This window comes from Lepisma saccharinum, chromosome 18, assembly GCF_977018435.1.
Source record: "Lepisma saccharinum chromosome 18, izLepSacc3.1, whole genome shotgun sequence".
Taxonomy (NCBI): Eukaryota; Metazoa; Arthropoda; class Insecta; order Zygentoma; family Lepismatidae; genus Lepisma; species Lepisma saccharinum.
In genome coordinates this window covers 64,619,949-64,692,037 of record NC_139246.1, presented here as the reverse complement: position 1 = coordinate 64,692,037, position 72,089 = coordinate 64,619,949, and the positions used below count along the sequence as shown (strand labels likewise).

The 72,089-nt window shown below is 38.1% G+C and overlaps 1 protein-coding gene across 1 annotated transcript; it reads left to right on the top strand.

The window, feature by feature from the left end:
• The first annotated feature begins 22,477 nt into the window (after positions 1-22,477).
• Positions 22,478-49,281, top strand: bonsai (28S ribosomal protein S15, mitochondrial). Its single transcript, XM_083140019.1, has 7 exons — positions 22,478-22,853; positions 37,630-37,807; positions 39,269-39,324; positions 40,468-40,648; positions 42,723-42,856; positions 46,255-46,450; positions 48,589-49,281. The coding sequence occupies exons 1-7, from the start codon at positions 22,709-22,711 to the stop codon at positions 48,872-48,874; spliced, it is 1,176 nt and encodes a 391-aa protein (XP_082996145.1). The 5' UTR covers positions 22,478-22,708; the 3' UTR covers positions 48,875-49,281.
• The last annotated feature ends 22,808 nt before the right edge of the window (positions 49,282-72,089 follow it).

The window sequence follows — 72,089 nt, the reverse complement described above, 5'->3', positions numbered from 1 at the left end:
AAGTTCGTGGTTGTGGATCTGCCATGCACGAAACCATGCTGCTGAGGAGCTATGACAGTTCTTAGGTTCCATCTGAGGTGATCGAAAATGAGTGATTCGAATACTTTGGAGAATATTGGCAGAAGGGAGATTGGACGGTAATTGCTAATATTGTGTTTGTCTCCTGATTTAAAAACTGGGGTCACGAGAGGTTTTTTTTCCATCGGGGGAGGAGGAAACCTGTTTCCAGCATTTTATTATGTATTACTAACGGAGGAATGAGTTCATTTGCACAAGCAGAGATGAAATGTGAGGGAAGAAGATCTGAACCTGTGGATTTGCCTTTTTGTACGCCCTTAAGCTTTGATGTATCATGCTACGAATGCAATTTTAACATGGTTCAATTTCGATTTACTTGTGTTAAAGCATACTGCAGAGTTTTAATGATTACATAACAGCCAATCCATTTGTAATGGAGGTTACACTTTTACTAAGGCAAAGTGATATATTATTCAAAATAATCTTGTTCTATCCACTTTGTTAGTCTGAGTCAGTAAATACACATGTCAACATTTATACTAGAAAGTTTTATGTGGAAATATCAAATCTATTTGAAGATGGAACAATATTTAATATGTAATGGAGGTTACATTTTTTGGGAACAGGTGTACGACCTCATACCTTTCCAATCAGAACACAGGTTCTGTGTAGCAAAACAAATATTGGTTTTCAATTTCAATAGAAGGAACAATGCACCAGCTGAGAGCACAAAAGAATATTACAAACTACACCATTATCGTCCATTTTTTAACCATTTAAAGCTCTTTAAGCTATCAGAAATTAGACTATTGACAGCGTCAGAACTCTGATACCAGCTCTTTTTCTACTGCTCCCTTTTTATAATTTTCTATTGTACCGAATACGAAAAAATGTTCTTCATTTGAAGATCTTCAAGACGACAAATATATCTCAGAATATTAAACAAATTATCAATCACCGTTTGGCTCTTGTTCATCCCTTTCCCAAGTAATTCACCAAATATAATCTTACATATATATATATATATATTTTTTTTTACCTTTTTCATCAATTTACTTGAGGGCGAATGGAGGTTATCCCTCGGTAGATTATCTATGCAACAAAACGATATAGTGTTGTTTTTTCTCATTTACACTGCAACGTAATTACTATAAGGGCGGATTTTGGCCTCTTTGCCTATTGTATTCCTATACGAACAGGGCATGAAGCGGACATAACTTGATTGACATGTTATGTAGTGAACTAATCAGTTAGAAAATCTGAACCTCCCGCCCCCAGGCGCTGCTGGTAAGCAGCAACCAGTTCATGGAGCGGACACGTGTTCATTGACCTCCCACACCCCCCGGGAAGCTCCATACTTCCTGTCCTGTCTCCTGTGAGCTTATTTCATTTTTGTGCGATTAACCTAGCTGTTCGTTCTTGTTCAGTAAGTTCCGAAATTTAAGAATATGGAGATCGTAGAGACCAGGAAAGGGAAACCGGAGGAAGTTGGTCTGAGCTCCCTGTACAAAGAAAGCGAGGACATCCGACTGTCTGTCCGTATGTGTGCAGCACTCGCTTTTCTGAAACCGGACGACGTAGAGGAAGGGTGGCTTCATGTCTACGGACAGGCTCCAGCAGAAGAAAAATTAACGAAATTTTTCGATTACTTCGTGGATCAGTGGCTCGAAAACCAATTTGTGTTACCAGCGGTGCCACAGGACCAACAACTCGCTCGAGGGATGGAACTACAAAGTAAACAGCCGCATGGGTACACCACATCCCAGAATAAACAAGCTTATATTTTTTTTGAAGCTGGATGCCGAGGAATCAAATGAAAAAAATATTTGAATGGAGCTCAACTTGGAGGGAGTGAAGAGAAAGAAGAAATATGTAAAGTTGGACGAACGAGTTGCAAGAAACACGAGAAAATATGAAGAAAATGGTGATGTACCTAAATTTCTAAAGACAATGTCCTACATTCTAAAACTGGATTGATAGCGTGTAAAGAACTTCTGACGTAGCACAAAACTTACGTGTTTGACAAAGCAGCTTCGCTTAATGCTGCTGATAGAACTAGGCCTAAATTTCTGAAGACAATGTCCTCGGTCCGAAACTGTATTGATAGCATGTAAAGAACTTTTGACGTAGCACAAAATGTACGTGTTTGACGAAGCAGATTAATGCTGCTGATGGGACTAGGCCTTCAATTTGAAGGCCAAGCACGGTTATCTGTGCGGGTCTATCGCATCCGTGGGTCTTTGGACCCCCTTTCGCATTGCTGGTGCGAGGCACTACGACAGGCTCATCTTCAAAATAATGATGAGGCCGAATGTGAAGAAGGCACGCAGTCCCGGCTGGCACTAAGTATAGACCTTTTCGCACTTCATTGCAAGGATATGTACAAGTTGTGTTTCGCACAAAGTGGACGTAAATACAAATCCATCCACCCTTTAGTAACACAATTTCCAGCGGGGTGGGGGAGGTCGATGAACATGTGTCCGCTCCATGAACTGGTTGCTGCCTGCCAGAAGCGCGTGGGGGCGGGAGGTTTAGATTTTCTAACTGATTAGTTCACTACATAACATGTCAATCAAGTAGTGTCCGCTAACAGGACAGCTCCGTTTGGAGCCGCCTAATTGGTTCTTAAAGTGCCTATAAATACCTGTTTTGAGGGTTAATGCCCATATTATATAATATTGCCTAAAATGCCAATTTTTCTATTCTTTTTTTATTCATCTTTATTTCTTAAACTTAGGCTATAAGTACATTGTAGAAATAGAAAGCAATATCTTGTTTAGATGAACTGAAAAAGTGACAGTTATCACATTACAACAGATGTAAGATTATTGAAGTTCTAATTTCTCTCTACCAGAATAAGTAACCTGTATAGCTATTTGGTGACTCGGACACCAATCAGATGTCAGTCCACCCCTTCCTCTTTTCCAACTGCACATTTATAGTAGTCAATCATTATTCAATTGTTTCGTTCTACGTGTATTTCGAAGCCTGGCCTGGGCATGGATGTTCATTATGAATGTTCTCACATCAATTTCCTCATCCTTATCGCCGTGAGTAGCCAAAGTTGCAGAAAACGACGTAAATAACCCAATGCAATCAATTGAGTATTCAACACAAATGCTTTGTGTGAGCCTGACATACGCCCCCCTCCACCCCCCCCCGGCCATCTTCATATCAAGAGCCCTACATGGATGCCCCTAGTCAGACAGGGCCCCTCCCCCTGGCACTGTCTTCAGCCCCTTGACATTAGGCAAAACTATTTTCTGTAATTTGTTTGCAGTGAAGAGTGAAAATGTAGACAGCAGATATTATTTTGCTCACAACTTTGGTTAAGGATAAATTCACAGAACATGAACGACAGCTAACACATTTCTTCATCTTATTTGTGAGAAGTATAAGTAGCGTCAAGTATTTAGAAGATTCTTTTCTCTAGACTCTAGAAGGTTCTTTCATAGGGCAGCTTCTTTATCTGTATTTCGCTGCCCCTGTTGCGATCTTCCACTTAGACAGAATCTGTGACTTTAATGACATCATGCATCTGTGTCAAAGGTCAAGTTTTCGGAACGAAGGGGAGTTTCATTGCTTCTGCCGGGGATGAATTGTACTGTAGGCACTATGATTGAATATTGTGCATTTTTTCTTGTGTGATTATCTGTATCATCAAAAGTAGTATGGAGTGTGCAGAAAGGGATGATTTCAGTAGCAGTGAACACTTTAAAAAAAAACAATGTTTTGAAAGTTATAGAAAAAATTTAGTATTTGTATGATATTTCTAAATTACGTAAAACTTAATGACCCCCCCCCCCCCACATAATTTACCTTCATTTAACACTGTCAAACTTTTGAAAATTGTACTTGGTTTACAAAGCGTCCCCTGTTAACCCGGGAGCCCCCACCCCCTGGAAATCAATTCTAGCTACGGGCCTGCCTACATGTTTTTCAATGCTGAAATGGCGACCCTCGGAAGAAGTTCCACCTACGCAGGTGACGTCACAGAGACTCTGGCGGGGTTGTAAACACGAGAGCTGGAAATAAAAGGGGCGTGTTATGACAGGACCTTCAAAAGCGGACGAAACCTGAATCGGATCCGCGAGCAGTTGGGGCATAGGGGTGAAGGGTGGGGTCGTAAACTTGGAAACATTATGACAGTGAATGAGTCCTAACTCAAGGTTACCCGCCCCCTCCTCCTCGAAGCCAATGCGTCGCTATTTTTCCACAGAAGATTTTAAACTGAAACCTGCAAAGATTGACATAACAGCTACTGAAGTGAGCCACAAAAGCCCAATTGATCATGATAATTAGAGCCAGTGGCTTAGTGGCCGCCCTACAATGCAGGGTGTGGTGAGGTGTAGAACCAGCCCCGCGATGTTTTTCTCTCTCTATGCTTCTGAAATTTTATAAACCTTAGAAATTCAACAGGCAGTGTGGCTTATGAAATAATTTAATTTGCGAGACAGAAATCTGGTTCCCAATAGCATATCATACGACATCTTCGATAATAAGGAGGGGGGTTCTGGTTCGGCCAGAGGGGCCCGGGTAACTTGACATATATGTCTCCTCCGAAATGCAAAATTAACTCCCTTGCTAGCAGATGGACATCTATAGGAAAACATCCCTTATCTCATAACTAAACCTCGAGTTTTTAGGTTCTAAAAAGTGTGTTTTTAGGTTCCTAAAATAGGCTCTAAAAATCCTTAATAGGTTCGAAAAACCCTAAAATAGGTTCGAAAAATCCTGAAATAGGTCCTAAAAATCTTAAGTTAGGCTCGAGAAATCCTGAAGAAGGTTAAAAAAAAACTTAAAATAGTTCAAAATTTCTGAATACTGCTGGTTAGGTATAGTCACCAGCAATGAAAATGGGACACCTATATCTTGAAATACGCACTGCACTATCTTGCATAACGTTATGTGTGTTGCCTAACCATACGGCGATGGCATAACTTAACATTGGAAATTTCCTATTAAACTCCACTCTTCGCCGTATAGTTAGGCAACAATCTTTTTATCATGTTATCGACAGTCAAACTCCGCAATTTTGTCTGCGAGGATCATCTTATGTGCTAAACATAACACAAAGCACGGAAGTGACGCGAAAGTGAGCAAGACCACACAGATCAGACCACTTTGGATTGCACAATTATATTTATGCTAATCAGTGTGGTATTTAAGACAGCATGAGATAATGACTTTATGCCATATAACAATTCCCCCAATGGATAAAATTTATCAAGCAGACGGGGGGACACAAGTACCCAGAGGGGGGAATTCCCCCCCTCCACCCCTACTAGGGATGTGTGGGACAGAATATTTTGGTCGGGACGGGAAATTGTTTTAATCCCGAAATTCGGGACAGGAAAAATTCGCTTTTTCCCGACGAAGTCGGGAAATTTTCGGGACGGGAAATGTTCGAAGTTTCCCGAAGCTCAAAAAATCTCGAATATTACACGTAATTTTTAACTTAAGTGATTGTTTTTGCATTTATGGAATAAAAACAAAGAATTTCCGATAAGTTCCAGACACTTGCAATGCAGAAAACGTCGAGAATTAACAAATTCTTAAAATGATCATTCGGTATTTCCCGACTGCTCGGGATCCCGAAAAGTCGGGAAGTGATTTCCCTAAGTTGGGATCGGGACGGGAAATTTTTTTTTCCCGATCCCGGTCCCGACTTTTCGTGATCCCGCACACACCTAACCCCTGATGATAATAGATAATACCACCCTGATGATAATAGAACCAAACCTAACAGACAACCTAACCTCGTAGACAGCCCTCGAGGCCAAAACACACTCTGCTCTAATGAAGCCAGAACACAAGGTAGCAAAACTATTGCGCAACAAGGGAGACCCCTTCTAATTGGGTCTCCCTTGTCGCCCAACAGTTTGCTACCTTGTGTTCTGACGTCAGACGAAGAAAGCGTACGAAGCTAGGTTAGGTCTGTTAGGCAGTGAAGGTGCCAGCCTGAGATAAGTGGGGGAGGCTACAGATTTCGGAGTCAAATTCTCAAGGGACTAACTAATACCGACTAAAATGTACTTTCTTCATACTTTTAGGGTACAATTTTACAGCTTGCACACAATCAGAACTCAAGATAAATCAATGAGATGTTGCATTTTGTTCCATCATATACAAAAGTACTTTTAGTCACGTATCTTTTATGTCAAATAAAATGCAATAATTATATTGTTTCTTTTCGTAAGCCATTGGGTGCGTTCCGAAAGTCTTAACGAAACGAACGCATTCAACGAAAATAACTGGGCTCGTGAATCTGGTGAAACCAGTTATTTTACAGACTTATGGGACACGCTAGGCGAAAGCGCAGGCGCAGCGTTTTGTTTAGAGAAAGTTTCCGCATGGCGTCAGCGGAAGAAATGTCCTTACGGCAAAAATAAACTCTATTATGGCCACTGTTACTCATTTTAATCACATTCTAAGAACGGTCAAGGCATACTTATCTTGTGCATGTTGCTTCATATCGCTATCTGTTAAAATTATAATACATTTTCCGAACTAGTGCAGTTTGAATCCATCAGCACACGCTTTGTCTGCAAGAAGCAGACGATTTTCACGGAACAAACCAGCATCCTGGCCCGTGCGTTTGGTGAATCTCGTTCTTGCACGAAACGCACGGAATGCGACTTTTGGGACAGCATATTGGGCGCGTTCCGAAAGTCGCACGAGTTTAACGCGTTAAACGAGTTATGGTAACTGACCGTTCCATAAGTGCTTCCGTGCGTTTCGTGAGTTTCATTATGCTGTCCCAAAAGTCGCATTCTGTGCGTTTCGTGCAAGAACGAGATTCACCAAACGCACGGGCCAGGATGCTGGTTTGTTCCGTGAAAATCGTCTGCTCCTTGCAGACAAAGCGCGTGCTGATGGATTCAAACTGCACTAGTTCGGAAAATGTATTATAATTTTAACAGATAGCGATATGAAGCAACATGCACAAGATAAGTATGCCTTGACCGTTCTTAGAATGTGATTAAAATGAGTAACAATGGCCATAATAGAGTTTATTTTTGCCATAAGGACATTCCTTCCGCTGACGCCATGCGGAAACTTTCTCTAAACAAAACGCTGCGCCTGCGCTTTCGCCTAGAGTGTCCCATAAGTCCGTAAAAAAACTGGTTTCACCAGATTCACGAGCCCAGTTATTTTCGTTGAATGCGTTCGTTTCGTTAAGACTTTCGGAACGCACCCAATGAAATCACGAAACGCACGGAAGCACTTATGGAACGGCCAGTTACCATAACTCGTTTAACGCGTTAAACTCGTGCGACTTTCGGAACGGGCCCATTATTGAGTCGAATAATATCCGAGTCTTAGTCTCTGTTCGAAAGGTACTACAAAGTACATACTTGGAGGATGGTCTTGGCGGATGTATCAAGACCACAGTGCAGAGCACGCCAAGATTGCAGTCTCGGTCACGTGACAAGCTGACTTATTGTTCATTTGTTTGAAATCGCGGAGGTAGAAAGCCAGCTAGTTGTTTGTTGTAGTTCTTCTAATGTGTGGAAATGTATGTATAAGTACATTTGTAAATGCTATGTGATTTCTATGGTGAAGAGCAAGTGTTTTAAACGTGGAAAACCAATATGTCCTCGGTTACATCTACTGATCGTATTTGGCGCTGCAGTCGAAGTGCAGTTCGAAAGATTTTTCACTTCCAGCTCACAACTTCAAGAGCGTACTGCGAGACCATTCTCGAAGTATGCTCGCTTCAAGTACGGTCTTACACCTTTCGGACACGGCCTTACTATTCATGTGAAGAGTACAAAATACACCATAGAAACTACACTCATTACATTATCAACTCGCTGGATATTCGTATAAATACTATACGTAACACTATTTCTATGTAAACAGTGTGACTAACTTGTTGCTAAAATAAGAAAATGAGCCACAGCAAGAAACTACGATAAGATACGTCTGTTTTTATGAGCAGCCACAACCTTTTTTAAATCCAAAGATTTTGCTAGCTCTTCAAAGGACAGAACAGAACCTCTCGTCACCAATTAGATTTCGAAGGTTTGTCGCAAGCAACCGTTGATGGGGATATGAACATTGCAATAACACAAAGCTTATAAAGTTCGTAAAAGGAAATTTTGAATGTTTCAATGATTGCAAGCAGCTCCTGAAGGTCTTTATTTTGGCTTCCATTCTGCCTCATATTGTGCTATGACTCTAAACTGTCCAAATCACAACAGTAGTGAGCGTATAAAGATTGTAGCTTTTCATGCTTCGGAAAAGTGGCACTAACTTAATAAAGTAGGCATCAAATAAGCGAAAACACCCTTGAATAGAAACTGTATTAATGGTACTATTTTCTCTTCCATGATGAAATATCTCACTTTTCTTGTTCAACGACTGGAATTCAGAACTTAGGACTAAAACTGGGAAGGATGTGAGAAATATAGTCCACTTAGGACGTGCCACTCTCAAGGAACAAAAATATTTTCACTACAAATCCACTTCCACTACGAGACAAATATATTGACATAAAAGCAATGAATATATGTAGTTGCAACTCTTGCACTGGACATTTTGGTTAGAGAAATGACTGCTGAAGATTATAATTTTATTTCAGAATATATTATGCTCTGAATATTGATCAGAATTGGATCAATAGTTTTATGAGATGTGCTTCAAAGACTTATTCTTCTGCACGGAATAAATTTTGGCCACTTTGATGGTATTGCAGAAATTATTTTCTAACATCACAAATAATAATTAATTAGCATATAGGCCTAGGCCTGCGAAGAATGATATTTGCCCAAGCGTGCTGATTTTTGCATCGTATGCAAAAATGTTTACTTGACTGGATTTTTTATTAAGATCCACTACATACACAGAAGCTAATTGGGACGAGACCTACAGCTTATAGTGGAATCCGAGCCACTTGATGATATGTGCCTTCACCGGGGATCGAACCCGGGACCCCTTAATTTCAAGGCAGCAGTATTGTTGCTAGATAACCAGGTCGGGGAGGTCCAATTTTAATATTTCCAACTCTTAACGTTTAAGAATTAATTACTTTGCTTTGTGTACTCTTTGATTTCTTAACATCCTATTATATCTCCCTCTTGAATATTTGCAACGATAAGGATAGATATAACGATCAAAACAATGAGAGAACATCGATAACACTTACACCATTGTCGATACTCGAATGAGGACTAACAAACAGAAAAGAAACTTGACGGGTCTTTAGATGTTGAACGTTGTCCTACTTCAAAAAAATCATTTTACACATCTGTTAGATTTATTCAGAAATATAGCAAAACGATTTATGGAGCCTAATAATGTACGTACACATTTAGCTGCGTATGCCAATAATCAAAGAACAATCTCACAGCCACTGAATACGTCGTCACCTACGAGGCAGGTAACAGATTTCGCAGCAAGTTTGGCTGGCACTCATGATTGGCCCATTACGTAGTACCAAATGGTAGCCATCAGGGTTGGCATGTTTAAAACAAAAGTGTTTTAAACGTTTAAAACACACGGCTTTGTTTTTTTACAATTGTTTTAAACGTTTAAAACAATGTGTTTTAAACATGTTTTTTAGAAGTGTTTAAAACACATTTTGGTACTTGATATTTTATAGTCTGTGTTATTTTTTTTTGTTTGGCAACCCTGTATTTTCATTGAATCTGTGTCAATTAATCCGTGCTTTACGGGTTTCACTTATCGCACAACACTTGAGCAACCTTAATGTTCTGACGTCACAGGAGAAGGCTTCTTAATTTTAGGCTAAGCGCCTACGTTGTTAGGTTAGGCTAGGGTTACCAGATCGCTATGAGGGAAATGTAGGACACAAAATATTTTCAATAAATAATACATATGTCTATAGAACATGTTAGAAAGTAATTGAAAAATGACAATTTTTCAGTTTTAAAAAATGAATTCTTAAAAGCAAAATTTCAAAACTTGCAATCATACTAAACAATGCACCTCTTACTACAAGATTTAAATAATACTTCTCAGAGGAGTCAATTTTTATCAAAATTTCAGGTTTAGTCAAAATATATTTAGGTTAGAGTGGACAGTCAAACTCTTGAAATTATAGAGACCAGTACCAAACATTTTACAGACTTTATGAAAGAAAGCATTTCTCTTGTGAGTCTGTTGTGCTGATGGTAATGAAAGTACACTCTCAACATTTGCACTAAAACCTGTAATGGCAAACAAATATTCATCAATTACCGTAATTTGAAATGGTTCCAAAAGTTTCATCTTGGATAGTTTTTAGTTCAATAACAGGGTGACTACCAAAATAACACATACAGAATTCTTGACATTTTTTGGACTTTTCTAGACTTTTTCCTTTTTTCTTAACGTTTATTTATTCGACCCCTACTTAGGTAAAGTTGGAAATTCGTAATTAAGAAAATAAATATTTATTTAATGAAAACCCCTAGACGAAAACTGAAGCTGTAACTATTTAAGAAGAGAATTAGATCTGCTTTATCTATTAATGCATCTTGGACTGTTTTTGGCAGACTAGCGATGCTTTGGCATCTGGATTGATTGATTGAGTTGGTGTTTTAAGTCCACTTTGTGCACAGTAAGGCTAATCGGGACTGGACCTACAGTTTCAAGGGGGATCCGAACCACTATGATTCTCCACCGGGTATTGAACCCGGGACCCTTTGGTACCTGGACTCATCCAGTATAATCTTATGTGGGGTTTGTGTCTGTTCTCCCTATATGTTTGTGACTGTCCCTTCATCTATCTTTGCTTACCACCATTCATCCTCACCTTCGCGATTAACCAAAGGGGCAAAAAAGTGAAGAAATAAATTAATCAACCAATCAGTCATTGTGATAACAAAAATTCTTGACCACAAGAATAATTTATTGCTTTTTTATTGATTTCTTTACTTTTTCTTGACTTCCATTACTCTCTTGACTGGCAGGCACCCTGAATAACTTTGTTCTCTATACCCCTGCTTTACAATCAAAATATTGAATCAGAATGGGAAGCACCTTATTCCATCAGTATAATATAAACCCAAAGGCAAGAAATTCCGCTTAGGCATTGAATAGTAACATCATCAGAAAGTGGTCCGAAAACTTTGTTCATTAATTGCTTCCATTTTATCGTTTGTTTTCTAGCAGGACAAACTTTTGTTTTCTTTTTGGGCAATGACTGAATCAAAATAAATGTCACTAATGAGTTTGGAAGCGCAGTCCATAGACTTGTAACTTGCATGATTTTTTTTTATGTATTTCCCTAATTTAGTTATTATTATGTGATGCTCAAAATGTAGGACATTTATGATATTTTTCAAAAACTCCCGGACCCCGGACATAAGGCTACAATGTAGGACATGTCCGGCAAAAACCGGACGTCTGGTAACCTTAGGTTAGGCAGGCTAGCTATGTATGCACAAGATAGCAAAACTGTTGCGCGACAAGAAAGACCCGTGCTTTACTGTAGAATTCGAAACTTCTAAGTTCTTTGTTTCGTACCGTCCTATAAATTTGAGACTGGTGGAAGCTGGAAACTAATATTTGAATACACAATGCGTGATTTTGATCATGACGTGATTGTTTTTCCTCTTGCGATACGATTCATTGATTTGTATAACTGAATGAAGCGCAGATGCTTACTTTTGGTAACATAATTTTGTACTTGGAAAGATAAATTGATCTGGAGAATCTATTATGACACTGCAGGTTGTTTTCTGCTATATAAACTGTTCAGGCAGAGGGAAATATTTCACTCTGATTTTTCCAGGACGAGGATAGTAATTCCATAATATTTAGTTTCTTGAAATTTAGATGAATATGAATCCTAACCTACTTCAGCAGTGGCGGAAAAAGGGTGGCTATTATCCACAACTTTTGTCCCTGCAGTAGAGGTGTGCGGGTTCTAGAAAAGTCGGGATCGGGAAAAAAAATGACTTCCCGATTTTTCGGAATCCCAAGCACTCGGGGAAATGCCGAATGGTCATTTTAAAAAGTCGTCAATTCTCGATGTTTTCTGCATTGTAAATGTCTGGAACTTATCGGAAATTGTTAGTATTTGTACCAGAAGTGCAAAAACAAGCACTTAAGTTGGAAATTACGTGTAGAATTCGAGATTTCAAGAGCTTTGGGAAATTTCGAGGACATTTCCACTCAATTTTTTTTACAACAATTTTAAAAACTACACCCTGGAAAAATGACCCCTGCAAGTTCTCGCGTTTCTCTGCGTCCAGTTTAAGGCAGAAACGAGACTTCCAAAGTTGCGAGGCCAGCGTTGCGCTGAAAACACGCCGCCGCCATGTTACTACGTCACTCCTTAGGGAGAGCTCGTTTGTCGTCTGCTTCGAGCGTCCAGTTCCGGATGGCTAGCCCACGGTGAGCGAACACGTGCCAGCAGTTTTACAAATCTGTACCGATTTAAATAATGGAAGAAGGAGCGATAGGAGAAAGGAAAGCTATGCTTTGTAATGATCATTCTTCTATGAAATATCCGTGCTGCTCACGTGCAAGATAAATGAAAGGGTTCAGCTGCGTGTGTGTTCTCAGGCCATGCGAAAAGTATTGCTTATAAAATTGGTTGCTGACCAGACACTCAAAAATATTTTTTAAACTTATATTTATCGATATGTACTGTAACCTATGTAGTGCAAAATAGGAATTTTCACATTCTTCACTTTATGTATAAAGCCTATTTAATTGTCTTTTCCATAAAGCAATTTCAGTTTGTGTTCCATTTCTGTTTCGCAAATTATGATCAAATATTTTTGTGCAGATAAGAGAAAATACACTGAGAAGATTACATTAGTTGCACAGTACATATCTATACTTAGTTTATGTATAATTATTACAAGGAAATAATGTGTATAACCATGGGCGTATTTAAGGGGGATTCAACGGGTCCAACCCCCTCTTTTTTTGGTTCACTAAAATTACCAGTTTCCTTGTTCTATCCGCTTGTTCATAAAAAAATCCTTCAGACTTATTTCATTCTCTTAAATTAGAGACGTATAGGACGGGATACGGATGGGAAGGAAATTTCGTAATTCCACACACCAGATGGGACTGCAGACCAATGTCTGCAATTTCCTGATAGTTTCGGAATTTCTGCGATAAGAAACTGCATTGAGACTGTCAAATCAGTATTTTTTCCCCCATGAGTCATCTTAAAGATATTTGGTTCTTATAAACGTAGTGACACAAGATGAACAGAAAAGTATCAATACTAGCGTGACTTCGTGACTACATACACACAACTTTGTCGGGTCCAACATCCCCTCCCCCGATGCTTCCCAACAAGCTTCCGGCCAGCAGTGTTCTGGATTTTCACTTACGAAATAAAGCAACCCTAATCATACCAAAAGTTGATCCTATCGAGACGAGAAATGGCAGCCTTGGTCTCGTTCTCGTTCAGAGTTGTAAATGTCTGTCTCGTGTTTATTTGTAAATGTCTCATTGACAGTCTCGTCTCCATTTATAAACATCCGTCTCGGTTTGGGAGGGCAATTCTCGTTCTCGTCTCAAGTCTAGAAAAATATAGAATTAACAACGTATGCAAAGGCTTATCATTATAAATACAAAAAAAAAACAAGAAACTTTCTTAATATTTTTTTTATTACTTTTTTTTTACTCCTCGTTTGGACGGTACAGCCCTCGAAAACTAAATATTATCCTGCTTATATATGCAAACCTAACTGCAGATTCAGAATTACCAGGAATGAACAGGCGTTGTAATTATTATACACAAAATACATGATTTATCTGAGGAAGTCTCATGTTCCAGGTTTGACTCTCGACCTGGGCATGACTGTTTCCTTGTGAGTGACATTTCATTGAACTGGAAATTGTTACATGGGAGTATGTTTGCTCGAGACTTTGGGGACAGCTAGGGGGATGCTTCTATTGTTAATGTTAGTGTTGCTCACCGTCTCATAAAAGGAGATAGGAAAAGTGAATGTTTTCGAAATGAGATGGGACAGAAGGAAAAGTTCGTCTCTTATCATGGCAGGTTGGGTGATACTTAGATTGTGCAGTTGGTGGTAGTGTGTCTGTGTGGGGGGTGTGTACTCCTGCAGCCCGACTTCGAATACTGCTTGTAGTTATTCATCTTCATTGTAGCGATTAGCCAAAATTGGGAAGAAATGTGATGTTAGAGATGATACATAATAAATTAACTATGCGTTCTCATCGTTGCGGTTAAACAAAGTGGACGGAAAAGCGACGTAAAAGTAGGCTAAATACAAAAGTTTGCAATATATATATATATTAACTGAAGAAAACTGTCATTTACTGCAGGACATTTAAAAACTCACCGTATCTTTTTATACCGTATCACCTCTTATATTGCAGAAATTGGCGTGTAAACCAGTGTGTTCTAAAAGTATTATCTTAAAATTTGCGAAGAAAGACGAAAATAATTGTAATTCCAGAAAAGGCATTCCTATAACATTAAGTTCTTGACAGTCAGAACTAACCTATGTATTCGCAATGAACAAGGCTGTTCACGTGTTCAGCCATTGACTGTTACAAGGTTTGCTTTGTCACCCTAATGGGAAAACTCTCTACCGAGTGGCTGAATTATAGTAAATACTACTATACTGCTAGGGCATAATTCATCTCCAAGAAATGGAGCACAGACTTTTGCACTGGAAGTTGTAAGATACTTGTTTCACACAGTAACAAGTGAATTTTCTGTCGCTTCTGCGGCTCATGCTACGTTGACGGGACGAGCAGAAGCCCCGCCTGCACGCATTTCTAAGTGATGACGTCAGAGGACCTCCTGTCTGTGGAGAGGACGTTTTCAAATCCGTGACGTAGTAGGTGAATTTCAGCGGTGTTTGAAGGCGTGTTTCTCGAGAACCGAAACAAATATCGCCGAGATATTTTGTACATCTCATGTTTGTGTCATTATCTGTAAAGTGAATGGATTTAAAACGTTTTTCATGTCAAAGTGGAAATGTCCATTGAGAATTTTCCCCGTCCCGAATGTCGGGATTTAAAGAATTTACCACCCTGACCCAAAAAATTCTACCCCGCAGTATGGTAAACCTTATCTCCAGAGGGAAATAAACTGTCCTTGCCGCCACTGTACTCATAAAAATGAGTATTTTATCTTTAACGACTTTAACTATAATTTACTGGGAAAAGGTTGACTTTCTTTTGTTTAAAACATGTTTTTTTAAACTCATGTTTAAAACTATGTTTAAAACAAAAATAACATGTTTTAAACAAAAAAAAAACAGTTTGTTTTGTTCCTTTTTTTTAAAAAAAAAAACACAAATCTTGACAACATGGTAGCCACTGCTATTCAGGCATATCTGCATATACCTTGATTTTAGAACACATCGTATTAAAAGTAACTTTGCGATCTAACTGAAGTAGAAAATGTACTTGCCTCAATGGAATTTTAATAATGAAAATGTAAACTTAAACTTTTTACGTTTTCGGTCAAAATGCGTGTACCGTTCCAAAAAAATCTAGGATGCTACAAGGGGGAGTCTTCAGCCCCCTATAGCGCCGTCCCTGCTCTTAGGTTTGGTTCCATTAGCATAAATAGAATGAAAAATTATTATTTAGGCTAAGAGAACTAAACCTATCTAGCATAACCTAACAACGTAGGCATTTAGCTTAAAATTAAAAATCTTTCTCCCGTGACATCAAGGTTGCTAAAGTGCTGTGCGCTAAGTGAGACTCCTTCTACCTACCTTGCTTGCAGTACACTGTGGACGTAGTAGTATGTCTATCCTGTGTGATATATCCAGGGGGTGCTCGTACAGTGGGATCCATGAGTATTACCGTGCAAATTGTCCATCACCATGTTAGTGCACTCTACTTTCCCCAATAAGAGCGTCAAGAATTAAAAGAAGACACAAAACAAGCTGTTGACAACTTCTGCCATCAATATACATAAAACTCCATAGCTTAAAACACATAGGATGTAAGATAAAAATTCATGAAAATAGTCGTGGACAATTTGCCGAGCAATACTAGTGGATCCCACTGTACGTTGGCGCAGATCGTATGCGCAGTTGTCCGTGGATGCATGACGTCATCATCGAAACACTCGGCACGGAAAAGGCTGGTTCCTTATGCAAATATTGAGAAATTTCACAACGAATATCTTCTAAAATATAGTAGCAAGGGAAAAGTTACAACTTTTACTGTTAAGATTCATCCTTTCTAATCAATTTATCACAAAGTTGATTCAAATGTGTAAAATGGTTTTCAAGAAATCGTGTTACGAAGGAACCCCTGTTTTGTTCTCTCCAGGCTTCCAATGTAAGGGAGTTTTAACTTAAGCGCGTTGGATTTCTTTTTGCTCTATGTTTTGAAATAATATTATTTTGTTCTTGTCAACTGAAATCATGCCTAAATGCTATGTAAAGCTGTGAAAACTATTATCAGAAAACTAACGGAAGAAATCTGAAATATCACAGCTTGATTGATATAAAAAAATGCGAGATTGCCCATTTTTGTGAAAAAGTCATTGTGCGAGATCTAAAAGCAGAACTTTATAATACTGTATGTAAATGTAAGGGTGTAATAAACGTGACTGCTTCCTAGGCACGTATCCCAGGGGGGGCTTAGGCGGCTCAAGCCCCCCGAAAGTTTTCGGTTTACACTAGGTAAAATGAGATTTTTTGTTTCTTGTCGTATCAAATAAAATAATGTGACGTTAATTTAAGGAGAGAAATAATTATCGAGGAAAGACGGAGAATATTCTTTAACCCTGTTATTGGTAACAGCTCGTATCCAAGGTGGGAATAAGGGGGCTCAAGACCCCTTCAGAAAATTTTCAGTTTACGCTAGATAAAATTAGGTTTTTGGCTTCTTGAATAATATGGTGATAATTTGAGAGAGATAATTATCTAGGCAAGACGGAGAATGTTCTATAAGCCTGTTATTGTTAATAGCGCGTATCCAAGGTAGCGATCAGGTGGTTCGAGGTCCCCCCCCCCCCGCTCCCCAAGGAAATATTTCAGTTTACACTGATAAAATTAGGTTTTTGACTTCTTGAATAATGTGACGATAATTTAAGGAGAGGAATAATTATCGAAACAAGACGGAGAATGTTCTACGGACCCTGTTATTGTTTATAGCGCGTATCCAAGGTGGGGATCGTAACTCGTGGACTCCCCCCACCAGGAAAGTTTTCATTTTACACTAGATAAAATTAGGTTTTTGTCTTCTTGAATAATGTGACGATAATTTTAGGAGAGAAATACTTATCAAGGCAAGACGGAGAATGTTCTATAACCCTGTTGTTGATAATATTGCACGTTAACTTTTCTTACGCTTTCGGTGTTGTCGTAGCGAACTTGAACACTATGTAGAAGAGACTTGTCAGCATTTGGAAGGTGCACAACAAAGGTAGCGCCGCAGGTAGGGCGATTCGGATTCATTGTAATTTTTTAATCTCTGGAAAGCGCGAGAGGGAACGTTCTTTTTTTTTTAAAAAAAAGGAGTCGAACTACTGGCAATATTTACGAATCGTTTTATCTGCGAAACGTTCTAGAATATAATGAGGATATTAATACGCGGCTTCAATTTCCCGGTTGATCTGTACAACAGAATAGGTGGAGACTTCAGAGGTAAGTGTGACAATTCATATAATCGATTAGTGATAAGTCAGTGTCCATTGGTTGCTTTATAAGATTCGAAAATGAAATGGACTAAATACTGTAAAGTAACTAGTTCCAGTTCGGTCCCAAAGCTAAAGACATTGACGACAGCGAAACTTCGAGTAGTGCTACGAGTAGTTCGGGTCGAAAGACGAAGAGATCGAAGGTCTCTCTCTCTAAAGTGAATATTTCGGCAGTATCGGGCTGGGTATTGGAGCGATTTATTAAAAAAGAAATAAGCTGCACAGATCAACTGAAAATCAAAGTTTTGAGTGATGATTTGGTTGTGCCAGGACCAAATGTTGTGTATGCAGCCCGAGAATTTCATGGCATAAAAAAATACTTTTGTTTAAGGCTACTGGGTTCGACACACACTCAACAGACAATTTTGGACACTTGCGAGTTCTTAGGCATGAATATGAACAATTTGATGGGTTTCGGCTTTTATAAGAGCTGCAAACATGGGAGGACAAGACACATTAGTGGTGTTCAGGCTCGAATGAGAGAGAAATATTCGTGAACTGTCTGATTCCAGTTCCCAGCACACAGTTTGAATCTTGTGTTGTCGAGTGGATTGTGCATTCCGTGCATGTGTAACACCTTCGTAAAAACACTTCTGGTACATAGATGTTTTGATGTCTGATGAGAAGAAATGGACAAACATTCATACTGAGATGGTTCCGGCACACAATATTAATGCATGGAAACAGAGGAGTTGAGTGGTAGAAAATGTCCCGATTTCACGTTTTGATTAAAATGACAGCCTTAAACAGTGGCGACGATTTAGGAGATAGTTGCTCCCCATTCTTTTGCCTCCACACTATGGCCTCTTAATGCTTGTCCCCTTCTCCCCCCCCCCACATTTTGGAACCCAATTGCCACCACTGGCCTTAAACATACAATTGTGATACTCCTTTAAAAAATGGTGTTCAGCCCTTCCCCCCCGAAAGGATTTCCTGGATACGTGCCTGATGCTTCCCGTAAAATATCACTTCACTCTCCACGTTCTTCTTCTTCTGTCTTTTCTTTGGCGCCGTCAATAGCTTCAACACGTTGTTTCTTATATATATTTGTTACATATTTGATTTAATTAGTATTCTGCTCGTTCCGCCACCTGAACGCAGCAGCTAGGGCTCAAAGCGCAGTGTAGTTACACCGGAAGAAGGCTCGGAAATGGCAGGTTTCAGAAGTTAACTCATCCAAATTGAATTAAACAGGTACGTGCTCTCTCTAAATTTAAATCATAGTTCACAAATAATTTGATTAAAAGTTTTAAAAGTATCTGTTTTATTTAATAGCGTATTAATTGGTGCATTCTTCTCCAGCATAGCCATAGGCAGTGACCACAGTACGGGGGGGGGGGGGGCAGGAACGCCCCCCAATTCTCGTTCGACAATTTCTCGCTCTCTTATCTGCCCCCCAGTAAAACGACAAAAATAAATAAATGAATGAATGCTCTTTTAGCCAAAATATGCATTTTTGTGTCGTATGTAACGCAATAATAAACATGATTGCCCCGGGAAAATATGATTTACCCCTCCATCTTTACTATTGCGCCGTCACTAGCTACAACATATTTTGATTTCTATTGTTCCCACATATTTATTTTAATTTTAGTATTGTGAATTATATTCCACTGTGTTACCTCACCCCCCCCCCCCCACACACACACGTACGACTTCAGTTGTAAGTTTTAGGCTAAGCTTGTCAAATATCCACTTATATCTTTATATTCTTGAGCCATTTAAAAAAATCATTTCGCCCCTTCTTCTGGACTATTTCATAGGAATGTTTTCCCACTGGAAGCCCCTTTGCAGATCGAGATCCGGGGCTATAGCCTTCCCAAGCCACCGTCCCCTCCAAATACTCTCTTGGCCTCATGAAAGACAAATATATGTATTTCTACGAAATATTAATTTGACTTGGTAGTTTCTCTTTTCGAACAGGAAAAAGTTTTAAATTTTAATAGCTTATAAATTTACACTAGCAATTTTGAGTAAAGGTTTTGCGTAACCCTAAAAGTACATTTAGAGACTGCAAGGTCAACTCCCGATATTTCAGATATATTAATAATTTTCATCACAAAGTCTCGCATATTAAAACATAGATGCCAATTTCTGTTTATTTCCTTGTAATGCTGACCTCCGTGGCGAAGTGGTTAGCACAACGCTTTACGATGCCAAGTGCCCCCAGGTTCGAATCCCCGCCCGGGCATGGGTCTACTTTCCTTTCTTCAATTTCATCATATCATCAAGCATCCTCATCTTTGCGATTAGCCATATGTGACAGATAAGCGAAGCAAAATAAACTAAGTCTATTAATCAATTATTTTTTTAAACTCTTTAATTCTTCTTTAGCATGCCACGTTTTTGTTAAAATTATATTACGATTTGTAAAATTACGAAATTGTAAAGGAGAACACGCAACTTCCTTGGATATATCCAAGGTAGATAGAGATTAGGTAAAGTCATCCGAAGATTGCCGATCTTGCATGAACGCGTGACGTCACCAGAGAGGGAGTGAGCTCGGCTGAAGCAGACGGCTCCTATCATTTATATGGGAGATTCAGAGAGCGAATGTATATTATTACTTTTAGGAGGGGGGAAATATTAATTGTCATCCTCCAAGATGGTATTGAGGCATCTTTTTAATGATTAGTAACATAAATGAAAACTTGCTACTTTTAAAAGGGGGCAAAGTACATGTGAAAAAATGTATTTTGAAAATCCATATTCCTGAAACTTTCTGACCGATGCGCTACCAAGAAAGTTGCGTGTTCTCCTTTACAATTTCGTCATTTTACAAATCGTAATATAATTTTAACAAAAACGTGGCATGCTAAAGAAGTATTAAAGAGTTTAAAAAAATAATTGATTAATAGACTTAGTTTATTTTACTTCGCTCATCTGTCACATATGGCTAATCGCAAAGATGAGGATGCGTGATGATATGATGAAATTGAAGAAAGGAAAGTAGACCCATGCCCGGGCAGGGATTCGAACCGGGGGCCCTTGGCATCGTAAAGCGTTGTGCTAACCACTTCGCCATGGAGGTCAGCATTACAAGGAAATAAACAGAAAATGACAATCATATGGCATCTATCTTTTAATATGCGAGAAACATTTGCGAGGAGGTTATTGAAGTAACAAATAATTATTACTAGACATTGTGATGAAAATTATTAATATATCTGAAATATCGAGAGTTGACCTTGCAGTCTCTAAATGTACTTTTAGGGTTACGCAAAACCTTTACTCAAAATTGCTAATGTAAATTTATAAGCTATTAAAATTTAGAAGTTATTCCTGTTCGAAAAAAGAAACTGCCAAGTCAAATTAATATTTCATATAAATACATATATTTTTCTTTCATGAGGCCAGGACAGTATTTGGAGGGGACGGTGGCTTGGGAAGGCTATAGTCCCGGATCTCGATCTGCAAAGGGGCTTCCAGCGGGAAAACATCGTCCAGAAGAAGGGGCGAAATGATTCTTTTTAAATCGCTCAAGAATACAAAGATATAAGTGGACATTTGACAAGCGTAGTCTAAAACTTACAACTGAAATCGTACATGTGTGTGTGGGGGAGGGGTTGGCTACGTGAGGTAACACAGTGGAATATGATTCACAATACTAAAATTAAAATAAATATGTGGGAACAATAGAAATCAAAATATGTTGCAGCTAGTGAAGGCGCAATAGAAAAGATGGAGGGGTAAATCATATTTTCCCGGGGCAATCATGTTTATATTCCGTTACATACGACACAAAAATGCATATTTTGGCTAAAAGAACATTCATTCATTTATTTATTTTTGTCGTTTTACTGGGGGCAGATGAGAGAGAGAGAGAGAGAGAGAGAGAGAGAGAGAGAGAGAGAGAGAGAGATAAATTGTCGAACGAGAATAGGGGGGCGTTCCTCCCCCCCCGTAGTGTGGTCACTGCCTATAGCTATGCTTGAGAAGAATGCACCAATTAATACGTTATTAAATAAAACAGATACTTTTAAAACTTTTAATCAAATTATTTGTGAACTATGTTTTAAATTTAGAGAGAGCACGTACCTGTTGAATTTAATTTGGATGAGTTAACTTCTGAAGCCTGCCATTTCCGAGCTTTCTTCCGGTGTAACTGCACTGCCCTTTGAGCCCTATCTGCTGCGTTCAGGTGGCGGAACGAGCAAAATACTAATTAAATCAAATATGTGACAAATATATATAAAAAAACAACGTGTTGAAGCTATTGACGGCGCCAAAGAAAAGACAGAAGAGAAACGTGGAGAGTGCAGTGATATTTTACGGGAAGCAGTCACGTTTATTACACCCTTACATTTACATACCATATTAAAATGTTCTGCTTTTAGATCTCGCACAATGTCTTTTTCACAAAAATGGGCAATCCCGCATTATTTATAACAATCTTGTCTTTACGTTTACTTACGCAATTACCGACTGGAAAGGCTGTGATACTTTAGATTTCTTCCGTTAGTTTTCTGATAATAGTTTTCACAGCAAGAACAAAATAATCTTATTTTAAAACATACAGCAAAAAGAAATCCAACGCGCTTAAGCTAAAACTCCATTACATTGGAAGCCTGGAGAGAACAAAACAGGGGTTCCTTCGTAACACGATTTCTTGAAAACCATTTTACACATTTGAATCAACTTTGTGATAAATTGATTAGAAGGGATGAATCTTAACAGCAAAAGTTGTAACTTTTCCACTGCTACTATATTTTAGAAGATATTCGTTGTCAAATATCTCAATATTTGCATATGGAACCAGCCTTTTCCGTGCCGAGCTTCTCGATGATGACGTCATGTATCCACGGACAACTGCGCATACGATCTGCGCCCGCGAAGGAGCACCCGCTGGGATATATCCATATGATCTGTGGTGCTGTGGACCCACAAAGCAGAGTGTGCTCTCCTGTTTATTTATTTATGAAATATTATTTATATTATTTGTCGATTACAAATATAGCATATATTGTAATTAATAATTCCACAGTGTTTTAAGTAAATGCTCATGATGTTGCTCAGCGTTTCTGGAAAGCTGTTTTAATTTTAACCTAGTGATAAACTTATATTTAAGCGGACAGAATGAGCATAAGAGCACGATTATTGCCTAGAAAATGGTTATATGCAGCTCCAGTTGTGCATGGTACTTTTTGTAAGAGATATCACCACTACAGAGAAGCGCATTCATTTTCACGAGGGACAAAACTTCTTACTTTCCGTCAACAATGTAAGTATTTAGGGTTTAATTACAGAATAACGTAAATTTCTCGTATCGGACAAACGGATTTCTTCAAATTTACAGCAGAAATTACTTACCGAATGCAGTTTCTTTATACTTGTGGAAGTTCGGGGAAGTGTTTTCTTGCATCGTTGATTGAATTTTGCCGGTAAATCATTATTTTTCGATATAAATATGTGACCGATGCACAAAAGCTCTCGCATCCATTTACTTCCAGGTGGATGTAGCTTGTGTGTGATGACGTAATCCCGGCCAGTGTTTCCAAACGTGTTTTTCTAACTGAAGAAGGCACGTTTCCGCAAATGGTTTGTTGGGCTATGTGTCAATTGTTTGTGGGGCTATGTGTCAATGGTTCTTGGGGATATGCAAGAATGGTGTGTGGGGCTACGCATATTTTTGGTACTAGTTTACTATCCTTCGGACACATTTATTTATTTTTACAGAAGAAACTACTTACCGTAATAAGTTCCTGTAGCATTGTCGAACATCGGGAAAGTGTTTTGTGTGATGTGGGAATGTTTCATAGCTGAAATTCACGTTGTTCGTTGAAAATTAATTCTCCGACGGAGAATAGCTAGCCCCACGAACCATTGGCGCGTGGATAGGTTAGGAATCATAGTTAAAATTTGGTGTCGTGTTAGTATCAGGATCTAGAAATTGGAAATAATTGCGAACCATTGGCGCTAGCCCCACGAACCATTGGCGCGTGCTTAAGTTAGTTCTGTTAGATTAGGAAACATAGTTCAAATTTCATCAAAATAACGTTGATACACCTTCAGGAATGTTCCGCGAAGCAGATACGTAAGTACAAATGTCAAAAATTGACAAAACGAAAAAATTAGAGGTGTCCGAAGGATAGTAAATTTTTACCCTTGTAGATCCGGTAATGGGCTGTTTCGTAACATGACAAGATTTTGGTGCAATGAAGATTATATAAAATTGAAATCCGCATTTAATTTTGCTGTACTCTGTATGGTATCACTGTAAATTAGAGTTTAAAAAAAGTCAAAGTTTTTGAATGGGTGTTTTTTCTTTTAAAAAATCCTGCTTTTTAAACACAAAACTATATATTTTGGCTTGTCTGCCAATTGCAACTAACCAATTTCAGTTAAGAGTTTCATAATTACACATTTTTCAACTAGCAAAATAATTGTATGGAGTGAGGTGAAGCTAACTTTTGAGCTATTTTCACGAAGTTTTTAACTGCACATGTTCTACAATCTGGCCTGGCCTGTTACACAGATACGTTCAGTTTTTAGTTGTTGGTATGTATCAAATATTTTTTGTTCTGCTCACCATGGAGTTGGAAAAATATCACAAGGTATATTCTGATGTGAACCCACATACTTACATGGCTATGTTATGTGAAATGATTGATTGATTGATTAATTTAATTTGCTTTATTTTACTTTGCTTTTAATGCCACGTTTGGCTAATTTGCGAAGATGGGTTGAGTGATGATATGATGAAAATTGATGAATGGACACTCACGAACATCCATGCCCAGGCCAGGATTCGAACCCGGGACCCCAGGCATCATAGCACGATGTGCTTATGTGATGCGAATTTGCAGAATAATGCACTTTATAATTATAGTTTCTTGTGCAACTTTTTCTGATAATTTCTCACAAAATGTTACTTTGGACAACTTTAACCTGTGTGCCGTGTCCAAGCTTGCTTCCACACACATTTCCAATATTCTAAATAGCATATGAGGCTATTTTCACCTGTTGAAGGAGAGGCTTTCTTATATTGTATCATTATATTGGATTAGAAACTGGCCGAAGTGCTAGGGCAACTTGGCCAAGGCATTTTGGTATCTCTCATTGACGTCTTGTGCCCACTTTGCCATTGTTCTGTACAACAATGCTGATTCCCCACAAGCATCTTGCCGACTTTCATGACACTGTCTTTTTCCAACTCCAATGCTTTTATTTAGAAAACATAATGACAACACTACATTAGAGTGCTAGCTAACACAAGCCTCTGTTCTTCTCGTCGCTGTGCATGTGTTTGACATGGTAAGGCAGACTCCTTTTGCTCTGAGTTAAGGTAGGTCTTTTAAAGTTCCATCGCATGTATTTAGGATTGTATTGAAATATTCATTTTCCAGGATGGTTTCATTCATCTTAATTGTGCTGGTTGGACATACACTCAAAATTATAAAATATGTAAATTATGTTTACAAGCATCTTTCTTAGCAATATTTCAGTACTTCACATAGTGCTTTCGATGGACCTAAAGATATTTGAACATTGAAAGGAACTAGTGCTTCTTATTAATTTCAAGATGCTTACAGACCATAATTTAGCCTAAGGGGGAGAGGGACAATTTCCCCTAGGTCCTTCTCTCTCAGGCACCTGGGGAGCACTGTTGCCAACTTAGCTCGTTTGTAGCCAGATCTGGCTCTTTCGTGCACTCGTTTGGCTGTGAACTGTGGCACCTGCCTCCTGGCCCACATAGACCAATGTTTGCCATGAGCATACATTTTTCACGTGGCTTGATATTGTTATATTGGCTGCGTCGCTCCACTACCCTCTTACCTCCCCAGCTACTTTTGTATAGCACCGTGGCTGAGGTGAAGATGACAAGATTGTTATCCAATAATCCCTTATTTTTGATTTCATATAGTGGATTATTGAGATGGGTGATGCCGTCAGATCTATACGGTGAAAACTAAGAATAGGTTGTCATCACTTTAAAGCATGTGCATGCACTTTGGTACATCAAGGCCAGCAGTGATTACACACAGCATAACTGTTACAAAATTACTTCTTTAACTTTTAGTTTTTCATTATTTCTTCTGTATTGCCTCAACAGAATCAACCTGCAACCCAAGGTTCGTCCTTTTCTGACATGGGACCATCGACACCTGCTCGTTGCATGTTGACAAAACATCTCAGTTTTGGAAACTGCACGATTAAGTGTCCAAGTGTACTGTATACTGCAGTCGCGAAGCTAAGGCGTAAATACTGGGTAGGCTGAAAAATCTGCTTATATTTTTTTTATACAGCAGGTTCATGCGTCGATTCTTGTTGGTCGCAAAAGTATCAATTCCTCTTTGTTTGAAGCCTTGATCAATAGAAAGTTCTTTAACCAGTTTTTTTTTCAATGGCTATTCTACTGAAACTGAGAGAACTTTATCTTTCATTTTTCATTGAATTACGGAGATATTTTTTTTTTACTCTCTTGAGGGTGCTCATACTTCTTTCGGAGGAAGCTGGGAATGTCAAGACCAACTTGATAAGTTGTGTTACTTCTTTGTAGATTGTTTGAAGATCATTGCTAACTATGAATTTTAGAAGGTCTGCAGGAGGTAAATGCTTTTCTTCATCAGCACAGATATTCTTTAAATCATTTTTTAATCGTTCTTTGTTGAAAAATGGATATGTGGACAGAAGGTTAATTAATTTCATCACAGGAAAATGTAGTTTATATTCCCCAAAGCTATTTTGGTCTACCAATTCAACAAATTTTATCTTTTCAAGATCTCCAAAACGTATTTCCAGTTGCACAGTCAGTGTGTCCAATATTTCGTAGGTTAAGGATCTGAGAGCCACGAAGTCTTGTCCACTTACATTTATTTTACTGCAAATCATCTTAGAGTTTCCAACACAATTTTACAGTATTATATTTTTATAACATAAATACACTATGTGACACACACACACAAACACACGCGCGAATGCACTTGAAGTAAATTAACATTCAACAATGCAGCGCGTGAACGACGGACGCACTTTGCACGAGAAGAAGCACAACAGGTTTGGTCCTGAGACTAGCCGCTTTTACCCAGCGAATCGGCGGTCCCCTCCCCTTACCCTCCCCTACCAGTACACAGAGCTCACGCTGTAGCTGCCTTTTAAACGCGAGGCTTTTCGTCAAAAGCCTCAGAGTTCGGCCCGAACGCGCTCTCTCTTTCTGGCCTGCCTGACGAGATATATGGAAGGATCGGCGGAGCCAAACGTTCGGATTACATAGTTTAATTCGTTTTAACAAACTTTGATTGTATAAGAACATTTTAATTTCAACATTTTTTTGGGTAGGCTAAGCCTCAAAAGCCTCATAGGAGCTTCGCTTCAAAAACTTTAGTGTTGGCATTGTTTACTATTGGGTGGCCGCGGTGGCTCAGTCGGTAACGCGTCTGACTACCATGCTCAAGGTCCCGGGTTCGATCCCCGGCCGGTTCAAATCCGGGAACTTTTCTAACGGTGGAAGCGGCCCCGGCGCCTACCCAGCGTCGAATAACATGGGTACCTGGGGGAAACCCTGGGGGGTAAAGGCGGTCAGGGGCGTGATGCTGATCACATCACCCCCACTCACGACCGGATCAAGAAAGTGTGGGGCGTTACCCCCACACCCCCTATACGCCTTCATGGCGTGGTGCTATGCACAGGGGAACACTTTACTTTACTTTTATTGTTTACTATTGACTACGGAAAGAACTGCATGGTGCCAAACTGGATTTGTAAATATTGCAATGTGTGAAAATCTTGAAAATTGTTTCAATCATCTTCTATCATCTGTTGCATTAAATACGTTTGACAACAGAGCAACTGAAATTCGAAAAAAATAAACAACTGCACCAGGACATTCATCTTTCGCCTTAGAGACTATCAAACTTCTGATGGTGGAAAATAACATGTGATCGGGTAGAACATCCATTGTAGATGATATTTTTGCTAGAAACTCCCATTTGTTTAGTTGTAACTTGAATGTGAAGTTGTTTCTCCATAAGAAATACATTGGATTGTGTAAATACTTATTCATCATATTTTTCAAACCCGGTATCTAGCTTAATAATCAACTTCAAAAACCTCTGCCACTTGCAACATGGGGAGAGATTCAAACTCTCAGATTATGTGTGAATTTTCTTTAGTAGCATTACCCATTCCGACGATATTGAAATAAATGCATGCCTGGTGCCAAACTGTCACACCTCACCTTAAATATAAGTGTATCATGCCATGAAGGTGGTGTATCAGCACCACACCCCTGGCAGCCTTTATCCCCCAGAGTTTCCTCCACGTACCCACTTTATTCGATAATGGGTGGGTGCCGAAACTGCTTCAACAGGTGGAAAAATCCTGGTTCTCCCCCGAAGAGGATCGAACCTGGGTCTCTCACATGGTAGTCAGATGCCCTAATGACTGAGCTCTCAGAAGTAAAATTATATATATTTATAAAAGTATGGGCTGGCACAATTCAACCAAGAATTGAGCTCCTAAATGCCCTTTAATAAAAATTTTATGATTTCTTGGTGTGATTTATTCAACACAGAAGACCCAGTTGAATTTATAAGAAATAGATCAAATTAATTATTGGAATGGCAACACATGGGTTTGAATTCCTTGAAGAGAAATAGTGATGTTGCAATTAATTGGAGGTTAGAGAAATGCATTATGTAGGAATTATCCAGAGAACAGATCAGTATGAGAGTTTTATAGATTGTGTGCTGCATGTAATAATTTTGAGATTTTCAGAAATTGGGTGGACGAACGAACACACTATGTGACATGAAAACTATGTAGAGTATTGTGATGATTTAGGTATTGTTGGAGAGGTGGACAGTCCTAACAGAAAATAACTGTGTTATAGTCGAAGTTATAGCTACGTTAACAACCAGCTGGTTTTGATGTCGACGGAGTGCGCCCACCAGCTGCAACAATCACATTCAATGCACAATCTCCACATCTACTCTATGCCACCTGGTCCCTCCGTGCACAAGTACCTTCCCACGGTCTTCACATTGAAGTTACAAAGTACGGCAACAGCGTATCCGCAGTCATGTGACTGAGACTGCATGTGGAGTAGACGAGCAGAATGACAGCTGCGCCCATTGGCTGGAGGTTGAGTGTTATTGGATGAAAACAACTTGCCCGCTATTTATCCCCACCCACGTTCATGGTGGCAGCTTTCTTCAGTTCTTGGGCGTTAACGAAGAAAACACGTGGACTATACCACTCTTACTTGCTCATAAAGTTGAAAAATCTTTAAAGATTTTTAAAGTATTTTTTTGTGATGAAAAAGATACTCAACTTTGGGTAATTGTTTGATAGGGAATGCCAGGTTTTACCACAATGAAAATTGTTACACAACATAATCAATACATGTCAAACATAATATTAAGAAATCAGAATGCTAATATTTTTCATAGTAAAAATATCACAGGTTTCAGTATTGGGTGTATGAACCAATGTTTCCACAGCATGCAACTACCGAGTGTCCCACAAAGGGGTTTACACTATTTGAATGTTGACAGAGAAAGTATTACAGATAACCTGATGGAACTTGTTGTATCTGGATCTGTCATGATTAGTGCTTGTTGCCATTCATTTGTTTTTCTTTAATTTCAGTTCAGTTGCCAGTAGTGACAAGTAATTGACAAGATGGCTGGGAACCTTTCAGTTGAGTAACGGAAGTGGATTTTAACGTGTTTTTGGAAATGTGAGAACATGAAAGAAGTGCAGAGACAATGGTGGGCAGAATTTGATGATGGACTTCTTGGGGGATCTTGTGAAAGTTTGTACCACTGCTTCCATGCCTCTTTCGTCCGATACTAATTTCTTCCTGCGACACTGTCTCAGATAACACAGTTCCTTCCCTCTCAAACTTGTCGCGTAATTTTGTAATTGTTAGACGTGACAGTGGCGCAGTGTCAAATTCTGCCCGCCATCGTCTCTGCACTTCTTTCATGTTCTCACATTTCCAAAAACACTTTAAAATCCACTTCCGTTACTCAACTGAAAGGTTCCCAGCCATCTTGTCAATTACTTGTCACTACTGGCAACTGAACTGAAATTAAAGAAAAACAAATGAATGGCAACAAGCACTAATCATGACAGATCCAGATACAAAAAGTTCCATCCAGTTATCTGTAATACTTTCTCTTGTTATTAACATTCAAATAGTGTAAACCTCTTTGTGGGACACACTGTATATTTTTTTGACAAATGGCCCTAAAACACACACAAATTACCACTAATATGAGTACACATAATATTGTTAGAAATGTTGAGTAAGTGGGAGAAGCATTACTATGTTGTTTAGGGTATCCACTGTTAGGTTACAGAAATTCTGCTAAGACCAGAGTTTTTGTCCAGAATGCATATGGGTCGTTGCTTGACCATTTTTAAGATTTTCTATATTTTTGTTGTTCTATCCCCTATGCAGGGGTAGTTCAAAGCAGGCATTATTTTCCTAAAACTTGACTTTGTTTAAAAATGGTGGTCATTTTTTTGTTTCATGACTTTGGGTATTTTTGGCCTTTGCAGACAATTGCGATAAATATGATAGAAGTACTTTTGAAGCTTTATTTTATCTTCTGTGCCTTTTTTCACCATCTCTAATGAAAATGGCTGAAATTTAAGGCCAAAGTTGATATTAAATTTTGAACGAAAATCTAAGTTTAGGATTTTTCTAGTATGGAAGTAATGTAATATCAGAGCTATAATTTATTAGAGGAAACATACATATCCAAAGTTTTGGCTGAAAATATTTCTTCTGTGCTACTGGCTTCCTCTTTTAGTTAACGCTCTTTGAAAATGCTCGATTTCAATTTTTTTCAACATCTGTGATGGGAGACCTAAAAATAAAATATATTTACAGCATAAAGTGTACTCTGAGAAGTACCTGTAAAAAAAATGAGATTGATATTGTTTGGATAACAAAGTTACAACAGGGGGAAGTTAATCAAAATCCTTCAAATTTGTTATTAGTTACAAAGAAATATTTACTTTTTAATAATCTATCATGTAATTATAATTATTGTATTTATTAATTACATAATGCGAATGGAATAGTAAGTCGGTTAGTAGCTATTGTGAATGAAAAGGTGTAAGGCAGAGGTTTATCTGTACATGTTAAGACATGAAATCTGAGACCATTAGTGGAAAGCTGCAACTACTCCAGTAGCCAGCCTTGATTGATCTGAATTGTTCCCAGTGCAGTGAATTCCAAATTAACGTCTTTGGCGGGACTAGCGAAAAACATGTTAGGGTTCCAGGAAAACATGATATCTGACTTTTGACAAGATAACTTTGTGATTGTGTAGTGTACACAAACATCTAAGAAAATAAAAATTACATTTAATGTCAAGAAAATTAATAACTAACCCCTTTACCATCATTACTCGAACCCCAAATGGAATTCTTTAGCACTACTACAGTAGATTTAAGTCATCATTCAAAATGTCTTGGAAAGTAGCAACACACTTACATCTGCATGGTATTTCTACTTGTGAAAGATGGATTCTTTCCTCAATTGTACAAATTGCTTGTTTTAATACTTATGGAATCTTTTTACAAGAAAATCAATGAAAAAAAATAACATTCCTTTTTTTGGGAAATGTGACTTTTCTTATGTAAAAAAAAAGATTTATAAGAGAGAAAGGATGCTAGCACAAGAGGGAGGGAATGAAGCACTAATGGTATTCCGCTTGCATGTCTTAATCTGTTCAAACAAACCTCTGCCTTACTCATCTTTTCATTCATAATAGCTATCGGACTTAATATGCCATTTGCATAATGTAATTAATAAATACAATAATTATAATTCCATGATAGTTTATTAAAGGTAAATAATTATTTGTAACCAATAACGAAAGTTTACCTTTTGCCCAAATTCCCTGTTATCCATGGAATATCAATCTCGATTTTTTGACAGGTACTTCTCAGAGTACACTTTACGCTGTAAATATCAATTCTTTTAGGTCCCCCATCAGAGATATAGGGGCTCAAACTTTGTGAAAAAAATGAAAATTGAGCATTTTCAAAGAGCTTTAACTACAGAAGAAACCAGTAGAAGAGAAGAAATATTTTCAGCCAAAACTTTGGATATTATAAAATTATAGCTTTGATATTATACGAGGCACATGTCAAAAAAAAGGGCCGATAACTTTTTACTTGGGACTGGCAACACTGACGAAGCTGTGCATGCACGGAAGCATGTTTTAGTATTCTGTGCCTGCAACAGAGGTATATTTCTCAGTGTGGAGGTGCGTACTAATAGAAAATCCTGCCAAATGCGAGGTGAGGTCAGTGTTTAGATTTCTCAACGCAAAAGGACTGAGTGCAGCTGACATTCATCAGGAATTGTGTGTCATTTACGGACCAACAGTAATGAGTGAAGGAAAGGTTAGACAATGGTGCTGTGCTTTTCGGGAAGGACATTCAAATGTTCATGATGACGAGCGGAGCGGCAGGCCTAGTGGTCTGTTGTTCTTGGACGACATTGTGCAACGTGTTAATCAGAAAGTGCTATCCAATTGCCGTTTCACCATTACTGATCTAGGCAAGGACTTTCCTGAAGTATCTGATTAAACGTTGCACCAAATTGCAACGGACAATCTGGGTTATCGCAAACTGTGTGTGAGGTGGGTGCCAAAAATGTTGACAAACACAAAGATGAAATTAGCACGTGATTTTTTGGGCCGCTGGGAGAAGGATGGGGATGACTTGTTTTCTCACATAGTGACTAGAGACGAAACCTGGATATCGTTCGTAACTGGTAAGTCGAAGCAGCAGTCCATGCAATGGTGTCCCTCCGGTTCACCGAAACCGAAGAAATTCAAGCAAACACCATCACATCGCAAAATCATGGCAACCTTGTTTTGGGACCAAAAAGGTGTAATCCTCGTGGAATTCCTGGAACCGGGACGAACCAGCACAGCAGATGTGTATTGCAAAACACTGTATTGCGACGTGCCATCCAAAACCAGCGAAGAGGAATGTTATGGTCTGGAATTCTGCTTATTCATGACAACGCCTGCCCACACACAGCTGACTGTACTGGTGCGACAATTCAAAAATTCCAATGGGAATGTTTTAATCATCCACCATACAGTCCCGATCTTGCCCCAAGTGATTACTATCTGTTCCTTCATCCCACAAAGTGGCTTGCTTCGCAACGTTTCGATTATAGTGAAGTTCTCAAGACATCAGTTCTCGACTGGCTGAGATCCCAGGTGGCAGAGGGTCTACGTAAACTTGTTCCTCGGTACCAAAATGCTTGGAGCATCATGGTGACTATGTAGAAAAATAGCCAGGGTATGCACTTGTATAGCATCAAAATAAAAATTTTCTCGCTTGATTTTATTCTCTGTAATAACCAATCGGCCTTTTTTTTTTTTACATGCCCCTCTACTTCCCTCCTAAAAAAATCCCAAACTTTGATTTTTGTTCAATGTACTGAAAACAATGTTGTTTACCACAGCTTTCTATCATTTTTCTAAGCTAAGTTATCATAATTATTGCAACTGTCTGCAAAGGCCAAAAATACCCAAAGTCAGGAACCAAAAAGTGGCCACCATTTTTAAACATAGTCAAGTTTTAGAAAAATAATGCCTGCTTTGAACTAGGGATGGCCAGATCCGGATCCTGGCGGATCCAAAATCTGGATCCGGTTGGTTCCGGATCCTAAAATTTTTCGGATCCGGATCCGCAGATCTGGAATTTTCAGATCCTGATCCAGATCGAGAACTTTCGGATCCGGATCCGTTTTGCCATCCCACATGCGCTTCTTTGGAAAGTAAGAATGTGCTTATAACATATTGTTACCTGCTAATATACATATATATATATATATATATATATATATATATATATACACACATACACACACACACACACATATATATATAGTGTGTGTGCGCACGCGTGCGCGATTTGTAATTAATTAATACACTTACTAGGGAGGTCTAAGTCTCCCCCTCCAATTTCCATGAAACTTGGCAGGTGTATAGAGCCCCCCCCCCTCAAATGTCAAGATGAGGAGAAATTGAAGTGGGGATCTGACCCCGAAACCACGTAAATATGGCATAGGAAGAAACAGGGGGCATAGGACCTCTCTATACACCTGTCAAATTTCATGAGAATCGGAGGGGGACACAGGGGTCAGATGATTCCCACGTCAATTTGTCCTCATCTTGACATTTGAGGCGGGTTTTGCCCTCTAAAAGTCTTTTAGCCGAAACAAAAAAAACACGTATTTCTTCCTTTGGGCCCCTCTATACACCTGCCAAGTTTCATGAAAATCGGAGGGGGACACAGGGGTCAGATCCTCACTTCAATTTGTCCTCATCTTGACATTTGAGGGGATTTTGCCCCCTGAAACAGTTTTTAGCTGAAACAAAAAAACACGTAATTCTTCCTTTGGGCCCCTCTATACACCTGCCACGTTTCATGGAAATCGGAGGGGAACACAGGGGTCAGATCCCCACTTCAATTTGTCCTCATCTTGACAATTCAGTGGGTTTCGCCCTGTAAAACCGTTTTTTAGCTGAAACAAAAAAAAAAAAAACACGTATTTCTTCCTTTGGGCCCCACTATACACCTGCCAAGTTTCATGGAAATCGAAGGGGGACACATAAATCAAATGCCCACTTAAATTTGTCCTCATATTGACATGTGAAGGGGGGGTTGCCCCCTAAAACAGTTTTTTAGCCGAAACAAAAAAAACACGTATTTCTTCATTTGGGCCCGTTTATACACACACCTACCAAGTATCATGGAAATCGGAGGCGGACACAGGGGTCCGATCCTCATCTTGACATTTGAGGGGGTTTTGCCCTCTAAAACAGTTTTTTAGCTGAAACAAAAAAAAAACACGTATTTCTTCATTTGGGCCCATTTATGCACACACCTGCCAAGTTTCATGGAAATCGAAGGGGGACACTTAGATAACCTCCCTTGTTAGTCTTACACTTTGTAATTATTTAACACTGCATATATTATAATGTTTTAATTTGTAAAACTGTAACTGTAGAACAATTGTACAATTTTTGTATAACATTTCTATCTTGTTATATGTGTTAAAGGTTTCATCCTGGAATGGAATGTCTCACATTTATGTGTGTTTTCATTTCCAATACATTCAAATGAATACATATTCGTTTCAATGGCATTTACAAAATCACCTCGGACATTTGTGCACGAGTGTGTTAGCCGATGCGTAGCAAAGTATTTTAGGAACAACACTTGAAAAAAATTCTTGTAGGACTAAGGAGAAATTTCTTTGTAATCGAAGATCATAATACATTTTAAGGTGTGGTAATATTATAATGGGATTGAGATACGAAACTCTCGGATCCGGATCCAGATCCGAAACTTTCGGACCCGGATCCGGAACTCTCGGATCCGGATCCACATCCGGAACTTTCAGACCCGGATCCGCAGATCCGGAACTCTCAAATCCGGATCCAGATCAGGAACTTTCAGACACGGATCTGCAGATCCGGAACTTTCGGATCCGGATTCGTTTGGCCATCTCTACTTTGTACTACTCCTGCATAGGGGTTAGAACAACAAAAATATAGAAAATGTTAAAAATGGTCAAGCAACCAGTGCTGGACCATTCATTATGGACTGACCCAAATGCAATCTGGACCAAAACTCAGGTCTTAGTAAAATTTCTGTGAACTAAAAGTTTTTTTTGTACAATTGTGAACAAAGTGGATAAACAATATAGTAATGATTCTCCCACTTATTCAATAAAGATTTTTCAACTTTATGAGCAAGTAAGAATGGTAACACAGTTATTTTGTGTTAGTACTGTCCTTCGCTCCAACAATACCTAAATCATCACAATACTCCACATAGTTTTCGAGATATGACACGTTTTGTGTCACATGGTGTGTTCGTTCATCCACTCAATTTCTGAATATCTTTAAATTTTAAAAAATTCGTAACTTTCGAAATATTTGTTGGACAAGTCTAATATTACATATTTGTCATATTGGATGAAGTATCTATCAATTAAAGAAAATGAAAGCAAATCCATGACTGTGAAGCAACTTTTTGTCTTTCAATTGGGTGATTTCACGTGGAATGATCCAATAGTATTTAATGATTACATGGTTCCCACACACCTAGAGAACCTGGAAATCTCAGGGAATTCGGAGGAAAATAAAAACTGAGGAACCAGAACATGCTTCTGCTGATAACAATAATTACAATCATATGTGGCACCAGGAGGTGCTTGCACATCCCTTGTATTCAGGTCAATCTTCCTTTTGCACCCTTAGTTTTCATGTCAATACAGTAAAATTCCGATTTTATGTTCCTTGATTTGAGTTTTTCCCGAATTATATATTCAAACTTGATGGTCCCAACATAGTACAGTGTTAAGAAATTTTCCTCAGTTCTACATCTACCTGCATTTTAATTTTTTTCAGCTTGGTCCCCTGAAAATCTTAAAAATCGAGGTTCCACTGTAGTAATAATATCAAAATGAATGATTCATTTAATTGATTGATTTGATGTTTTAAGTCCACTTTATCACAGTAAGGCAAATTGGGACTGGACCTATAGTTTAGAGTGGGATCCGAACCACTATGTGCCTCCACCGGGTATCGAACCTGGGACCCCTTGTTTACAAGGTGATGATGCCACCACTGTGCCATCGGGGAGGCCCAAAATAAATGAATGAAGCATAGAAGCAAGTTTACAAGTTGTATTAAGGTGATCTGCTCCTGCAATTTTGGTGGCAATAAACATGTCGAAAGTGTAACTAAAGAAGTAATGCACAATTTTGTTACTGTTTTATGTAGTTAATCATTTATATCAAGTAGTTACAAAATTACTTACATTTTAAAGCAAACAAGTATCGGGTGATTCCCTTGCTAGAGGCCGAAAACTTTTGTCTATAAAGCTGCCATTTACTTAAAGTTTGTCGTGAAATTTTGTATGCACATACCTTCAACAATATAAAACAAGATCTAACCCCTCGGAATAGGTTTGGACTCTTCCAGTGACCTTCATTTGTTTTGTTCTGTGACAATGCATCTTGGTAGTGTGTTCCTCGTTCGTAAATATTGGGCAACTGGTTCGTTGGAGTGAGTGTCTCATAGGCGAATTATAGGCCCTATTTTTTTTTTTTTTTTTAATAAACTGTTAACACTGAAGTCTACCTGGGAATATTCACTGAGTTTGTCAATCAGATAACAGATGATGAACTAACTGATGGTTATTTCCAACACACTTCAAATGTCAGCATGAGAGAAATTAATTTTTTTTTGGAGACTGAATTATCTAAAAAAATCTTTGGCCACCAAGATCTCCCGATCTCACCCCACCCAACTTCTTTCTTTGGGGCTTATTGAGGGAAAAGTATACAGAAATAAACCCCCGCACAATCGCAGCCCTCAAAGAAGCTATACGTCAAGAGATTGAAGCCATTACAAGAACTCAACAGACTATATATATGAAATGGAAAGCTACTTGGCAGGCCTTGACCCTCAAAGCGTTGTTGTGTGATTGAGTTTAATTTTCTTATTTACATCCATTTTTGTATTGTATTTCGTATTAATAAAAATATATTTCCTGTATCTAAATGCACAGCCATGGAAATAGCTGGCTGGGCTGAATTGTGCTGGTACCACATGTGGGAAAAGCAAAGCGACAGCAGGACAAAAGTTGCTGGTCCCTTGCAAGTGTGTGAAAACGTCAACCAGGCTGCTTTGCCTAGCTCGAGCGTCAGACCGACCTCTCTCCGGGGCACTTTTGTGTCATCCATGACCTTTCGAGCAAATTCTAACAGTTTGTATCACATGGATTACAAAGACCAACTCTACAATGTGATCTTCCATTCTCTTAAACCTACTAACACGCGGGGTTGTGCTCCGTCGTGGCAACAGCGGGAACTTGTGTCATCTGGTGTTTTTAAGTGAATTGAGTTTATATTTATATAATTATAATTCCATGGTAACTAAGAACGTTTATCTTGTTGTGTGCGCATGAATATATATGTAGTTCCCTTTCCTTTCTAGGTGATAAACTTCATTCAAGACGTGGATATGCCTTTAAATCTAATCTGCCAATCAAATGGGTCAGACCTCCATATGTTTCATGCATTTTACCTCAGAAGAGTGGTGACCTAGAACCATTACCCCCAATTGACATTTCACAGTTTCCATCTCTGCATGAGAAGTCAAAGGAACTTGAAACGTAAGTAACTAAAGTGTCTTAACTGCTGCAGAATTCTATCCAACATCAATTACATTTTCACCTAGGTTCTTGATTTTCTAGTTTTGTAGTCATCCTTCTTCTTTGCTTTCAATTATGTTAATTATATTTGCTTTTGACTTCAGTAACACATTATTTTTAAACACTGAACCATGGTCACATGTATGAGCAAGTTACTTTTTTTCAGACTTGGGATGTAATGTGTAGCATTGTCACAGAACTCTGTAAGAAACATGTAGTCATGTTGTGTATCAGACTGTTGCCCAATGACACAATAAATCACAATGTAGACCTGAACTCAGTGCTGTTTACTCTGTATTTGTTTTTTACTTTTCATTTCCACCACTTTTGGGTAATAGCCATGATTAGGGTGAGTGAAGGGTGGGGGGGGGGGTGAAGTAAGCCTGTCTCCACCCACATACATTCGAGGGTATATGTGTATCCTGGTACCTTTAAATAAACCAGGATGTCAGTTTCTCTGAATTTAAATGTTTTTTTTTAAAATCTCTCTTATTTATTCAATAATTTATAATATACATAATATGCCACAAAAAGAAATAAGAACAATAAAATAAAATACAAGATATACATTGTTGTCATGAGTATAATGTTTAGTGTTTAGTTTACTCATTCTGGACACCAGAGCAGTATTAAGTGCTGTCTGATTAGCTAATTTAATAAATAATGTACAATTAGTGAATAGTTAATTTAATAATGTTAATAGTTTTATTATGATTTTGGTTTGTAGTTAAGGTTATAATATTTTGTAGTTGTCACTGGCTGAAAATTATTTTCATACTGGCTTCTCTAATACCTATGCTGGATATCCAGAACAGCTTTTTTGTCTTCATTGGGATGTTTTTTCATTAATGTTGCAACAAAATTGCGTGGCATAATAAAATATTAAAGGAAATGTGAATTGAAGCCCTGGAATATGCATACTTGCACCAATGCACCGACATCCCCTACCCTATTCTGGAATGCCAGAGCAGGACATGTTTGTCCTTTGTCCGAATACAGTCAGCTCGACATTCTTATTAATTTGTTGTTTTTCGTACACATAAAGAATATTGCTGAACATAAGCGTAAGATGTAATCATAGTGTAAGCTTGTGGAGAGTGCAGACCAAGCCGAAGTGTTGAACTTGGCTATAAGTCAACTTGCACAACAAGTGCAGCAGTTAGTACTTAACGGGATCCACTCCACATCAACCATGTTATCAGTTTTTAGGGAGATATGAAGCCTCAGAGCAACTGGAAAGTTTTGAGAGCAGGAAATTTCAAATTCAAGGAAGGAAGGAATAAAGCCAGAGTCTGGCAATTGAGGGTCTTCAAAAAACCAATCCTATCCCCAGGCGATACCTGGAGCTAATGGTTATTCTACTGATGGCCAGAAAGTTTAACCTGGCACGACTCCTGTCAAAAACTTCTCGGTCATCTGCAGGGCGTTGTTGCCACTGATTTTGGCACAAGCGAACAAACGTGGCGACATGCCGTGCTGTGAGCAGTTATTTGGGGGTGTATGCACAGACTTCTCCAATGCCAGAAAATTAATGTCTTGTGACAATGTGCAGGGTGGCTACTCAAAGGGAATTTCGGGAATTATGCATGATATCAACTCCCGGAATTCTACGTGAATTTTTCTCCATAGATGTGAAAAATTGCAACTTTTATCAATCCATATCCCATTGAATTTATGCCTGAGGCAAGTGCTTCACAGTTTAGCTATTGTTTTTATGGAGGAAGGAAAAGAAAAAAAGAGCTGCGTGAAAAATAAAACAGAATTCTCTCAATATGTTTGCTTTGTTAGTGTCCTTTGCAGAACAATCTATCTGACAGACGAAAGATTACTGCAAGATAAAATATCTTGAATTTGATTTGAAATTCTTATACAATTAACATTTTTTCGTAGATTAATATATCCTGTAACATTTGCGACTTGTGTTTATAGATGTATTTCGAGTCTGAGTTTGTCATCATCATCATTCTTCGCCGTTTTCCTGCCTCTTGCTTGGTCAGCATAGAAGTCAAGCCTCTCCATTTTTTTCTGGTCTTCCACCACTCCTCTCTTTCCACGGTGTTCCAATCTTGTCCTCTTCTCCTAACATTCTCTACTATCTGCTCTTTCCACTCACATCTTGGTCTCCCCCTTTGGCCTCACTCGCACTCCTTGTGCATTGTAAGCTCTTAATGGCAGTCTTTCTGCACCCATCCTCTTGATGTGTCCAAACCATCTCATCTGTGCCTGATCTATTCTGTCCTGAAGCTTCACCACCCCACTGTCTTGTTGGATCTCCTCAATTTATTTATTATTTTGAAGCAGGTCATCCACAATATAATCCTTAAAAATTTCATATCCACTGCCTGCATCTTTCTTTTGTCTCTGTCATTGGCCAAGTGTCTGCTCCATATGTAATTTTTGGCACATAGTAAGTGTTATATATTACTTTCTTGCGTTTCATAGATGCATCCCTAGATATTTGAAACTCTCCACTACCCTCAACTCTTCCTTTTCCACCTTTATTCTTGGTACATTTCTGGCTATGTTTCTTGTTATTAGCACCTCACTCTATTCTGCACTGAACTTCATTCCAACTATCAATCTGTCTCCATACTTCTTCCCTGTTTCTCCATATTACTAAGTCATCAACAAACTTCATTCAAGACGTGGATATGCCTTTAAATCTAATCTGCCAATCAAATGGGTCAGACCTCCATATGTTTCATGCATTTTACCTCAGAAGAGTGGTGACCTAGAACCATTACCCCCAATTGACCTTTCACAGTTTCCATCTCTGCATGAGAAGTCAAAGGAACTTGAAACGTAAGTAACTAAAGTGTCTTAACTGCTGCAGAATTCTATCCAACATCAATTACATTTTCACCTAGGTTCTTGATTTTCTAGTTTTGTAGTCATCCTTCTTCTTTGCTTTCAATTATGTTAATTATATTTGCTTTTGACTTCAGTAACACATTATTTTTAAACACTGAACCATGGTCACATGTATGAGCAAGTTACTTTTTTTCAGACTTGGGATGTAATGTGCAACGAACAAAAAGGGCCTTCATCTCTTCCACTCCTATGCCTTTTCTATATCTAGGAATGCCATAATCAAATAATTTCTCATTTCCATACTCATAGTGTTTAGTGTTGAAATTGCCAACTTGAGGGAATGATTCGTTTTGTCGGGAAGTATGGAGGAATCTAACAGAAAGTACTAAAGCCAAGGCTGAATATTTGCAAGATCTGGATCTCTTTTCTGCATGGAATAAACAAAGCCTTAAGCAATTTCATCAAATAGTGGTACTCAAATCATGAATTCAAGAGATTTTGCATGCAAAACACGATATAGGTGGACAGTTTGGATTTGCTAAATTCTATGCTACAATAAAATTGTGAAACTTGTGGGTGAACATGAAAAGTAATGTAATGAAATGTCTCATTTGTTCCTAGAACAAGCCTGACAGATTGGGCATTGTGAAGAAGAAACTAACCACAATTCAAATAACTAGTGAAAAAAGTGACAAGTGACTTAGAAAATGTAAATAAATAATTTTGGAACAGTCATATTCACTGGATTCATAGTGTGATCAAACTAACTTTATCTCAACTCTCTGTAGTTAGTTACGGAAATTTTCTGGCCTGAGAGAAAGAGATGTTCATTAGTACTTGATCTAATTTAATACACTCAAGAAGAAATTAAAAAAAAACTATGAACAATTGTAATTTTGGAGATTCACTTAAGTATCTTCTTAATCCACATGCTGGATAAAACATGCTCTCACCTGTTCCTGTATGCGGATAAAGAAGAAAGAAAATACAGTATAAGTCACTACAAGCCTGACATTTAATGCATTTCTCACCTGCATTATCAATGGAGTAGGAGAAGAAACAAGCCTTGTAGTCTTCCTCTCAGGTGATAAACCCATGAAATGGTAACCTTTAGTGTGTCATTTTGTGCTGTGTTTTCTTTCTTATTTTTTTTTTATCCCTGCACAAAGGCTGTAACATTGGGGATTTCATGTTCACTAGATTCATACATGTGCCAGTCCAAGTCCTTAAAAAGTAAATGCCGTATTTGCTGGCTGCTTTTTTTCTTTAAAAATAGGTCTTACGCGATGCCAGTAGTCAGTTTTTGATTACCTTCATTTCTGGCAACTTTCTCTGTTCTGAATTAGATGATTTATTTCTTGCTTTCTTGTGGTGTGTGATGAAGAAGATTAAAATGTATTCTTTTCTAGTTAGAATAGGTAAGTTATTTGTTGAAAGTAAGCCTACATATTACTTTATGTTTAAAATACTGTAAATTAATTATAAATGCAGTGATGAAGCTTTTTCCGAAAAAAAATGTGTATGAAAAATAGGGTGCATCTTTACACTGGCAAATACGGTAAATAAAATAAACAGCACACAAACAGTTAAAAGTACAGACATTTCTTCAGCCTCTCGCTGGCATTGTCAAAGGTAAAGTGATGTTGTGCCAAAAGTTGATATGTAATACACAATTGTGCAATACCATTACAAAATACCAATGTCTGGAAAAGAGAGTAATATGCATATTCTTCTAGTTTGTTGTATTGTGACTCTTTCATTGCTGTTCTATTGTGAAAGATTTCATAGGAATTATTTACAAGTATCCTACCACAGTTTCAACTTATTTTTTGATAGCAATACAGTGGAACCTCCATTTTACATTTTTCAGGGAACCAACCTGAAAAAAAATTTAAATGCAGGAAAATGTAAAATTGACGAAAATTTTGTAGCATTTTGCTATGTTGGGACAAACAAGATTGAACATATTTGTATAATGCAGGAAAATGTAAAATCGGAGTTCCACTATGTTATCAAATGTGCAAGTACCTATTATTTGCACTACTTACCTTAATTTTTTTTGTAGTGCCAATGACATTGTGAAGAAGCTGTTCACATTACAGTTTAAAGAGAAGAGAGAAAGTATTCGTCATTACAGGGGCAATTTGGTCCAGAAAATTCAGAAACATGCTCATGATTGGGGATCATATGAAGTACAAAGTAAGTGCTACATTCATTGACCATGTTAACTTTAACCTTTAATAAATGCTGGCATGACATATATGTCATTGGCAGTGGAGGTTGCTAATGCCAGGTGTGACATGAGCATTTTGTGACTTTCAAAGCATGTTCAGAGATACATGTTTTTGGAGCTACATGAGGCTTAAATTATCTCATTAGTAATGAGTAAAGTTTGATATGATTCTAGCTATTTTTCCCCCCCTAAAGTATCAGCAGCAAGTGTGCAATTCTCGCCACAAGAATGAAACACATATCAGGCAATATGCAGGTAAAGTTTCGAACCCTCACGTTCTGGTGTTGCCTAAGTGAAGGCTCTACAAAGTTCAGATTTTGTAAAAATAATAATAATATATTTTTTTTACATTCATCTTCTATCTTCTTTTTTCGACCACAGGCTTGTAGTCTAATCAGTACTACATATAATGATATAATTTTTAACTAGCATTCTTAGTTTCTGAGATATACATTTTTATTTACACTTAGCAAATGGAACCTTGCAAGCCAGTAAACCCTCTCCAGATGGGTACCTTTCAAGTGTGCGCTTTGTAAACTTAGCATGAAGTACAAACAAGATGTAGCTCAAGAACTAATTGTTGTAGAGAGATGAAATATTTGTTTTTATGCTTCAGTATGATGGAGCTTTTACCGGAGGTGAAATTTATACATTGTGCCTGGTAATAATCAATGTTAAAAATCAACAAAAAATCGTATTCTGCATGCCCCAGTGGTCACCACAATAGACCAAAGTGAATGAATAAATGTAGTATGTAGGAAAGTTTCATTCGAAGTATGCTGATACTTATTGGGGAAGAAAATAATAATATATAAGAATGGGAGTGTTGCCAGCTTGTGGAAAGAATTTCCGGAGTTTTATTTTTTGGGTTACCAAAAAACTTTCATTAGTTGTAAGATTTATGTTATAAAATTACTCCTAGGTATTCTATATTCCGTATTTCAAGTGTGATGTCAAACTGTAAGTTTGTCTTTTTTTTAAATTATTGAATTGTTTTATAAAGTAACAGACAAGAGGCACAGTTATACTATTTTAAGTGGGGCGAGCCAATACCAATTTGAACCCATAGAAATGATGTATTCCTAATAATTCCTATCATACCAATACCAAAATAAATATTGTGTACCTAGAAGTCAGCCTCTTTGACATGTTGCGAAGCCAGAAGTCCCAGTTTTCAATCTTGGTCAAAGCTTTGTATTTGTGCCATCATCCATTTCTTCTGGCGGAAAATTAACCCAAGAGGCAGGAAAATGATGTAAGGTAATCGACATCGAACTAGAGATCCCAGAAAGAGTACTGAAGACTATTTGGTGTATTTGCATTATTATCGTATGACCAATGTAACGTGAGTTTTACCCCCAAAAGGAATGGTCAGCATGCCACTGATTCAAGCTTCAAAATGGAGCGTTACCCAAAAAATATATTTTCTTTTTTAAAAAATGGGGTTTCTCCCCCCTGCCCCCTGAAAAAAGATCAACATGCACATAGAAATCATTGCTGGCATGTAAGAAACAGAAAAATATTTGCATCATTATCGTATAGCCAATGTAACGCAAGTTGTACCCCTGAAACGAAAGGCCTGCATGCCACTGTCTCAAGCTTCGGATTTCAGTAAAATTATAGCTCAGAGGCTAATTGCCCTAGAGAGATGAATGATATACCGTTGTATGCGGAATAAATCACAGATTCGACGATATAAAATGTATGCACATTCGATGTATATAAGGAGTTAAAAAATTGGGGTTTCTCCCCCCCCCTCCCCCCCGGAAAAAGGACATGACAAGGTCAACATGCACATAGAAATTATCACTGGCATGTAAGAAACAAAAATATTTGTATCATTATCATATGACCAATGTAACGCGAGTTGTACCCCTGAAACGAAATAACTGTGCGCCACTGTCTCAAGCTTCGGATTTCAGTAAAATACAGGGTTACATTGAAATGACTATAGCTCAGAGGCTAATTGCCCTAGAGAGCCCTCCATATATACGCTGAATGTGCATACATTTTATATCGTCTGATTCATTCCGTGTACAACGGTATATCATTCATATCTCTAGGGCAATTAGCCTCTGAGCTACAGTCATTTCAAGGTAACACTGCATTTTGAAGCTTGAATAAGTGGCATGCTGACCATTCCTTTTGGGCATACAATTCACATTACATTGGTCATACGATAATAATGCAAATATTTTTGTGTTCCTTACATGCCAGAGTTAATTTCCATGTGCATGTCGACACTGTCATGTATCCTTGGGGGGAGGGGGGAAATCCCCATTTTTTAGAACAACAAAGCCAGCCTTCCTTTGTCAGCAAAATTTTTCCCTTGAAAAAAGATGCAAGAAAGAAGTCGCTTTTTCCAGCTATTTTCATGAAAAAAAAAGTGCAACAATCATTTCTGTTAAATACATGTGTTAACAAGAATATGAAAAAAGAAAATCTGAATTCTAGCCAAAAATAGCGAAGTTATAACGTAAAAACTACGTCCTTGACAAAGCATCTTGATCGAGACAATCGGGCACCTGAGGGTTACGTAAGAGTATCTCGATCGAGACGATTGGGCACCAAAAGATTAAATTTGAAAAAAACTAATTTCTGATAGCCATTGGTATTGGCTCACCCCTAATTTTAAGTATATTTGTGAAACTATCAATAGTAACATTTCATAGACAGAACTGTTCACATTGGCTCCCTTATAGTGATGTTTGGGAAATTCCTGATTCAAATGCAATTGTTATGCATATTTATCGAACATGTCTCTATGATGAATACGTTACACATAAGTCACTAGAGTCCTGCTCGAATATATAGAATCAAATATAATTTCAATGTGACAATAATGAAATATATGTGTAAAAATCCACCTTGGTAGTTTTAGCCCATAATCATTTATTTGTTTTCATATATCGCTATGTATTGGTGAGATAGACTAAACTTCATTTTAACATGAAGATGATGACTGTTCACTCAAGTTTCAATTTCACTGCATTTTTCACTTCACGATCGATATTTGAGGGCCCAGTACCACAGACAAATTAGGGTTATATGTGAACTACTGAGCTTTGAGCATATACTGATAATTTTGTCTGAACTCTCAAGTGCTGAAGCTGTCAAATTCCGTGCTCTATCTAGCATCGTCTGTGTGAACTCTTTGCCGCTGAAGCGAAAAATTCTCAATGCATCACTATAATAGGCACTATCGAGCATGTCATTCAGGGAAAGAAAACTGCGAGTCCAGACAATATTTTTTTTTTCAGCAAATGCTTCATTAGGTAATTGTAATTGTTGAACTTCGTGCAAGTATGCAGGATTGCATTCTTTCTTATTTCTGTGAAAATGATCAGTGTTGATTGCTTTTCAGTTGCCAGGATGACCGTGATGATCCGAAACTTGCAGAGACACATGGAGGAGCATCCTCACGACAAGAGAGGCAAAGTGCAGCTGAAAGAGCTAATAGATAAAAGAAATAAGTACCTCAAAGTTCTCCGCAGATGTGACTATAAACTGTTTGAGTGGGTATTAGAGCAGCTAAACATTACCTGCAGACAACCGCTGAAGTAAGTATGGACCTATAACCCTTTAACTATGCTATGTTGCTTCTTATTTGCAATATACCATCGTCTGTATTAGGGATGGGTTGATATGAAATTTTGGCCGATACTGATAAAGTACAAATATAAAATTTACTGATACTGAAATTCTACCGATCCGATATAAAATCCCAAATGGTTCATTGACCTCCTTAATAAATATGTTTCCGGTGAATGCAATGCAAAAGAAGTTGCATATTTAGACATTTACTTTTTTAAAAAGTAGAGCATGGAGATTATTAATAAAAATTATAACAAAATGGCAGAATTTTGCACTAAATTGTAAGATATTATAGATATATCGAATTGGTCAAATAGTCAGGTAATTTTTACCAATAAACTGATGCACCAATATGCCTATATCAGCCGATACAGATAGGGTACCGATTAATCTGTCCCATCCCTAATCCGTATTCACGTATATGTTTACTTGGAACTATTCTTACATATATGCATTTCATTTTTTGCCCCCTCTCTTTCTGCTAGCAGTTGCTGTAACTCTTGGAAGTGATCCTAGATATCTGTTGTGAAGTTATAAAAGTGAAGAATATTGACAATCTCCATTTGTCAATAGTTAGTATTCCCCCCCTCCCCTACAAAGGGCAGACAGTGAACAGCCTCATATGTCAGACATGAGGCTTCAATATCAGAAAAGGGATATTTTGATTGAAGAACAATTACTCAATATACTCTTAAATGAAACCTGCTCACCTCTGTGGCAGAGTGGTTAGCACAGCACCACACAGTGCGAGGGAACAGTGTCCCTTCTTCAGTTTTATCATATCATCACTCATCATCATTGCCTCAATTAGATAAAAGTGGCAGAAAAGCGATGCTAAATAATAAAAATCAAATGAAAAGACTGAAGAAGATATTTCAGTTGAAGTTTTGGAAAGGATTTAATCAGAAAAGCAGTGAGGAATCAGAAGTGACAGGTTATAGCCTAAGCACCCTCGTATGAGAATGTTTGCAAGTGGTCACAGAAATATATTTTACACATATTTTAATAGCACAGGTACAGGAATTAATTACGGGAATTTTTTTATGTTGATCCTGACAAGAATAATGCTGATTTCTTTACTTAGATGGTCACTCAAGAAATACTAGAAAGGTATTTACGAGGAAAATTCTTGAGATCGGGACATTGACCTGCTGTAGTGTTTAAATCTTTGCTTTATCCAGGCTGGAAAGGAAAGGAAAAAGTCTAGTGCATACAGTTTGAGGCCAGTGCATATGATTTCTTTGTTTTCCCTTGGAACTCCAGAGTTCAATAACTGGCACAAATTTTACATGATTGACACTCACCAGAAGAAAACATAAGAAGAAACAGTTTTCTTCTGGTGAGTAATGAACAGATTAATGCAGTTATATCAGTATCATCACCCGATGTCGACATCGTGCAAACTGAGCAGAGAAACAAGTGTCATTTGTAGCTTGTTGTTTCGGTGTGAAATTTACATGAAACATTGTGTGTCCCTTTTCTTCTCTTTTGTTCATTTTAGGCACAATAGAATGTACAATGATTGCAGTGTGCTGGAAATTTTCTTTACTGGAACCTTACTGTTGGCCGGAAGAAAAATAGGTATTTTTGGGCAAAATCCAGGCTCTGCATTTGGAAACCCTGCAAACCCTGTGGCCGAGTGGTTAGCACATCGTGCTGCGACGCCAAGGGCCCCGGGTTCGAATCCCGGTCGGGCTTGGTTGTTTGTGAATGTCCATTCATCAATTTCATCACTCATCCCCATCTTCGCAAATTAGCCAAGAGGCACAAAATGTGAAGTAAAATAAACTAAATCAATCAATCAATCAACCAAGTACTATATTCCAATGGTCACAAAATGCATTTGTCAGTTTACACATTTACAACACATGTAATATTGGTTGCCATGTTTCTTGTTTTATGTACCTAGAAAATACATTGTATTCGGAAGACTATAATTGTTGAATTATCATTAACGATAGTTATTTCATAATCTCGGATAGTTAAAAGTGTAGCAAATTAACACAGGCATGGCTCAAATATAAACAAGTTTTTTTAATGTTGTTTTTAAAGTTTTATATATTTAAAATGCATTCTGTCATAATTTTTTGTTGTTTTCTTCTAGAATGGGAGTACGAGTCACTCGGAAAGATTCACTTCGTAAACTCACAGCAATACACTGTGAAGATATTGTTGAGGGTAAGTTGAAAGCTTACAGAGAGAAACTGGAGTCTCAGCAAATAGACTTTTTGAAAGAGAAGGCCGAAACACTTCAGTGGATCAAAGAAACAGAAGAGGAATGCGAAGTTCCATTTACTGTCAGTGACAAAGATATTCAAGAAGTGGTGGAAAAAATTCAATCATTAGAAATTGTTCGCAAAAGTGGAAGTACCGATGTGCAGAATACATGAAGCATGACATTAGTGCAAGTTCTGCAACTAGCATGATCATCATAATAAATTTACTGTGTCCCTAATTGTTTTGTTATTCTGATTACTAACTAGTTGAGTAATTAATGAAAGTGATGTAGAATTATAATTCATGTGTACAGTAGTTATTGTGTGAAGCTGAAATAACTTGCTTGCACAGTTTATGTGAATATCTGAAATGACATTCTTGATATCTATTAAATGAAAAGTAAATTATGTCAACACTCTCATACTTCCTCCACCCAACTGAAACTCTGTTAACAAGTGTTATGATTAGAGGCCTGATTTTAAAGGGTGTTAACAAGTGTTATGATTAGAGGCCAGAAAGGAAAGTCCTTCTTTTTTTTTCAACACTGATCGTGGAATAAATAACAACAGTGTTGTCCATCAACAAGATTACATGGTTTTGACTTCCCTTTTTTTATTTCCTTTCCCAGCCCACATTCCCTTTTTAAAACATTTTTCTTTTTGGTCCCTTTAGTGTAGTTTTTCAGCCTATATTCCCTCTTTTTTTTAAAAAAAAAAAAAACCTTCCTTGGTCCCTTTATTGAAAAGATATCAAATATTTTATACGACTGTATTTTCCCTGAACAAAACATTCAACAGTTGTCTATTTGGTGCAGCTTAGAGGAAAGAAAGAGCAAGTGCATTCTACCTTACCTTCCCTCAGTGGCGCAGGAACGGGGGGGGGGGGGGGTACAGGGGTACATTGTACCCCCCTAAATTTTTGAAGGTAGGTATTGTATCCCCTAAATCCGTAAATCGAGTTGTACCCCCCTTGCTAATTTGACAGCAGACGCAAGGTGAAAGAACCTATGTTAAGTTCACCCAATAAAAAGAGTGTACAGTAGACTCGCGATTAACCGAGTCCCGATTAACCGTGGCTCCGGGTTAACCGAGGGAGTGGTTGGAAAACATCGCGCTTCATAACGCAACCCCCTGTTTGTTTATGGAGTCAAGTCACTGTCCGCACTGCACGTGTTCGTTACATTGTCTGTGTATCCGATTGTTACGGTGGTGTTAAGTCTGTGTAGGCCTATTCTAAGCGGAAAAAGTAATCTTCTCATTTATGTTGTACTAGTAATAAATAATTACTATACAGTTTTAAGTGTTGTTTCGTCATTTACGACCTATTAGCACATTATCTCCGTATTTTCCGAGTTTTTCCGTATCCGATGCAATCTCGGTCCCAATTAGCTCGGATAATCGCGAGTCTACTGTATATTGTTTATAACTTATATGCCTAAACATTATCTTCCTTACCACAGAAATTCAAACAATTCTAAACTTATTCTACTACATTGTGGTTGCTACTAGTTAGTTCATTGACCTAAGTTCTTGGAAACCTCTTTAAGGAGATGAAAATTGTTTAAAATGTGTGTGGAACGATAGAATCAGATTTGCTCTCAGACAATCACGCTGCAGACGAATGCTCCTTTGCGTAAAGGGGGGGGGAGGTACACTTTTCTAAAGAAGTGGTCGCGTCGATTCGAAGATAAGATACAAATCTTCATCAGAAGAGTATATGACAGATCCCATTTTCTTTTGAATATTTAAAATGGAATTTTCCAAAACAAAATACTTACACGAACGAGACGAGACACTATAGACCAACTTGGGGGTACAATGTACTGCTGTACCTCACCCATATTTATCATAACTTTGTAAGAGGGTGTTCGGAAAACTATACTTAAACCTACTATATATTAATAAGAGATTTTGAAAATAGAGTCGCGATTAGCCTATCTGAGCATGAAGTGAATCTAGAGTAAGTTTTAATAACTTCTGAGTGGAAACCGAAACAAAAATAAACACAAACATGAACGAGAAGGACCTCGCCAAACAGGAGACGAGATGAGGCTGTGACAATTCTCGACTCATCTCATCGCGATATCATTCCTAGGTGAAATGAAATTTTTCCTAGACATTTAAACAGGGTTCAATTTGCGATATTATCAGAGGAGGGGGGAGTGAATTATTTTTACCTATGTATTAGGTATACTTATAATTGGACATTAATTACTTAAAATCTAATTTTGGTATCGAATGCAACACAAACACAACGCCATTTTAAGTTATACCCTAAAGTTAAACTGTAAGAAAATTACATTAGTCAGATGAATGCACGAGATAAATGAAACTCACTACAGGTTCTATTGGTAGATTTTGGATTGGATTCGCAAGGTCTTTGAGTGAGATGGGTAGTGTTGCCCAAGGGACGAGACGGGACAGGCTTTTAAAAATTCGAGACGAGACGAGATTGATCTTGTGTCCCTTTGACAAACGAATATTTTCGAGACGAGACAGCATTTCACAGCATTTCCACGAGACGAGACAGGTCAAAGTCTCGTCTCGTGGGCAACACTAGAGATGGGAATGTTTGATTGATTTATTTGTTTTATTTTACTTCGCATATCTGCCACTTTTGGCTAATCGCAAAGATGAGGATGGGTAATGATATGATGAAATTGATTAACACTCACATGCCCAACCTGGGACCTCTGGCGTCAAAAAGCGCTATGCTAACCCCTTCCGCTACGGAGGCCGGTGAGGTGGGAATGTGTTTTGGATTTTCTTTGTAGATGCGAAAATCTTTAACTGTGACGTGCACATGCTTTTGCTTACATTGAAGTTTACCTTTTCACATAAACGAGAAATTGACATGTCACCCTAAAACACATGCATGTATAAAGGCTGTCGCAGAGAGGGTGAGACAGATTTTTTCCTGGCTTGGTAACACTGCCTATGGTTTCGGCACTAGTAGCGAAACTACTAGACTCATTCTGTTTCCGTAGCAAGTTGTCACATGTTAGTGAGCAGCTGTGTTGATTTACGTGGAACGTGTTTCGTTTACCTCTCCAGGTTTTTGTGTATAACATTGCTTTTGGCGATGAGTATTCAAGATGAACATGCCATAAAATTATGTTGGCAATGTTTCAACAGGCATATGCCGATCAAGATAGACTGAGTAGAGCCACAGTGTACCGATGGTACAAGTTGTTCGAAGATGGGCGCGAATCAGGTGCTTTGCTTCCGCATCCTGGACAAAGACCGTCCGTGATTAACGAGACGCTAGTGAATACTGTTGCAGCAATTATTCGTGATGATAGGCATATGTCTGTGAGAGTGTTAAGTGCACATTGCATACAGCATACAGCCCGGACCTTGCACCCTGCAACTTTTGGCTATTTCCACTTTTAAAGGCTGCTTTACGTGGTCGTCATTTCATGACGAACAAAGAAGTTATCACCGCAGCGCAAGTTTTCTTCAGTACACTATCTGACAACGAATTTTCAGACATTCACAAAGTAGCAGGAGCGTATGGACGCTTGCTTAGCTGTCAATGGTGCCTATTTTGAGAAAAGATGTACGTCTACTCGGTATGGCTGATTCTGAATAAAAAAATTGTGGTTTGTAATTTTTTTGTTTCATTTTAATGATTCTTGGAGGGGTCCATGTACATGCTTGTCTTTTAACTGCTATGCAGTCACGACTTTTTGACCTATTGCACTCATTTTGGTCTTAATCGGCACCTAATGAACCAAATTTTCACCCTAATACATTCGTTAGCCAATGGAGGTCGCTGTTTTCCTATACAGGAATTAGTCTCACCTTCTCTGCGACAGCCTTTGTATCTGCATTTAATACTACTCTATACGAAAAGAAACTTTCGGCGGTTCTTCATATTGTCCACCAAAGATTGAAACGAAAAAAACAACTTTTGAGCGTATGCCTTTCCTTGCTTCCTCGGACATCTGAAGGATTTCGGTTTTGTATATGTAATGATAGTACTTTCAGTGCTTGAAGAGTGTCATTAGGTATGGCTAATTATATAACAAATAAATGCTTTGTCAAATGTTTCACAAATATTTCAAAGTTAGACTTTTTACGAGTTGATCGGGAACCATCTCAACTCAGTTTTTTTTTTTTTTTTTTTTTTTTTTAATACAACGCCCTACAGATGTCTGAGCAAATACCAAATTCTAAAAGGCATTGGATATGGTACACATCTGCCATAAATTGAAAGATATTTTTATGCGTAGCTATGGGAATTTAAAATTAGAATGAACTCAAGTGGAAATTTTTAAGTATGATATATTCAACAATGTGGTTTCTATATCCAGTGGGTGGAAGATGATTATTCCTGGTTGGGGTGGCTCAAGATCCTCCTCACCCCTTTTAATCTCAACCTGCATTAAAATGAATAGATGTATCTTTGTTCGCAATTTTCACATTTCGAACTCCTGAGTTTCCATTCCATTAAATTCAAATAAGCCCAGAATGAAGTCCAGAGCTATATATGTTTCAGAATTGTTATCTGGTTTTAAAATCTGTTTTAAAAAACATAAATTCTAAGAAAAACAAAGAAAAAATAGTTATGCAAATTTTGCATTAAATAACAGGACATTCGTGTGTGCTGTTCTAAAATAGAATATTTCCCACCCCTTCACATTATACCTAAGTATCGTGGACGTATTTAGGAGGGTGTCCGGACACTTCCCCGAAAGATTTACCAAGAAGTAAAAGTAAATAATCAAAATTTAATTGTTTAGCATTTGCTATATAATCGATGGTTATTTCCGCTGAACTCATTGGAAGGCAATGAATTTGGATCATACGGCTTTGAAAGGTTCCAAAGATTTATGCACACAACTAATGATAATATCCATAAAATAATAATCAGAAACTGTACTTTTCGTTAATTTGATCTAACTTTTGTTTGTTATTCAATAAATATTCAATTATTTTTCTATTTGACATTAAATTCCTTGCCAGGGCAGTTGTGTTTATGCAAATCTTGGCGATCTTAACTACATGCAAGCTAGATGCTGTTATATCTCTATTATTTTACTACGTATATTTTACCTATTCACGTAATAACAACAATACAATATTAATTAACTTACATATTTAATTAAATTAAATATTATTATTATTATTGTTGTTATTGCAACACTTGGATGGACCCCCCGAAATGTATTTCTAGGTGCAGTAGTATGTGTGTTTATATATATGGGACGCTGAATTTTGTACCCCCCCAAATGAAAAACATTCCTGCGCCACTGCCTTCCCTGCATGAGTGTTGGGAATATGTTGCAGCGATTGTTGCAATAATGCGATCTAGGCTTAAGCAGCAACAAACACATTGTAAGCAGCATGCCTGTTGAGTTGAAAGTGTATTTATCTGCTAGATTTAGACTATTATTGTGGAGTTTTTTAGAATAGTTTTAACTTAGCTGTGCTACAGTGACTACAGTATTGAGTATCAGTGAAATGGCAAAACCAGGTAAAAGTGGCAGCAAGTTATGGAATATGGTAAGCTCTTTCAAGGAAGATTTTATCGAAACAAATGGTAAGTTTATTTGCTGTACTTTACCTTCAAAAAAATGGAAATGAAAAAGGACTATAGTTTATTGTTGCACTTCACTAAAAATATTATTTTAAATGAAAGCACAATATATAGGAGGGTCATTTGGAAAGTGACTTCCATTTGGGTATAAAAGAAACACCAGGGCATTGAGAGAGTTTTTATTATATACAACTGAGAGAGACAATTCTAAGCTATTTTTCCTACATAAGCACCGTTTCTGTTGAGACAATTCTCATATTGGCGAACAAGGTTTACAATACCCAAGTCAAAGAAATCTTTATATATGAAAGTTATATATTGCACTTTCATTTAAAATAGTATTTTTAGTCGAGTGCAAGAAAGCCAGAGTCCTCCCCCCCCCCCTTGTTTTAAGAATAATTTTCCCTTTTTTTTTTCTTTTTCGGAGAAAAAATTTCCCTTTAAATTCCGGTCTCAAGTTATGATTAATTGATGCCTTTTTCATTTTATACTCTCTAACTGTATTTTCTGGAATTTGAGCCACAGACTCACTCATACATTGACCTCTATGTGCGGAACACTAATATACAGGGTGTTTTATAATGTTCTTCACAATTAGGATAATTTATTACAAGAGTAATAAAATCAGCAGCAGTTGAAACAGGAACTCAAGTCACCATAGTTCACATGCCTGCTGCTATGCAGAGCTAGTTTAGCGCATTTGTTACAATGCACTTGTCGAGAAATCATTTTGCATGTTGATTCCATGCAACGAAGTCTGCAGTCACCATGCAGTGTGCATTTTGTTTGAAATTTGTTAACCCACCCAGTGACAATTCAATTTGTGCATAAACTGTTTAGTGAAACATTCCTTTTGTAAGTACAAATAAACTGCTCATCATGTACTACCTCAGAAGATGACGTGGGACACGTTTACGCAAGTTTTGGACATAGCCCAAAGAAATCAGTCTAGTGTGGCTATTCACCAGGAATTCTGCATGAATTATTTATTCTCCATAGATGTGAAAAATTGCAACTTTTATTAATCAAATCCAATTTATGCAAGTTTTCACAGTTTAGCTGTCATTTTTATCAAGCTGCATAGAAAATAAAACAGAATTCTCTCAGTTCGTTTACTTTGCTAATGACCTTTGTAGAACAATCTATCTTGCAGACCGAAGATTATTGCAAGATATCATATATTGAAGTTGATTAGGTGAATTTGAGTTTGAAATTCTTACATAATTAAAAAAAATCATAGATTAGTGCAGTCGATGGAGCTTTTGCTGACAATAATTTTTAGTGATAAAGTTACATTCCATATCAGTGCCCAAGTAAACTGCTACAACATTAGCATATGGGGAAGTGAAAGCCCAGGTGCCTTTGTGGAACATGTGCGTGATTCACCAAACGAGAACATGTTCTGTGCCATCTGCTATGAATATGTGTACGGGCCAGTTTATTTGAAAAGAACAGTAACAGTATTGACATACCTGGATTACATTGAAAAAATTACATGAGAACCACGGGAACAAAACTCCAATTTATGAAATTTACAGGACAGAGGAAATAATGCATTCTTAGGAATATGTCTGACTCTTAAAATGAGTTAGTAAATTTGTGATACATGACCCACCTTAGTGCTAAGGATTAGATGTGAAGATATGTTGATCTGACTCCAAATAGAACTCTTCTGAAGAGAGAATTTAAACAAAACTGAAAACCACATTGTTTGAGTTAATGTTCCTCTGGCTCTCATACGACGAATTGTGGCTTATGCCCCAATTACATGAAGACCAGCAGCAGATCAGTATGAAGCCCATCTTTACCAGTCGCGAAGCATCCTATGAGGCCAGGAGGCCGGGCCTACCCACGCCATTACTCTTTTAAAGTTGTATTTCCTTATTTTGTCAAAACATATGTAATGCAATGCAAAAGTTTGGAATTTTCATTTATGATAATTACAAAAAAATTCTAACCCTGGCCAGTGTACGAACTTTCCACGAAGTGAGGCACATTTTCTGGGGCCTCTTCTCTTCACATTCTGTTGTATGGTCATATATGCGGGAAGCGTAATCTTACGAGTACTGTACGTATGCCTATAACGTGCTTGTGAGGCCAGTCTCGCGGTGTTACCCAGTGGGACGAACAGAATGTCAGCAACACTGCATTTCCACCAGGGTTGGAAATTTGTGGTGTACCAGCATTTTTTATAAACATTAGCCTGTGTTCGTGCAGAGATATTTCTATTTCATTGTACATTCTCCACATTTTGTACAAAACTTAGGTTTTCCTTCCTTTCATCAACAAGAGTAAGTGAAATTGAAAATTACGGAGTACTGTAATTTCTGACGGTATTGTCGATTCACCCAACACCGTAGCGTAAACGGAAAGTCTAAAGAACTTGTATTTGTAAAGTAAGTCTTCATTCCAAATTATTACTTTCACTGGAAATAGAATAATTTATTTTTATCGTGAACGGGCATTCCCTCGCTAGTTCTCTCTCTGTGAAAACTTGCCTCCTGCTCAGGATGCTGCAAGGGAGCTTGGCTCGGAGTGCGAGGTTCGTGGCGGTAGAGCTTTGTTTGTGATTCGTGTCGTATGCAGCGATCAGATTCATGCAAGGCAGTGCTGGACTAAAATGCAAGAAGAATTGAGTTCTTAATTGAGTGAAGATGCAATCATTGGTAAGGTAGGACCCACTTTTGGTCTTTCATGTTTCCTTCTTATAACAATAATTTCTAAAATGTTTTCAAGTCTATTTTCCTTTGCAAGTAGCAGTGGCAAGTGACACCAATTTTTTTTAAAAAAATTAAAAAGTTGTTGAAACGTTATTTAATGCGTTAACACTGTTGTCAATTAGATATTACAAGCAGACATTTTTTATGCAGCCGACACAAGCGAAGAGATAGGCAGTTTCCTTTACCCTGAAGGGATAACAACAGAAGAGGGTGGGCAATGAGAGTACAATGCATGGGAAGACTTTTTTTTTGGGTTTAGGACAAAGAGTGTTATGGGGTTATTGCGGGGGCCATGTCTGTTTCAGGTCTGGCAGAACAGGCCAGTGTTGTCACTTTGGATTGGTAGAAAAGAGCTAAATTGCACCTAAAAATTGGGATTCTATTCTCTCAAGCAACTACGTTTATTATAACCTGTTTATATATTACATAGTAACCTTTCGTGTTGCCATCATAGAAGGGTCCCAAACAAGGATGTCCTATGTTCTATTGTCACGTAAAGGTGGGTAGAACAAACTAGGATGCAAAGTATTCACACTGAATGAGATAGGTCACCTTTACCTATGTTTTTTCTTGAAAGCCCAGGTAGTGGTGATCCTAACACGTTACGAAGCCAGGTGACCTAATTGTGGTTATTTCAATGTTTCCTGATCCTCTTTAATTCATTCTCCATATATTCTCATTGTCACGATTAACATAGAGCAGAACAAAGACGAAAAAATCCAAAATTTATATTATGTTTACTTGCACATGCAGGTGTCAGAAATTCATTTATCTAGAAAGCCAAGACTGGAATTAATGACAACCATTCCTTTAGTTAGACAACAGATAACAATGGTGTTTTCCTCGGTGTGAGGAAGTCTTGCTAAAAAAAACTAAGTTGTCAACAGTAGAATATAACAAACTGACAGTCGCTGAAAGTGCGGAATTCTGTCATCTGCTCACGGTACATACGTCATACTGACCCGAAAATTATGGGGTTTTCTAGCCCCTTTTCACCTCATTTCAAAATAAATAAATAAATTTAGAAAAAAGGGATGAAGAATTGACAACAGTGCTCGATCACTATTCGTTGGATTTTCGCGATGTGTCATGATTAGTAGTTCTTTCTGGAGGTGAAAAAATACAAACAAAAAAAGAAAAGAAAATGAACAAAATTCTAGATCGATGACATCTGGTGGGCGGGAGGAGAACGTCATAATTATTGTACTGATGCCGGTAACAACACTTTTGAAAACGTCACGCCACTGGCAAGTAAAGAAGTGCCTGGAGAAACATTGAATCACTCTCCATGACATAGCCCCACTCCCTTTCTTTTTACAGATTTAAGCAAGTAATGGATATTATCACACTTTTGTGCCTACCCTGCTAGCAACTCGACGCTTTGTCACTGATCATTACCTGAACACAGAGCTACCAGGGTGTTGGATAGGATGTGCAGCTGAAATGACCAAACACATCATGCTGTAAAATAATTCTTGAAGCTTTCCTGGTGGCGAATAATAGAGAGGTTTTTGTCTGGATATCAGCCAGGTGATTTCCGAGCTTTCGAGAGCTAACGTCGGGGATTGAAGTGTGGTACTGGGTTAGGGTTGCTATGTTTCACAAGTGAAAATCTGAGATGCCTCTGACCGGAAGCCTGATTGGGGAGAGGGGGTGTAAAACATGGTGACATTTTCGTCATTTTTGACTTACAAAGTAAAATGTGCCATCCTTCAATTTTCAGGTTATTCAATTTATATTGGACTTGGTGAAGTTTCCTGAAATGAACTCAGAAATGACCAACATGCCACTTACCATGTTTTACACCCGAGGCCTTCAATTCATAAATAACGGAACTCACGTCAAGTAAATGCAGATAGTCCTGCTTCGGCTATGTCGTCTTGTTTTCTGCATATAGGCAATATATATTTCTCATTCCTGTGGATTTTGTCAATCTAATTTCTGTTCTTGCAAGTGAATATGTGAATCTGGGCACATGATAATAGAAACCTGAATCTTGAAAATCTCACATGCATCGACTGTATCCATTTCCAGCATATTTTGTTAATCTGCCCATGTGGAAACTCACTCTCCATTGATACATTGGTATCTGAAAGAGCAAGGCTGAATTCTGCTACAGAAGAAAAGGTCAAAACCTCTATTCTTTCTGCACTAAATATCTAGGTCTACTTCTCATCCAGTAAGAAACTGGAATCACTGCAAACCGAAGGAAATAAAAGTAGCATTATTGCTAATTATTCTTGGCAAGTGCATTGAGCTGTGCCATCATGAGTGTCAAAGACTTCTACAGCACATTCTTGTAACTCGATAATTCAATAATTATTGAGAGGGAGCGATTCCATATACAGTTAGATAGTTTTGCAAAATGAACATTACATATTCACATTTAAACAGAAATAATAATTGTGAAAGTATAGCCTAAATCATGTCTGCTTTCCTAACTGATTTTGGGAAGGAAACTTTTCGAGACACTGGGACAAATTATATCATTGTGGGACTGTCCTGGAAATTCCTTGACATATAGCAACAATATCAGCTACAGAAAGTATAGGATACCATAAACCAAGAAAAAGTAAGTTGTGGTTTAATAATGAATGTCATAACCTAATAGAAATAAGAAATCAGGCTAGGTGGTTAACTCTTTAGCTGCGGTCGTTGCATTTATGCACAGCATGCCAGGTGCCTTGCTCCGTGGAAGTCGCATTATTGAGAGTTCATACTTCCACTTGCTGCGGGTGTCGCATTTCCGCAGTACGTCGCTTTTAGTAGCCTTCTGACATCTGTTGATAGTATTGGAACTATTTGAACTTGTAGTTTTGTTTTTATCCGTATGATGTCGCTAATTACGCCTCCGTTTAGAATTCTTTGACATACGAGGGTTGAGTTAATAAGACAAAAGTATGCACCAGTGAAACAGAAAGTAAAATTTGTGTGGATATTAATATGTCTGACAAATTTATAATTCATGATGGGTTAAAACAAGGAGATGCATTATCTCCATTGCAACCGAGGGTTATGTAATAATCAAAATGTAATTATTGATAACTCGTTTCAACCAGTTTCCGAATTCAAGTACTTAGGAGTAATACTAACAAATGAAAATGATATTAAAGAGGAAATAAAAAGCAGGCTTAATTCAGGAAATGCATGTTACTTTTTCTTCATAAACTTCTGTCTTCTTGTTTAATATCTAAGAAACTAAAAGTTAAAATATACAAAACGGTAATTTTGCCTGTAATATTATATGGATGTGAAACTTGGTCCCTTACATTGAAAGAGGAACATAAATTGAGAGTATTTGAAAATAAGATCCTTAGGAAAATATTTGGACCTAAAAGGGATGAGGAAGTCAGGGGAGTGGAAAAGATTACATAATTTAGAACTGCATAATTTGTATTCATGTCCAGATATTATTAGAATGATTAAATCAAGAAGACTTAAGTGGGCAGGCCATGTGGCACGAATGGGGGAGGAAAGAATAATTTACAGGATTCTTGTTGGGAAACCTGATAGTAAGAGACCAGTAGGAAGACCAAGACGAAGATGGTGGGATAATGTTGAGATGGACCTATAGGAAATTGGTAGGGATGGAAAAGAGAATATAGATCTTGCTCAGGATATGGACAGATGGAAGGCCTGTGTTGCTGCAACCATAAACCTTCGGGTTCAAGAAGGCTAGAGTTAGTTAGTTTATAGTTATCCTATGCTGTGTCCTCCAAGATTACTGGGCCTCATACCTTGTGGCTTCTTTTGAAAAGGCAAAGTGTTTGTCCCAATGCTGTCACATGATATCGACGAGTATATACGAGGGCTATTTTTTTTTCAACCTGCGATAGGGCATGAAATCAAAACCACAGTGAATAGCAAAATGGTTTTATTGACAAAAGTTAAGTACACGTATAATCTACTTTTCAACGTAATCACCAAGAAGATTCAGACATTTATAGTACCGATACACCAACTTTCCAATAACCTCTGCAAAAAAAATGTGCCGCCTGTCTGTTGAGACAGGTCTGCACGGTGTCCTGAAGCTCCTCCTCATTGGTGTGGAAGTGCCATCCTCCCAACCACTTCATCATCGTCGGGTAAAGGTGGAAGTCACTCAGGGCCAGGACTGGGGTGTAGTGATCAAACACTTCCCAGTGGAATCGTTGAAGAAGGTCTTGGATTAAACCATCAACATGCAGTCTGGCATTGTCATGGAGCAAGACAATGCCCGAAGACAGTATGCCTCTCCGTTTGTTCTGGATGGCTCTGTGTAGTCTGCGCATTGTCTCACAGTATGCAGCCGCACTGATTGCGGTCCTGGGCTCTATTAAGTCAACCAATAACACCTCGCATTTTTCGGGAGAGTGGATTGTAGCAGACATTTCTATGCGTCCGTCGTTCAGCTTCAACTGAAGTGTTGGCCTTGGCAGGGGGGATGCCAATCATGCTGCATGAGACCCCGCTTCCTAGCGCTTCACGGGCCACCTGGCGGCATCATCGGAGGCTGAAAAAAAAATAGCCCTCATATGTGTGCTTCACCACAACAGTAGACACTATCGACAAGCCCATGCTGGAAAGGGTATGGCATGAACTGGAATATTGTGTCAACATTTGCCATGTCACCTGGGGTGCACATATTGAACATTTATAGACATGAAAAGAAAATGTTTTTGAGTTCTGCGACTAGTGCTGGTAAGTAATAAATTATCCTAACTTCATAGAACATTGTGAAATGCTACTGTTATGTAGGTGCTGTTCAAAATGATCGCAGAATGTTATATACACATAGATAAGATTTCCACATTGTGGCCATTTTTTACTCTTATGTGAAGGCTACATTTTTACACACTTGTAACAAGAAAGGCACAGGAGTGGAGTAGTAGTATTACAAGTTGAAACGATTCACGAAGGGTGATTGTTAAAGAGCACATGTCTTAAATTTTGTGGTGATATTAACACTTGGAAAATTAAAACGATTTAGCAGAAATTCTTGCTACTGATAGGTACCTCAAATATAGGAATGCTATTGAATTGGAGCAAAATAATCTGTTTTTCAAGGTAGACAAAAAAAAAAAAACTATTTTCGAAACATGCATACTACACCATGTTTTAAGATAGAGAAAAAGCCTAATTTTTGCAATGGCATGCTATACCATGCTGCTAATTTTTTTTTGCAAAACTCTTTCGAGGATTCATCTTTTGCAATGGAAGGCAATAGATATAAAATTACCACCGGAAATATTTTGTGAACAACAGTCAAAAGGGGGAAAAATGTTTGATAGGACATATGAATGACATTATCCAAACATGTTCCCCCTTCTGATGTCATTCGTGTGCCATAAAACATGTTTCCCCCTTTGATGCCATTCCCTTGTCTTATCAAACATGTTTTCCTTTTTGACTGTACCAATTTACAGTCAAAAAGGAAAACATGTTAGAACAAATGAATGGCATCAAAAGGGGGGATACGTTTGTTATGACTAAAGCCCGGATTTCTATGTAATTACATATGTTTTCCTTTATATGTACAAGCGTGGAATTAAAATATATTGACGAATTACGTCAGTAGAGATGTCACAGTGAAGTTTTATATTACATATTTTTACATATTTTACTAAATGTTACATATTCCTAAGATATGAAATATTTTTTACATAAAACAGTCCTTAAAAGGAAAATCCAATGAACTTTTGGCTTACTAGTTAAAAAGTATCTTCTCACTTCCCCTCCCCATTTCCAGGTCTAAAAAAATATAGTAACTTAAAAGTGTGATTTGCCTTCGTTGTACGTACATAGCAGTTCGTTGATTCGCCGCATCGTAACAATTACATCAAGATTCGACAATGTTTCAGTTTCCAGTTTGTAACATGGAGCGGCAAGCAACACACAGCGAACACAAGAGAACCAACAATGGAAGGCAGCAAGTACAATGCTGAGAGGCACTTACCTTTCATCCGTACATTGTTGTGATCGTTTTGATTTTTGCAGCCGGTGGCGACAAATCTTGAATGAAGTATTGTTAACTCAACCGTAGAATTTCGTATATATATTTCGTCGCCTTTTTATTTTAACCATTGGAGTTTTAAGAAGAGCTTGCCTCAGTATTTAAACAGTGTTTTAGCTGTAGAAAGCTGGAATGGCTCCGCCTACCTCCTCGTTATCTCAAAAGTTGCGATCTTGGATAGCAGTCGATGATGCATTTACTACGGATGGTAAAGTTATTTTTTGTCGAGTGTGAGATAAAAAAGTTGGGTGCACTATGAAGTCTCAATTAGATCAACATGTTCGCACTTCACTTCATGTGAAAAACAAACAACTACGGAGTGAAAAGAAGCAAGTTTTATTAACCCAGATGCAAGAGGATTCTTCATTCAGTGTGTTTTACAAGGAAATGTGCGAAGCAATGATTGCAGCAAACATCCCTTGGTATAAAATTCAAGTACCGAAGTTCCGGGATTTTCTGGAAAAATATTGTGGCCGTAAACTTCCTGACGAGTCAACCCTTCGAAAGCGATATCTTCCACAACTTTAGAATCAATTAGGGCAGAAGTAGGCAGTTCCTATGTGTGGATTTCCATCGACGAAAAAAACTGATGCTTTGGGACGGTATGTAAGTAATTTCATTGTTGGAACGCTAATTGCTGATTCTCCATCTACACCACATCTCATTGCATGCAAAGTTCTAGAGCGTACTAATCATTCCACCATAGCACGATTTGTGAATGACAGTCTTAAATTGTTGTATCCGGATGGCGTACAAGAAGAGAGAGTTCTTCTCATGTTCACAGACAGTGCGTCATACATGTTAAAAGCTGCTACGGCACTTAAAGTGTTTTATCCTAACTTGATAAACTTTACTTGCTTGGCACATGCTCTCCAACGCATTGCTGAGGAGGTGAGAGGCAATTTCCCGGAAGTCAACCAACTTATTTCTTCCACGAAAAAGGTGTTTCTGAAGGCATCACAACGTGTGCAAGTTTACAAGGAACAATTGCCAGGTGTACCACTTCCTCCGGAACCTATTCTTACTAGATGGGGCACTTGGATCCAGGCAAGTAAGTTTTACAACGAACATTTTGAAGAAGTGAAATCTGTGCTTGACTCATTTTCTGTGGACTCAGCTGTATCGGTACGCACTGCTCAAAATCTCTTCAAGGACACCAAACTTGCTTGCGATATGGCATACATATACAGCAATTTTGGTTGGATTGATACAAGCATAAAAAAACTTGAAACTGTTGGGGTTCCTCTCCTGGAAGCCATGGATATATATGAGGATGCAAGAAAGAAACTGTCTGCTGTTGGAGGAGATGTGGGAGAGAAAGCTCGAAGAAAATTTGACGCAGTGACTGAAAGAAACCCAGGTTACGTCAGCTTATTTACAGTGAGCTGCATTCTCAATGGTGAAACCGTTAACCCTCTCAATGATATTTCTCCCGACCACATTCACTTCCTGAAGTATGCTCCGGTTACTTCTTGTGACGTGGAGAGAAGTTTCTCTGCGTACAAGAACATATTATCTGATCAGCGACAAACATTTACTTCTGAACATTTGGAAATGTACCTGGTAACATATTGTAAGTTAAATAATTAAATACAGTGCCTGCCCCAAGATCAAAGGTAACCTGAATTTTTGTAAGTGCTTTTTGAGTGAAAAATTTGGGCAACGAAAATTTACTACTGAACATTTTGAATGGTACCTGGTGACATTGTATATTAAATATTGAATATATTCAAATTGTGGTTAATATTTTTGCTCTATAAGAACATAAAAAATACTTAATGTAAGCATTGTAATATTGTAACTTCAATTTTTGTAAGTCTTTTTGAAATAAACATACCCCTTTGTGAGGAAAAAATGTAACAAAAATAGGAAGTAACGTTTGGAATAAATATTTATAGTACATATTTCATTATGAATTTACATATTTTTTACATATTTCAGATATTTTTATTACATATTTATGTACATATTTTAGGGGTTGATATTACATAAAAATCCGGGCTTTAGTTATGACACACGTATCAACTTCGGAGATGTTTGTTTCAGGCGTCAACTTCACGTTACAATTACTTGAGAACTATTACAATGTAACAAACATCATTCTTCATGAATGTTTCTCTACTTTCAATTGCACTAAAATTAATATGGGGTTTTCATTTTTTAAAAAAATTAAGTTTGGGTTGAAAATCGGACTACCTTATGTAGTTGAAAGTATTGTGTCCACTAATTTCATGAGCCCCTCCCATACTTTATATCTGCAAAAGTAGTTTTTCAATATTTATTGTTGTTCACGAAATATTTCCAGTGATAATTTTAGGTGACTCACCCTGCATAGTAGTGTTATCTGTGGTATTTTGTAGGTATGTATTTAATGTGAAGTGACACTTTTACATGTTTCAAACAATTTTTCATTCAATCATTCCTGTGTGTTAGTTCCAGCACTTGCCACAGCCCCCACATTCATTCTGGTCATATAGAACCTCCCAATAGCGAAAGTTAAAGGAGGAAGAAAAGAAAAGCACCGTTGGTATTCAGCATGCCCCTTTGGTCAACACAATAGAACAAAAAATGTAGTATGTAGCAGTGGTACCTTCCTACAACCATGCAAAAATGCATTGAAAATAGGCAGATACTTCTTGGGGGACACCACAAGAAAAATGGCCGTTGTATCATCCCTTAGTAAGCATACATCATCTAAGTAGACTGTTCAATTTTAATCCTACATTAGTTTCTTAGACTAAAAATATGCAAAAAAAACAACAAAAAAAACAACAACTTAATTATCAGGAAATTGGACATTTCCTGCTGGGCCGCTTGTTGTGAACAAGTTCTTTTGATTTAATTCAAAGAGTAAAATGTATAAAAAAAAATGGAGTAACTCCCATATGCTAATGAAGTTATTGGTATGCATATTTCGTTTTTGACGAAAACATGAAATGTGAAATAACACATTGTAATGTTAATTTTTCATGTTTCTGAAAGGTTTTTGTCACGAAATAATGCAAAATAGACTCTTAAACATGAAATTTAGAGTTTATTTACCGACATGACACTTTCTGAAGTCAGAATTATCTTGAGAGTTATGGAATTCACGGAAATTTGGTTAATTGTGCTGTAAATATTTGAGAAGCAAAAATGGGTTACTTTATACAGGAATAAACTTAATATTCTGGTAACGACATAAATGTACTATTAGAAGGGATATATTTATTTTGTGTAGTAAGTGCAGTTTAAAAATCAAATTTGGGATTATATTCACATTTTTAAAACCAAAATTTCATTTCATGTACCGCTATAACAGCAAAATTTTATCTTATTTACTGCTTTTGAACCCGAAATTGACTCTGTTTTTGTACCGAAATGTTGCTTTTTATTTACCAAAAAATATGTGCTTCTAGTGATTATCAATGTGGATTTAAACGTAACAGATCAACTATAGATCAAAGGTTACATAATTTAGAAATGCATAATATTTATTCATGTCCAGATATTATTAGAATATTTAAATCACAACAACTTACGTGGGCAGGTTACGTGGCACGAATTGGAGAGGAAAGACGAGTTTACAGAATTCTTGTTGGGAAACCTGATGATAAGAGACCTGTAGGAAGGCCAAGATTAAGATGGGGGAATAACGTTGAGATGGACCTAAAGGAAATCGGTAAGGATGGAAAATATTGGATTGATCTTGCCCAGGGGAGGGACAGGTGGAAGGCTAGTGTCGCTGGAGCCAAAAACTTTTGGGTTTAAGAATGCTACAGAGTTAGTTAGTTACCGTATTTACCCATGTATAATCTGCATGCATGTATAATGTGCACCCTGGTTTTTGATTGGGAAAAGGGACAAACAATAATTATATCTCATATACAATGCACAGTACAACTCAGGTTCATGAAATGCCTTTCTTAGTTGTAAGCCGTAAAGCTGTGACTATGTCGATCAAGAGCGAAAGAAATCATACCTATTCATGCACACCAAGACGAGAATATCATCTTGTGTATGTAATGAGTTACCAACCAACCCACGAGACCTTCTCCTTTACTTTGCATCCCAAAGCTTTCACTTCGGTAACTTCTTTTGTTTATTCCGAAGTACAAGAAAGCAATAACAAAATGTGAAAGAGGGCAGGTTATACTCCTGTTTTCAAATTGCAAGTTCTGCTTGAAAATTTGATGATGGTAAGGCAAATGTTAAAGATACAAACTCATGTTTAAGGCGTGCGTGACTTACTCACGATGATATAATAAAAGTATTTAAAAAATACTATAAAATGAACTACTTACGGTTTGTGAATATACATTTTACAAAAACGCCATAAGGTCATGCGTGGCACAATGTGGGGTTTTAACGTGTTAATGTGTTAAGTTTTTTATGGTTCATTTTTAGATTCGAAGTTCTTACAAGGGAAAGAATTGAATATGAAGTTTTATGTGTACAGGGGCCAGTTGTTACAAAATACCTTTTTACCCATAATTTTTATCATAGCCTTACTCCTTGTCTTTTATTCTAATTGGCGTGGCCATGAAGTGATTCCATTCGCCAAGATCAAAAACCTGATGAAGGGGCCAGTTGAGTCTTGAAACTATGTACAAGGTAACCAAAAAAGTTGTTGCCGTTCTAGAGCAGTGATAAACAAAGACCAATATAGTGGACGGTACATACCTTTAGGATTCGAAGTAATCTCCATTAGCATCCAACACCTTTGCCAACGTTCCCGCACCTGCACAATACCCTGGTGATAAAACTCGGTGGGCTTGGATGCAAAGAAGTCCGTGAGTGCATTCCGCAGGTCTCCCTCATTTGGGAAGGATCTCCCACGGAGGTGGTTGTCGAGGGAATGAAACAGGTGGTAATCTGTTGGTGCAAGGTCCGGTGAATATGGATGGCACAGTGTCTCCCAGCCAAGTTGCTGAAGGGTCTCCCGGGTCCTCTTTGCCACATGTGGCTTGGCATTGTCATGCAGGAACAGCACACCCTTACGATTCAACAATGCCGGCTCCTTCTGCCACAATGCATGGTGCACCCTTTGCAACTGCTGAGAGTAGAGGTCAGCAGTGATGGTCTGACCAGGTGGAAGGAGCTCGTAATGCACCACTTGTCAACAATTCCATCATACAGAGAGCATACCCTTTCGTGGGTGCAGAGGTGGTCTTGAGGTGTGAGGAACAGGGTCACGTGGCGACAATCAATGTCTGGTACGCTTGGGAGTGTCATAGAGGACCCACTTTTCGTCACCAGTGAGCAAGCGATCAAATATGTGTTCAGGTGCCGAGTGAGCAAGGACAAGCAGGTTGTCACTCCACTCGTTGTTCCTTGTTGGCTGCCGACAATGTGTGGGGTACCCACTTGCTTAACTTGTATGACTTCCCTATCCCATGCAGGTGCAGTCTGACTGTTTCAGCGGAAACATGGAACCTTTCTGCAAGTTCATCACATGTTAGACCACTGTGCTCACATCTCCCGAACGGAATTTCTGGAACCAATGCCTGGCAGTGCGTTCGTTCACTGCATTCGCATTCTCCCCAAATGCCTGGCAAATGCGGCTACTTGATGCGGCAGCTGACAGGCCCACTTTAAAGTCATACAACAAACACATGCGAACAAGCTGCTTCGATACCTCCATTTCTCTTCGACACTGGACGAGCTCTGACTGCTGTGTGTGCACAACATGCCTGTATTACTCACAGTCGATGGTCAGACTAACTCCCGATCGCTTGGCAGGCACGTGCGTCATTTCGTTTCCTCTCTGTGAGCGCATGGGATGTCAAAAACGGCAAGAACTTTTTTGGTTACCTTGTATTTGCAAAACGTACTCACAAACCGTAAGTAGTTCATTTTATAGTATTTTTAAGTACTTTTATTAAATGTAAAAGAATGGTGGAAGCAAGAAAAGTTTAAGGTGGCAAATACAGATGTTATGCATCCAGTTTGTCGGAAGGTGTATGATCAAATCCCACCACATGTCTCAAAATGCTCCGATACCAAGTGAAAAATCATGGGAAACGACCATTTCACTTTTATACATGTTTTTAAAAATTATTATCAATAAAAAAAAAAAAAACTGGTAATTTGTACAAGGTAAACTGGAAATTTTGAACCTAGGATTAGCAACACTGTAGCACCGATATTTGTTCGGGATCGATGTGACGCCATTGAGAAGGCTGTGCATTTAGTAATGATGGTATATTGGAGTGGTGCGGAACATGCGTTTGCTGTTAAAGCATTTTATAAGAATAGTTATAGTGTGACTGCAGCGCAAATGGTATTTCGGCAGCATTACCAGCTAGGACATCATGGTCGTGTCCCATTGGCACACGTGATTACAACCTGGGTGAGTAATTTCTAAGAAACTGGTTCAGCCTTGAAGAAGAAGCCCCCACATGGTGTTCAAACGGTACGTACCCCAGAGAATATGGAATCGGTTTGAGTTGCCATTGAGAGCAGCCCTTGCCGCTCCGTTCGTCAACATGCATCAACGCTACAGTTGAGTTGAAGAAGCGTACAACGAATAATGCATGAATTACAATTCCACCCCTATAAGTTACAGATTGTGCAGCAATTACATCCTCACGACCCTGTTTTGCATAAGGGTTTTTGCGAACTGGTGTTGGCTAAGGTGAACAAGGATGCCAATTTCCTTAACAATTTGTGGATGTCAGACGAAGCCCAGTTCCACCTTAGCAGCTATGTTACTGAATAAAGGAAAATTCAAGCATCCATGACATAGCACCAAGGTGTGCAGTGTCATATCATGGTTTCATCAGCCCTTATCAGTTTCGGTTTCATCGGAGGACTGCAGCTCCGGGCATCCACATACGTATATATATCCCAGCCCGGGTATGGTTAAAATAATCTCCAAATAAACAAATCAAAACATCATCTTAGCGTTACTTCCTCCAGCAACAATAAATTATTTTGACTTTTTAATTATTATTATTAGAATAATTTAATGAAGAAGACTTAGATAATATAATTTTAATTAGCTCTGCATTGAAATTCCAGAAGTGTCCCTTTTTTATTTCATTACAATTTTTATATACCTGTCATCTTCAAATATCAATATGGTCTGTGAAATATCAACTTTATATTCGTTCTACTAATAAGAAGGAATCACAATAATCACTACAATATCAAAGTGAATATATATTTTTTAAAAAAGTTTTTTTTAAAAAAAAACAGTTATGTATGGAAAAAGCTACAGAATTATTAAATTGCTAATGAGTGGCTTATTCTATTTAGAAATCCTCATTACACACACACATTTTGCCACATGAGTCAGCCAAAAATGTCAACAGAATCTAGAAGCAGCTGAATTAAAGAAAAAAAAAAGTTATGTCACGAAGTATATAGAAGACGATTTTGTTAGTTTGTTTTTAAGCCCACTTTTATGCTCAGATAGGCTAATCGGGACTACACCTACAGTTTAACGTGTAGTCCAAACCAGTGTGCATTGTGCTTCCACCAGAGGAGGGAGGAGTCGAACACAGGACCTCTTCATTATAATGCGACAGTGTTATGCTATTGGGAAAAAATATACAGAAGGAACTCGCACCAAATGTGTCATTTTATCACCACAGAAGATGCATCCATTTTAAGAGGGTGATTGCCCGAGACACTCTGAAAACAACTTCATTGTTCACGGAATTAGCTGCCTTGATCCACTAATGAAACGCTGCGAGATTGAAATTACCACCTCAACTTTCTAAGAGATATAAACTAATGAAACTCCATTTTTGGAAGAGTAAGTTCTGGTTGATTTGGTTTATTTTGAGTCATTTTTCTGCTAATTTTGATAATGACGACAATAAGGTTCAATGGTGATTAGATGAAAGTAACGAAGGAGCAAAAACAAACACACACTGACACTCAAAATACAAACCCTCATAAATTACTTTCACAGTGGTTCCAGGTGCCAGGGACTCGTTGCCCTGAAATAATCAAGTTTCCAGGGTATGCTGCACAGGGTAGAGGTTGACATTCTAGTGTGTTCGGAATGGCCATGCCATACAACCCAAGTCATCTATGAATAATAGATAAAGTATTACTGGTACAGTGATCAACTTCGATGAAATCCTTGTCTCCTAAATCATTTTATTACCTCAAAATATATGTTCATGTGACCATACGTGTAAAGTCGGCTCCGAAAATAACGTTCGCTTTTTATTAACATAGAGCATTATAACGCCACCAAATGTTCTTACGGCACGTATAAGTAGTCAACCCGTGGCTTGTAGTACTATAGATTTCGCTCCATATCCCACAACGTACTAAAATTCCACTTTTTACAAAAAAGTTCTCTGTTCTCAATTCTCGTGCTTGTGAGTGAATAGCGACGCGGAGACAGTGCTACCACAAGAGCCATGGCGAACAAGCACCTCGGCCAACGATTCAGCGCGCTGGAGGCGAAACTCAAGACCATGGAGGACAAGGTGGAAGCGGCTCTTTGCGGCTGGGCGCAGTTGGATCCCGGGGCAAGGGTGGCTGATGCCCCTTCTGGACTTGAGGAGTTACGGAGGGAATTGCAGGACATCAGAGGCGAGCTAGTCGTCTTCCGGGAAGACATGGAAACTATTCAATCCCAATTGACTCACCAGGAAGAGGAATTAGATAAGCTGCAACAATACAGCCGGAGGGAGTGCTTGCTGCTGCATGGAGTACCGGAAACGCCGGAGGAGGTCCCCACGGAAGTTGCTCTACAGATATTCTCCACAAAACTTGGCGTTGAAGTTTCTTCTGACTTCGTGAGCAGATGCCATCGCCTGGGAGCACCGAGGAAGAGAAGGTCGGCGGCCGACATCGTCAGACAAGGTCATCGACCTTTGATTATAAAATTCATCTCGTATAAACATCGCGATGCTTTGTGGCGAGCGAAGAAGAACTTCAAGGGGAGCCAATACCTACTAACGGAGTCGCTGACTCCAAAGAGGCAAAGGCTTCTCCAAGACGCCAAGGCAACGTTCGGCAACAACAAGTGCTACACGATCGATGGAAAGATTGTGGTAGTTACGCCGGAAGGGAAACATTTTATAGAAACTGAGCGTGAATTGAAATCCCTCACGTGCAAGCGGTCGTAATGTGAGCGTCGCCGAAAACTAAACTATTAGTGTGTTTTAGTGTTCTATGTGAAACTTTTTC

Excerpts from the sequence above, each read along its gene's own strand:
- bonsai (XM_083140019.1), top strand. The coding sequence starts at position 22,709 with ATGAGCATAAGAGCACGATTATTGCCTAGAAAATGGTTATATGCAGCT. Across the intron at positions 39,325-40,467 it reads ACGTGGCGACATGCCGTGCT|TCATCAACAAACTTCATTCA; the intron begins GTGAGCAGTTAT and ends CATATTACTAAG. Across the intron at positions 42,857-46,254 it reads GGGATCATATGAAGTACAAA|TTGCCAGGATGACCGTGATG; the intron begins GTAAGTGCTACA and ends ATTGCTTTTCAG.